The 72089-nt window shown below is 45.8% G+C and overlaps 1 protein-coding gene across 1 annotated transcript; it reads right to left on the bottom strand.

The window, feature by feature from the left end:
- Positions 1-26353: 26353 nt before the first annotated feature.
- Positions 26354-59268, bottom strand: LOC136462677 (uncharacterized). The gene is made up of 6 exons (XM_066461745.1): positions 58931-59268; positions 56461-56976; positions 42947-43055; positions 37361-37477; positions 26448-26979; positions 26354-26358 (listed from the first exon to the last, which is right to left on the bottom strand). The coding sequence occupies exons 1-6, from the start codon at positions 59266-59268 to the stop codon at positions 26354-26356; spliced, it is 1617 nt and encodes a 538-aa protein (XP_066317842.1).
- Positions 59269-72089: the final 12821 nt, after the last annotated feature.

The raw sequence follows: 72089 nt of genomic DNA, 5'->3' as shown, positions 1-72089 counted from the left end.
GGCATGTGTTCAATCTTGTCAGAAGGGCCAACAACGGTATGGTCCTTAATTGACATAGACGGGGATAGATCCACACCCAAGACCTCCATGTCTTGTTGCTTCTCTATCGACATCCCGCCTAGTCTTGATTTTCTTTTACCCCATGGTTCTGTTCCACGATAGCAAATATAGCCAACCGTGCTCCGGTATCCACCTATATCTCGCAGGTGACAGGATATCACCCGACTTCTACCGGTCTAAGCATGGCTAAGCATATATTTGATCCTGGACCTATACCGATTAAAGGTGTAATATCTGGACAAGGAATTTATATGCATCAAGTGGTTCCATTCAACTCTTATAACCTAATGCATCAATCATAAGTACTTAAGTAATCATTTGTAAAATACTGGGAGACTTAGAATGCTCCGAGGCGTGCCTCGTAGAAAGGAAGTGGGGCGGTGGTCAGGAAACTCCGGAAGCTCTTCAGGATTCTGCTCCACGCCTTCGGGAGCTATGACTTGAGGATTCTCCTGCTGGTCCCCTTCCTCTATCTCGTCGAATTCCAACAACGTTATTTCTTCCTCCGATCCTAGATGCATGAATATGGCATAAGATATTGTGAATGCATATATGTTAACAAGGGTAGTGTGATGATACGTGAAGAATGCATTCTTGCAATTATTCTTATCAGCATTTGGTTTAGTAACAACAAGTGCATCGCGTTTACTGAGTAGGTGCATATCTCTTCTTGATTATGTAATTAATTACTTCGACAATGCATCTACTACTTCACAAATAGCAGCTACTTGTTTTACTCATAACTGAAGTTCTAATTATCCAAATGTAGTGATCCTGGACTTTCTGGAAAGCTTATAAAATTACCTACAACTTTGTTATTAACCATTTTTACAGTAAACATTTTTATCATACAACTTATCAAACTCCAGAATCTGTCCGGAACCCTTCCACTTTGCATTACAAAGTAACAATACTCCTACTTCATGTAATCATTCAAAGTTTGACAACACAAAGTCTACCAACAGTTTAAGCATACCAAATACATCCAAGAAAATATAATGGTGAAGCCCAAACTATTTCTTTATATGCCTTTATTATTTTATTTAGATACATAGGTTAAATAATAAATATATATCAAATGTGCATCATAAATTCTTAAAAATGTATAGTGCCTTACTAATGCTACCAAAAGACTACAGTAAAAGTTTCATGCCATTTTATTTAGTAAAACACTCTATACAAAAAAGACAAAGCATAAAGGCTTAAAATAGCATAAATAGAAAACCCTAGTGAAAAGTGTCAAGCAATAGATTTCCTATTTTTCTTATCATCCTTTTGGTACTAGGATAACCTCCAACAAATTTCATGAATATTGGATTCCTAAATAATTTATGAAAATTCATACAAGGATTACCTATTTATAAAAGAAAAAGCTATAACTACAAATCTATGCATGCACTGATCCTCCAATTTTTACCAGAGCTTATACATGTTAAGAATAGCTTACCACAAAAATTTCATAATTTTTTTGAGCACAGGAACTCTAGATATAAAATAAATAAGTTTGCATGCATTCAAAAACACATTTCAAATTTCTATTTAAATCTTCCAAAATTTCTACTGTAAGTATCAAGACTATAATTTTCCTAAATACTACACTTCCTAAGGAACACTACCAAATTTATTTCACAATTTTTGAGGCTACCAAATTGGAGATCTAAAAATTACAAAACACACTCAAATCTGGAATATTTGAACTAGCTTTATAACATAGAGTCGCTGACAGCAGGGACCCATTGGTCAGTAGGGCCCGCCTGTCATCGACACAAAACAGGGGACGGTGCTTGCGACAGCGCGGGAGCGGCGCTAGCTCACCGGTGACCACTCCCCGGCGAAACCGAGGGCACCATCGTGCACCTCACGACGAGCCGCACCTAATGAACTACCTAGCTCGGCCTATTGCTGGCTCTAAACACGATGGCGGCGTGCATGGCGGACGGTGGAGGAAGTCCGACGATGCTCCGGTGAGGTCTAGCCATGCAGGGCACGGCTAAGCTCGGTAGAAGCTTCTAGTGCACGTGGGGAAACTAGTGGAGGGTAGAACGGGGAGTGGGAGGGCTCCGGTGGTGGTCGACCATGACGAGCGCCAACTCCGACGAGGTCTGGACGGTGGCGGAAACAAAACGCGGCCACTACCTTGGTTCGTCGGCTCAACGGCGAGGTGGAAGAGCTAAAGGAGGCTATGGGGAAGCTTCTGGCTAGCTAGAGGCGATACTGACGTGGTGGCGAGCGAGCTAGGTGATGGCGAGGTGCTCGGCTGCAATGGTGGAGAGCTGCGCTGCTGCTTTGGCGCTGCGGGCGAGCGAGTGGGAGGCAGGAGAAGCAAAACGAAATGTGGCGCAGGTGGGGCTCTCGGTTGCGTGCAGGGGCTTCAAATGCCGTGCTCAGGCGCGTCGTGGCCTGCGTGGTCAGGGCAACGGCGACGCGCGGCCGTGGCTGGCCACCACGCGGTGGCTCTGCCCTGCGCTGGTCGGCCACCGAAACGGTTCGGTCAGTCGATTCAGAAACCGAATTGGATGTCTGACAGAGGGTTTTCATGTTGATGTAACTGCTAATCCATGGCTCCAAAGCATAAACGATCTTAACAACAATCATAGCCCTATGTACCAGCTCCAACTCTTGTTAAGGAATCATGTTCTAATTCACAACTGAATTCGAGTTAGATCATTCCCAAGATCAGCCTATCAGGCTGTCAGTTACAATGACTTAGCAAAATTTTTATAAGTGTTGAAATGTTGGTTTTGCTGATTCTTGTGATCCCAATTCAAGCATGTTAGAAGCTAAATCAATCAAGGACCCAAAAATAAAAGTTGTTCCTTATATCAAATACTACAACTTTTCTTTAGTGACCTCCTCCATGCAAGGTCTCTAACACCTAGTTCAAACTTGGTCAAACATGTCACATTTAAAGAATGGTATGCTTCAAACTATGGCTTGATGACCTAATTACCCCTAAGCATGAATATCAAAGTTGTTCATAATGATACTCTAAACATGTTTAAGCAAATTGCAAGGTCATACAATCATTTCAAGTATGAGTCACTCATAGAGCTATTTAGTGTAATCACATGAAACATGACTTAAGGGCTTGATCATGGGAAGTGACATTCATGAACCATGTTCCATTTGCTAACCTAAGTATTGCCAATATATATTTTTGTGACTCATATCAACCATCTACATGTATACACTCATGATCATATGCATATACACATGGAGACATGAAATAATGAGAAAAGTTGCATATGTTCAAGGAACATGCGATAACAAGCAAATGTTGCAGATGTTTCAATCCAATGTTTCAATTGTAAATGCTTGTTTATGAATGCTTGATGCTCATGCTCATGTTATGCAAGTCAAGTTATGCAAGGCTAACACCCGAGGTGTTACAAGGGCCCACCGGTAGAGCCCACCGTAGGGCTCGAGGCCCCCTCCATCGCCAAGAACCCTTCAGCCGAGCCCAAGGTTATGGAAGTAGACGCAGATTCTCCCAAGGCCAACCAGGGCATGGATTGGCGGCTCCCGTTCCTCGATTGCCTCATCCGAGGAGAGCTCCCTGTAGACAAGACCAAAGCCAGATGGCTTGTGCGACGAGCCAAGGCTTACGTCCTTAGCAACGGCGAGTTATACCGGCGAAGCCCATCTAGCGTCCTCCAGCGATGCATCACCACCGAGGCAGGCCAAGCCCTACTTTGGGACTTCCACGCAGGGGCCTGCGGGCACCATGCGGCGCCTCGGACGCTCGTCGGAAATGCCTTCCGCCAAGGGTTCTACTGGCCGACGCCACCAAGCTAGTACGCTCTTGTGAGGGATTCTAGTACTATGCGTGACAAACGCACCTCCTGGCCCAAGCCCTCCAAACCATCCCCGTTACATGGCCCTTCGCCATGTGGGGGCTAGACATGGTTGGGCCTCTACAGAAAGCCCCCGATGGCTACACCCATCTATTGGTAGCAATCGATAAATTCTCCAAGTGGATCGAGGCTCGTTCGACCAATCAAATCAAATCCGAACAAGCGGTGCAGTTCTTCACTGATATCATCCATAGGTGAAAGCTCTAGTTTGGTTTTGGTGAATTGATGAAACCCTAAGTGCTAACCTAGTTCATCAAGTGATCATGAGATAGGTAGCACACTTCAAGTAGAGAAGCAAATGAAGATCATAACATGACAATGGTGATAGCATGGAGATGATCAAGGGCTTTCGGCGCTTTCGGGAAAATGAAATGTCTATTTTCTATTGCGCCGGATGCAAAATTCTTGGTGATTGGCACACTTGAGCAAGGGTGAAGAAGTAAGAGTTGAAATGGAGTTGGTCGAAATGATGCTGGCGTCGGTCTACTGACCGGACGCTGGGTCACTCAGCGACCGGACGCTGAAAGGCTGCGTCCGGTCGAGCTGTCAGACGGCACAGTGGCTAGGGTTGAGCACCAGACGCTGGCTGCATCCGGTCAAGGTGGACCGGACGCGTCCGGTCGAAAAAACATGCCTCGGGGAGCTTACTGGAAACGACCGGACGCTGGGGCTTCAGCGTCCGGTCAGTTTTATCGGACGCGTCCGGTCATGCTCGGGAGCTTACTGTAAACGACCGGACGCAGGGGCTTCAGCGTCCGGTCAGTTCGAAGGAGCAGCGTCTGGTCGAGGCCGATGACCGTTGAGTCTGGACACGTGGCTGACATCGAGCGACTGGATGCTGAGAGCCAGCGTCCGGTCAGTCTGACCGGAGCGTCCGGTCAGAACGCGTTTTGCCCAGTGAAGGGGTATAACGGCTCTATTTGATTGGGGCTCTATTTATAGCCCCATGGCCGGCTCAAGCTGGCACTCTTGGCCATTTCTATTGACATAGCATACTTGTGAGCTTAGCCAAAGCCCTCCCACTCATCTACATCATTGATTCATCATCATAGTGAGATTGGGAGTGAATCCAAGTGCATTGCTTGAGTGATTGCATCTAGAGGCACTTGGTGATTGTGTTTCGCTGCGGATTTCTCTTGTTACTCTTGGTGGTTGCCGCCACCTAGACGGCTTGGAGCAGCAAGGATCATTGAGTGGAGGAGGTGATTGTCTCCGACTCCGATCGTGGTGATTGTGAGGGGTTCTTGACCTTTCTCCGGCGGAGCGCCAAAAGGTACTCTAGTAAATTGCTTGTGGCTTGTGTGATCCTCATCTTGTGTTGGTTGTGCGGCACCCTATTGAGGGTTTGGCGAGTGATGCCAATCAGCGCGTGAACCTCCAAGTGAGTGAATCGCCACAACGAGGACTAGCTTGCCGGCAAGCAAGTGAACCTCGGTAAAAATCATTGTGTTCATCATTTGATTCCGAGGTGATTGGTCATCATTGTTATTCATCTTCGTGATTGATTGGTTCATTCATCTACACAGCGGTATAACCCTCTTGATCACTCTATTTACTTTACCGCAAACTAGTTGACAAGCTCTTTAGTGTAGCTAGTTGTGAGAGCTTGCATGCTTGGTTGGTGTGGCTCTTTAGTTAGCCTTTGAGAGCACACTAACATAGGGTAGTGTCATTGCTCTTGTGTGAATTGACACTATCTAAACTAGAATTGTGGTAGGTGGCTTGCATTTTTGAGTAGGCTAGCGCAACACTCGCTTCGCCTCATAATTGTCTAACCATTTGGTTAAGTGTTGTTGTAGAAATTTTATTAGGCTATTCACCCCCCCTCTAGCCATTAGGACCTTTCAATAGGTTCGGGGTTCCAAACACCATCATCACTGACAACGGGACGCAATTCACCGGCCGCAAGTTCCTGACGTTCTGCGATGACCACCACATCCATGTGGCCTGGTCGGCCGTGGGACACCCTAGGACAAATGGCCAAGTAGAACGTGCCAATGGCATGATCCTATAGGGCCTCAAGCCGAGAATATACAACCGGTTGAAGAAGTTTGGCAAGAAATGGCTTGCCGAACTCCCGTTAGTCATCTGGAGTCTAAGGAATACCCCAAGCCGAGCCACGGGGTTCACACCGTTCTTCCTAGTCTATGGGGCCGAAGCCATCCTCCCCACTGACTTGGAGTATGGTTCCCCGAGGCTTTGGGCCTACAATGAGCAGAGCAACCGCACTACCCGTGAGGACGCCCTCGACCAACTGGGGAAAGCCCGAGATGTTGCGTTGCTACATTTGGCCAAATACCAGCAAGCTCTATGGCACTATCAAGCCCAACATGTTTGAAGCCGAGACCTGAAGGTGGGTGACCTGGTGTTGAGGCTGAGGCAGAGCAACAAGGGCCGCCACAAGCTGACCCCGCCATGGGAAGGACTGTACATCATCGCCCAAGTGCTGAAGCCTGGGACCTACAAGCTAGCCAACGAGAAGGGTGAAATCCTCACCAACGCTTGGAACATAGAACAGCTACGTCGCTTTTACCCTTAAATTTCCAAGCATTGTATACATTGTTTCTCAGAATACAATTAAGAAGTGTTCTTTAGTTGTTCTAATTTTTCGAGAAACCCCCCGAGCCCATCACGGGTCTCGGCAGTACAATAACACCATAAGGGAGACTCGGTTCTGCCTCTGCAGAACTGAGCCTCCCTCGGGGGCTAGAAGGGGGGACTCCCCCCTAAGTCCCACGCACCATTTTTTAGTCGTTTTTCAAAAAAATTCCTACGCCAAACTCTCTAGCATGCTCTAACAAATCGATGGTGAAAAACCTAAGAACCGAAAGACTGTCTCCAGGCCAGAAGGCCGGTTGAGTCACGAGACGGCCTACGCCTCCAGGCTATGGCACTCCCTCACCACCTTTTGCCCGAGGGGTAGCTTAGGCTCCGAGGAAGTTTTTTGCAAGAGATTTGTTCAGAGATGAGACAGAGGGCAGAGGCTCGAAAATACAATGAAAAACGATTAAGGAAGCGTAGATGCACGATTACTTTAAAAAGGCCTCGATGGCCGCCAGCATTATGATTGGGTAACATAATCCCTAATCTATTTACATGGCCTCTCGGGCCCAGGTCAAGACTCAGGGTCTCTAGCATCGGCGGATGACGTAGGAGGGACCACCTCCTCTTCGAACAGTTTGGCCAGCGCCATGTCGGGGCCCTCTGCTGCCTCCATTAGCTTCGTTACCTCCTCGTCGGCCTCCCCATCATCATTAGGCAGGACGTAGCCATCGTTGATGGCCTTGAGGTCGATGCCGATGTAGTGCAAGGCGATGACGGCTAGGGCACGTTTAATGCCCGTGTGCAGCGCCCCTCGGAGTCGCTCACGCACTTGGCCGCTCAACACAATCAGGCGGCTCCTGAGGGAGCTGCCTGACTGGACCCCCTCAACTTCCAGGGCCTCACAGGCGGTACAGGCGCGCATCGTGCTCCCCGATCTCGGTCTCAAGCACCGCCTGCACTGCGATGGAGGCCTCGGCTACCCAGGTGACCTCCTTCTCTAGCTCTGCACCAAAAGAAACGAAATGGGGTTGAGCATAAAGGAAAACAAGCCAAATAGGGGCAAAAGCCTATGGAACTCACTCTCGGCCTTCTCCTCCTAGCGTCGGGCCTCGACCCGAGAGGCCTCGGCTTTCTCCTTCCAGCGCTGGGCCTCGACCCGAGAAGCCTCGGCCTTCTCCTTCAGGCGCTGGACCTCGACCTAGGAAGCCTCGACCGCCCTAGAAGCCTCTCCCTCTAGCTCTGTATCACACCAAGGAGTTAGGGGCCAAACACAAGAAAAACAAATAAAATAAGGAGAATAAGACTCACCCTCGGCATTTCCCCTCCAGACCACAACCTCGTTCCGGGAAGCCTTAGCCGCCTTGAGGGCCTCATCCAAGGCACCTTTCATCAGCTGGTGCACACCCTGCTCCATCCCTAGCTGCCCAACGAGGGCCTTGACAGAGGTCGTGGCTTCTCCAGCCCAGGACCTGAAGGTGTCCCGGTCACCGGCCACGCGGGTCAGCTCCTCCTCCAACTCCTTGACCCGCACCGCCAAGGGGATGACCTGCTCCTGAGCCGCCACCACCACTGCCTTCATGTCGGCACCGCATAGGCAGAGGTCCTCCACCTCCGCGCTTCGCACCGATAGAAGCTCGTTGGCACGGGTGAGTAGGTCCTTCTACCGCTGGAGCTGGTCCTAGACGTCCCTCTCTCGCCGGAGAAAGACCGACTTCTCGAGGGACCGGGTCTCGAGCTCCTAGATAGGCAAAACAGGGGTCATTCACTACAAGAAAAACTTGGAAAAAGACGACACCACATGAGAAAAGAAGGCGCGAACCTGGGTGACCCCAGGCAAATCATCGGCCACTATGGACAGCGCCGTCCGTAGTGACTGCTTTGCCAGTTGACGGTATTGCTCGAAGGTGTCCCAACGCCCGCCCTCAGCCGCGTCCTCGAGGGCGAACAGAGGCTCCCCCTCAGGGTCATCCCGGCTCTGCCACAGGACACGCAGGTGGTCCCACCCACAGGGCTCGGGTCATACCCGTAAGAGGGCCGAGCTTCCCTCACCCGAGGTTGGAGCCGGTTGCTCCACGGTGCCGGTCACCTCGGCGTCGACCACCTCCTGCGCCCGAGAAGTATCGTCGGAGGAGATCGGATGGACCTCCGCCTCCTGGGCGCTCTCTCGCAGCAGCAGCAGGCCTTGGACCGAGGGCGCCACCGAGGCCTCTGCCGCCCTCATCTCCACTTCTTGGGCTGCGGCTTCACCACGCTCATGTCGGCCTCTGCCACTGTGGCCTCGGTGGTCCTAGGCACCCCGGCCTCCGTCGCCTTGGCCTCGGAAGCCCAGGGGGCCTGGACCTCGGTGGCCTCAGCAACTGAGGGCACCTCGGCCCCATTCAACTCACGAGCCTCGGCCTCGCGGGGTGGAGGCACTCCCTCCCCCGTCTGTGTTGGGGTTGCCTCGGCAGCCTCTCCTTGGGCGACCGATTCCTTCGGGTTGGCCCTCGCCGACACCGCGCCATGTTGCATGGCGGCTTGTGCCTCCACCACCCAGTGGGCGATGGAGCTGGGGCTCACCTTGAGCGCCTTAAGTGGCGCCAAGGCGGGCATGTCTATAGGACGCTTCCGACTGAAGACAAGGTACTTACGGGGTCAGCATGTGATCGAAGAATGAACAGAAAATGTTGCAACTCTACAAAAAATATGCTTACCTCGAGCGGGGCTGCAACCGCTTCAGCACGGTGACCCTCCTCTACGGAGGCGGTGGTGGTGATAGAGGCACGACCTCTGTATCTGCCGGTGCCGGCCGGTCCTCGATGGACCCTGGCACCCCCTTGGTCCTCTATGGGGGCAGTTGCGTCGCCCCTGCCACCACTTGCTCCACCTCTGCCGTCGAGCCCACTGGGCTGACGGCACGCTTTCCCAACACCCATGCCTCGGGCATGTCAGCCTCGGCCCTAGGGCGGGCGATCGTCGGCCCCGAGGCATCTCCTCCTCCTCTTGGGAGTGCCGGGCTGCTCGCTGACGCCCTGAGCGCTGTCTCCCCGACATCAGGAAGATGGTCCAGGGGACCCCGCCCCCCTTCGCTCTCATCATCTTCATCCGAAGCCTCCGCCGACAGTGACAGCGACGGAGACAACTCCACCGGGAGACCGTCCTGCCTCTGCTATCGGCGGTGCTTCTCCAGTCCCTCGCGTGCAAGAATCTTCCTCATGCGCTTTGCCTCCTTGGCGTCCTTCCGCTTCTTCTGCGCCTTGGCATGCACCCGGTTCGCCGCTCGCCGCACTGTGTCCTCGGGAACGGGCAGCGGGAAGGCTCGCACGTCCCTCATCCCCTACCAGGACGGCAAACACGGGTAAGGGACACAGACAATGGTGAGGAACGGGGAGGCCTCGGGGGCTGCAGCGGCGCGTGACTTACCAGGGAGAGGAACCCCCATGATGGGCGCATCGCGATGGGGGTCAGGCCACCGCTCCTCAGCTTTGCCTCCACCGTCTCCCTCACCTGGCGAAGAATCTCCTTGTCGGAGAGGGTAGAGGCAGACATCCGGATGCCCTTGATCGGCTCATCCGGCCATCAGCGATAGCACCCTTTGGCGGTGGAAGGCAGCCATGACCACGGCCGCCATAAGGCAGCGGCTCCGCAGCCTCTCTAGCCCCTCCAGGAGCGGCTACAGCTTGGGCTAATCTTCCCTCGGGACGCCATACTTCCACTTCTCTGGATAGCTCTCCATGATCCGCCCGGTGTAGGGGGGAAGTCCGCCGTCATCGTTGCGGAGGTAGAACCAGCTGGAGTACCAACAGTGATTGGTTGACGCCAGCTGGGCCAGGATGTAAAGATGCTGACGGTCCTGGCGCACTTGGAGAGTGCAGCTGCCAGCCCTCACCACCTTCCTCGTGCCCGACGTACCCATCAGCTTGGTGGTGTGCCCTGCCCAAAAAAGGTGGAGCCACAACTCCTAGTGGGGAGCAATCCCCAGGGACCCCTCGTAGACGGCGACGAAGATGGCCGCCTGCGCAATGGAGTTGGGGTTGAAGTTGTCGAGCTCCACGCCATAGTAGTGCGGGAGCGCCCATATGAATCGGTCCGCTAGCAAGCCAAGGCCGCGCTCGTGAAAGGACATGAAGCTCACGACGTAGCGTCGTGTGGCCTCGGCTCCGGCTCGGCCGACGGAGCGATCCACTCTGGCCTGTTGGGGTTAGTAACCGGACGGAGAAGGCCACCATCGACGAGCGACTGGAGCGTCTCCACGGTTATGTCGGACTGACCCCAAGGGTCCACCTCAGTGACAACAGTGCTGGCCATGGGTGCGACGGAGAATACGACTACGACAGTGAGCCTCTCTCGCTCTCTCTACCTCGCCTCTCTCTCTTCTTCTCCCCAGCGCTCTCTATTCTAGCAATGGCTCAAGGGCGGCAAGGGCAAATGCAGGCAAGGTAAGGAGGGGAGGGGGGAGGCTCATTGTGTATTTATGCAGGAAGGAGGTGAAATGGGCGGGTGACGAAATCGGGAAAGTTTCCCCCAGATCCGGCACTATTAATCTAGATCCGATTTTATCGCCCACGTACCCACCTTTTCCTCATTAATCGTGTGAACAGTTATGTTCCATCCGCTAACACGGCGTTGCGTTCGACCGCTGCAGTGGCAGGCGCCGTTCCGCCTCCCCGAGAAAATCACCTCAAAAGGCGCGCCTGCTGTTGTCAAACCAATGAGGGGAAGGAATATCCCCCACCCGATTCCTTTCAGACGAAGGAACTGGGCACCGAGCCCGTTACGGTCCAGGGGTTCGGAGGCTGGGCCCCCGAGGGTTTCGACAGCCACCCTAGGGCAATAGAGTCAGGGACGACTATGGGTGAGCCCATATGGGGCCAAGACCCAAGCAAGCGAAATGCTTGGGACACCCTAAGTCATGTCCGAGACCGACAGGGAGGTCTCCGAATGGGATCCCACCGTAGGGAGGCACCGAGCCACTAGGGCCCATCGAATGGCCCCGGCACCCACTAGAGAAACCCTCTGGTACTCTTGGAGTGTGTCTCTGGACTGCTAGCCGACCCCGGGGCACAGGCCTCCACTCGGACTTACCCAATAACAGCTCACCGGGGGTGTCACTGCTCACGTCCACCGAGGGTAGCATGGCACCCTCCACCCCTCCTTCTAAACAAAAAGGATGCGCGAGGGTCGTACAAAAAGCCAGGAGAACCCCTGACGGCCCTCTCGCTCCGTGTAGAGGCTAGGGGGCTCTTCCTGCAACCTTGCCAAGACCCAGCGACCCAGGCTCGCACTCGAGGGGGCTCGGCAAACAACCCCTTCTTCCGAATAAAAAGGATGCGCGAGGGTCGTACAAAAAGCCAGGGGAACTTCTGACTGCCCTCTTGCTCCGTGCAGAGACTAGGGAGCTCTTCCTACAAATATGCCGAGACCCCGCGACCCAGGCTTGCACCTGAGGGGGGCTCGGCAAACAAACCCTCATGCGTGAGGGGCGCACAAAAAAGACAGGGGAACTCCTGATCGCCCTCTCGCTCCGTGCAGAGGCTCGGGGGCTCTTTCTGCAACCTTGCCGAGACCCAGCGACCTAGGCTCACACTCGAGGGGGCTCGGCAAACAACCCCTCCGTCTAAACGAAAAGGATGCGCGAGGTGGCACGAAAAGCCAGGGGAACCCCTGACCGCCCTTTTGCTCCGTGCGGAGGCTCGGGGGCTCTTCCTGCACCCAGGACGAAGACAAGCGACCCAAACTCGCACTCGAAGACTCAAAAAAATGTGATAAAGGGCATCGAGCCCGTTACGGTCTAGGGGTTCGAAGGCTGGGCCCCCGAGGGTTTCGACAGCCACCCCAGGGCAGCAGAGTCAGGGATGACTATGGGTGAGCCCGCACATGGCCGAGGCCCGAGCAAACGATCGCTCGGGACGCCCTAAGTCGTGTCCGAGACCGGCAGGGAGGTCTCTGAATGGGATCCCACCGTAGAGAGGCACCGTGCCACCGGGGCCCATCGAACGGTCCCGACACCCACTAGAGAAACCCTCTGGTACTCTTGGAGTGCGTCTCTAGACCGCTAACCGACCCCTAGCAAATAGGGCACGGGCCTCCACTCGGACTTACCCGATAACAGCTCACCGGAGGTGTCACTGCTTGCGCCCACCGAGGGTAGCATGGCACCCTCCACCCCTCCTTCCGAACGAAAAGGATGCGTGAGGGCCGCACAAAAAGCCAGGGGAACCTCCGAAGGCCCTCTCGCTCCGCGCAGAGGCTAGGGGCTCTTCCTGCAACCTTGCCGAGGCTCAGCGACCCGAACTCGCACTTATGGGCTCGGTAAACGCAATAAAACCCCTCTCACAACGCAAGAAAAGCCCCTGGAGGAGTAAATCCACTCCTCTAGGGCCTCGGGGGCTACACCTGGCGGGTGCGCTCACGCGCACCCACCGAGGCCTCGAGTACGAAACACCATCCCGCCAGAAGCTGTTGCGAACCGAGTCTCGACAAAGCCTCAAAGAGAGCGCTCACACTCTCCGTGAGGCTCGGGGGCAACTGTCGGGTACCACAAGAAGGGGTCCCCTAAGCAACAATCGAAAAAAATCGCTTAGATCCCATCAAAGTCAAAACCAACGGACATCTATTGGCCAAACCCCGGCCATGTCCGGAGCCACCTACTCTCTGCCTCGCTAGAGGCCTCGCACGGAAGGGCTCGGACGCCCTACCGAATCTCCACCTCGCTAGAGGCCTCGCACGGAAGGCCTCGGACGGCTTACTGAATCTCCACCTCGCTAGAGGCCTCGCACGAGAGGCCTCGGACGGTCTACCAATTTTCTGTCTTGCCCGAGGCCTCGCGCGAAAGGCCTCGGCTAGGGAACCGATTCTCCATCTCGCCTGAGGCCCCGCGCGTACAGCCTCGGATGAGACGCCGATTCTCCGCCTCGCTCAAGGTCGGCTCAGCAAAACAACCCCGTCGCCCCTGCCTCGACCAACTTCTCGGACAAGACGTCACGTCCGACCGGCGCGTTCGACCGCTCCCGCGATATTAGCCGAATGACGGCTCGACACAGCGGCGTGGCCGACTGGACGCCAGTCACACCGAAGCCATGCCGTCTAGGATAGGATAGGACAGGGGTTACCAACCACTGTGCTCGGTACTGTGCCCACGACCGGTGCTCGTGCTGCACTGTGCTGCCTAACCCCTGCTCCAAAAAAAACGCGGCGTGCGGAGTCAAGTCCAGGTTACTATAGCCTCAGAATTAGTGTACAGAACCAACTGCTCCCTCCACGCCTCGGCAATCTACTTCAAGGTCTCGGCAACCTCGGGATTCGCGCCTGCCAAGCCCCCTACGATGGCTCGGCCTCGGCGCCAACTGAGCCTCGGCTCTTCACGGAGTCAATGCACAGCAACCAGCACGTCGCTCGCCAGGCCCTGCGTCCAGCCATCACTGGAGCTCCCACGTCGCACAAGATCGGATGTGACCAGCGTGTTGCTCTAGCACTTCAAGGGCAGGACCACTCCATCAACCATACCGCCATTGTAATAGACTACATGGCTCGGACATGCCGCCTCTGTTCGCACGACGCAGCGTAGCTAACACATGTATCACCCCTGTCCCCCCTTCAACTATAAAAGGGAGAGACTCACGGGTTCACGAGGGAGAGGAACACACACTTGACATTCTGTAACACGCACGCTTCTCCGCCGCCCGAAATCAACTTCTCAAGCGATCCACGCCACTCCGCGCAGAGATCTGGGACTAGCTCCCTCTCTCGCCCTGCTTGTAACCCCCTACTATGAGCATTTCGGTGCAAGGAATACAAGATCGATCTCTCAGACTGGACGTATGGCACCCATTGCCCGAACTAGTATAAACCTTGTGTCTCTTTGCATCATCATCCGGGATTAGGGGCACACAGTACGTTTTTTACTAGTCGGTTGAGGGCCCGCCGGTCCAAAACACCAACAATTCTCGGATAATAACTTAAAATTGTACCTTTTTTGGATTAATGTACCAAGAAAAGCCGTATTTCATTCCACAAACATGCCAAGGGAGAATTTGTATCTCAATATGCCATGTCTAACTAACATGCCTGCAATGAGTCCATTATATTGGTGGTTAGGAGGAATGACTAGAAAAATAAACAATTTTTTCTTGGCGGATGCAACAATTTACTTGAGGGTTTGCACCCAAGGAAACTAGCACTTTTTAGGCGGTTTTCAATTACGCTCAAGGAAATATAAATTATCTTAGCAATTTCAAATACTACTCAAGGAAATACGAATTACCTTGGCGGTTTCTAACAGCACCCAAGAAAATGAACAATTACCTTGGCAGTTTGTACTCCCTCCGTCCTAGTACATATGGCATAACCACATTTAGTTCAAAGACCGAGGAACACATTTAATTCTCTCTCTCAGCAATAGTACTACTACATGGATATACGTTCGTCTAGAGAGAGCACGTCTTGTATTATAGCTAGGACTTGAACAAAAAGTGGTTACATCTTATATATTAGGACGGAGGAAGTAATAACACTCGAGGAAACATGAAATTATTTTGGTGGTTTGGTTTAGCACTCAAGAATATGTATTTTCTTGAGGTTTCCTACAGCCCCCATGGTAATGATATATTCCTTGAGGGCTTAATTTTGCCCCTTCAGAAAATTGTTGGCGGCCAAAGATTATTTCTTTTCTAGTTGTGACTATAACTAACAATTGTAGGACTCCGAATAATGATAACAAGGGGTGATTTAGAGCCTTTAAAATTTTTCCTCAGGAACTTCACCTATATGCTACTCCTTTCGTCCATAAAGGAATATAATTCTAGCACGGTAACATATTAAAGTATCTTAAATTTGAGTAATTATAAATTAAAAAAATATTAGTATTTATAATATTAAATAAGTATCATTAGATTTGTCATGAGATAAACTTTTATACTACACTTATTTGGTTTCATAAACATTAATATATTTATTTATATATTTGGTCAACCTTTAGATACTTTAACAAGAATGCACCTAGAATTGCATTCTTTCTTGGACAGAGGTAGTAAATATTGCCTAGTGCATCTCCCTTTTAGGAAAGCTGAGTTCATGTACTCACAACAGAGCTACTAAAACTAACAATGATGCCTAAAATCCCTTATACACAAGACAATAGAACACTGAAACACAGGTATAACTGTCAAAACCAACACCTCTAGTATCCTTTGGTGTCATCGGTGATCGGAGAATGTCTTGGTCTGATTGGTCTATTGTCAGCTCCTCTTGCTCGTTGTCTCGAATATTTGAGAACAACTATATTGAGTCGCCTACGAGAGACGTGGCAGGGGTGCTCTTTCACTTTTCAAGGTTATGCGCACCCTCACCATTAATTAGTTGTACAACCAAAGCATGTATTACATGCATGCATGTGTAACGACACGCACCGTATGCAATACCGTGAACACACAAGCTCAAACATGCTTTGAGCACGCACACGTACAAGCACAAGTTGTCAAATTGCTCATGACAAGAATATACCATCTACATACGTTAATATCACAATCGCAAGCAGGTTACTAACCGCTATTTTAAAATGTTCTAGAAGCATACAAGCTAAGTCCTAATATATATATCATCGGAGCAAGCATGCCTGGTCTCTGGTGACGTGTAGAAAAGGAACTGCCCCAGCAAAGCTTAGCCGCAATTCGCCGAAGCTGCAATTAAAGCTTTTCACATTAGGGAGTCATCATGATCTGATGAATCGAAAAGGGCACGTTTCAGGCATTGCTGATTTGATTTCAGCTAGACACCGTACCACACCGACCACATAAACAAACTTCAAACTTGGACGGATCTTTGCTCTTTTTTCTGTTAACAAAACAGCAGAAAAAGAAAAGGGGCTGACATGCATGTTAGGCCACTGCGCAAACACAAGTAGCGTACGTCTTATGTACTGATATGATAATGTAATAATTAATAAAGAAGTAGAAAAAAGGAAGAAAGGATGACATGTTTCTGTTGCAGTTCCGGTGAACAGAACATCCAATAATAACTGCATGCAGCATGATGACCCGATCCGGTTCATTGGGTGGGTCTATGAAAAATGTGCGGCTTCTGACGTATGGTAGCACTATGTAGATCATTACGCGACCGAAAGGGATGCAGGAACGCACAACGCATATGGCAATCGGAGTAGTTGGGTGGCCCTGTCCTGTTCATTGTGCGAGGAAATGCATTGTCGTATCGTAGTGCTGGTACAACTGACTGAGAATTGAGATGATGACCGGACTGCATCGCAACGTCAGCATATTTTTTTTTTTTTTTTTTGCATTTATAAATGGGTCTTCTCTCGGCCCGATTCAGCAGCTGCCGGCGTTTGGATTAGTGCCTGGCCCGGCCCGGCCCGGCCGGCGTAGATCGAGGCCCATGCAATGGCCATCCCTGGGCCAGATTCATGGACGCAAATAAAGCAGCCTGCTACGAGGAGACCGGGATGCTCATGCTTGCAACTTTGCAAGAACAATCAGGACATAGGGAAAAAAAAAATCAATGTTGCTCACGCCGCGTACTTGCACCAACCATGTCTTCCTTTTGCCCCCTTCACTACACGGACATGCCACCACTACGGATCGACACGGAGGCATTCGGACATGGACTGTATGCGACTGTGTCCTGCTCTTTATTCGATCCGGCCCGGCCGCCGGCCGCGTCCGTTCTCCGAGCTTTTGATCGCTCCGCGGTTTGCAGAAATTTCAATATTTGGCCCTCGATTCGTGCCTCTCTCGAAATTTGACACCCGTATGCCTTTCAAAATATAACTCTGGGCACACGAACTCTTTTGATCTGAGGTATTTCTCTCCTTTTTTTTTCTCCTTCCTTATTTTCAATATACACTTTTCACTATTGATGGCATGGGAAAAGACCGTACTGCCCTTCCCTGGGAAAGAAGGAAACGCTTCGCTTCCTTCGCTCGGACGCGAACACCGGTCGCGCGAACGCGGGGGTCGCGACTCGCAATGAACTCCGGGCCTCCGGCACTGGTCCACCGGCCACCTGTGGTCCTCATCGCTCGGCCAGCTCGCCGCCGGCCCCCACTCGCCGAGCACCCAGTCCGCGCACGCCCAGGCGCCATGGGGGAGTTCATCGCGTCGGGCCCAATCATGATGATCGCCGCCACGTTCGGAGAGTGCGGTGGCGCGGCGTGGCGGGGTCGACGGCCTCGATCTCGCGCCAGCGCTGGTAGAGCAACGAGTCCCGGGGCCCGACAGCAGGAGCTCGGAGAGCGCGGTGGCGGCTGCGGCGGCATGGAGGAGGCGTCGGACGGCTCCCGGAAGGTGGCGACGCGCGGGGTGGACGCGAGCTTGGAGAGATCAGCGACCCTGGCACCGCGGCACTAGTCGGCAGGGGACGGCGCAGTGCTGGCTGTGACGGTGGCGGCGCCGCCTGGGCGTGGACTCGTTGGCGGAGGACGCCGAGTCCACGGCGGCGGCGGCATTGGAGGAGGTGTTGGAGCAGGTCACCTTCGCTGTGGGCACCTCGGCCTGAGCTCGGGCGTCGCCGCGGACGCCGGGGCTGGCGCGTTGGCCGCATTGCGGGCGAGCACCGGGAGTGCTGCCGTGGGGAGGAGAGGGGCCTGGCGAGAGGGAGCTGGAGAGGTATTTGGTCTTTTTTAGTGGCCGGGTATAGAGAAGAGAATATTGAAAATAGAAAAAGAAGAGAAAATGTGAGAAATCTCTCGAATAAAAAAAAATTCATGCGAATTGAACATGAGAGGCACATGTATTCGGTGTCAAATATTAAAATTTCTCGCTCCCCACTTCCCCAGTCCCATGCCTCTACTGTGGCCTACTCGCTCACTACTACAAAAAGTATTTTTAGTGGCGGCTGGTAACCTTTTGTAGGGGCGGTTTGGCCAGCCGCCCCTACCGAACCGTCTCTACAAATCATGCATTTGTAGGGGCGGTTCCCAGGCCACTCCTACAAATCGATTTATAGGGGCGGTTGGTGATTGAGCCGCCCCTACAAATAGATTTGTAGGGGCGGCTGGTATTACGAACCGCCCCTACAAATCTATTTGTAGGGGCGGCTCAAGAACCAACCGCCCCTACAAATCTATTTGTAGGGGCGGCTGTAGTACCAGCCGGCTCTATAATACCTATTTGTAGGGGCGGTTCAATCTAGAACCGCCCCTACAGTACGTTTTCCCGCAAAAAAAATTCAAATTTACAATTCAAATTCGACCAGAACTGTTTGTTTCTGCGTATTCCGTCCAGCATCCGCGTTGCCGAACGCCCCGCGACCAACGTTTCGAACCGCGTTCGCGTTGCCGAACGCCACGCGACCAACGTTCCGAACGCGACTACAAGCACAATAGTATTATATAAAGTACAATTACAAGTCCAATTCGTAATGATATATATATACAATCCATCATTAAATATACAAATTTCATACACATTGTTATCAACGTCCTAGAGCTAGCCTTTCAGTCTTACGAAGGTGTTGGTACTGAGGATTTGTACCTAAGTCAGACTCTCGATCATGGTAGGCGCCTCTGACGTGTACAATCTGGTCCAATATGAAGTTGCAAAGGTCGTCGACGAGCTCTAAGAGTTGGTCATCCTTGTATGGGTCTCTTTTCATTCCTTTCTCTTCTCTCCACTACAAGAAAACAAGTTTCAGTTTAGTATTTCATACCATTTATGAAGTTTTTATACTACGGGTGAAGAGGTTCAAACTTACCCTTAAGGGGTATCTCTTGTAGGCACCGGTGTTACTCATCATAAAACATATATAGTATCCACAATGTACACTCCCGGGCCTCTGCTTGGGGCACTGTGTGTTTTGCATATGAAAATATTAGGTAATGCTTTTGACAGCCATGTAACGGAGTACTGAAGAAGTAAGTTACACTTACCGCACATAATGTTTTTATAGCCAGCTTTTCCTTCCTCGCTGGATCATGCCTTCCGTGATGATGAGAGACATAGAACCTAAATGCCCTGTTCGAATTATTTTAGCAAATACAACTTGTTAGTATGCATAAGTGAACGTTACAAGTATGTATACAGACATATAAGCTAATGAGGATTGTCGATATGTATACGTCTTGAGAATCGATATGAAGTCTTTGTATGTCGCCGGGTCCTTATCTATTGAATCAAAGACACATGCCATGCTCTTCCCGACATCGACGGCTATACAAATCCAGTGATTGCTGCATGGATTTAATCATAGAACTAGATAAGCTCTTTTACATCGAATAAAATATATCGAACATAGCTTTAAGTTATAGTTGAACTTACTCGAAGTTGTATGGTAGCCATATAGTAGAGTGTTGTTGGAGATTTTTGAAAGCCAGAGCAATGTATGCCGCAACCTTAAGGGACTCTTCCCTTAGCTTCGCACTACGGATGCGCTCTTTCTTCCGAAGAGTCTTTGCAGCTGCTAGCTCTTTGGCATCCAGTGTCCACCGTTTAGGGTAATTAAAATTTGTTTGGGCTATAGCTTGAGGGTCTACATACCCGGTTTTCACACTTGGCATTTGTTTGACAATGTGCACTTGCATTCTACAAATCACGGCGTGGGTTAGTTACAACAAAATTCAAAGATTACATTCATATCATATCGGGAGGACAAGGACTTACAGGCACCACGTGCGAATTAGATTCATCTCCATTTCTCCCAGGTGAAAGCATGTGTGCATGTCATTGAAGTCAAAGACAATTTTCCCGGCTGGGCTTCCAAATGTGCCGGTGGGAAAGCATGCTTGTATGATATCTATGCTCGTTGGGAGAACACGCAAGTACCAATCATGGAACCTTCTTATTCCAAGTGGTAGGCGCTGGATGTCCCGGTTTGGTAGGAAGGGCTTGCCTCTTTCATATTTTTTCGGGCAATCCTTTGACCATTCGATGGCATCAACATTTGGATACTGCTTTGCAATTTGGTGAAGTTTGCTACTGACGGCCTCCTCAGAACCCCATGATGGGACTTTTTTAACTTGGTTTTCAGGCTTGAACTGATCATGGGAATACCACTTGGACACCGACGAGACGTCTTTGATCGGAACATAAACTGGCCTTATGTGGATTGGAATCTTCTTTCGGAGTTCCCATTCAAGCACGTCCTCATCTTCTTGTGCATCACCTTCTTCAGGAGGCACTCGTTGTTCATGTATCGGTTGTGCTTGTTGAGAAGACTGTGGCATCTCATGATGCACTTGCCCGATACGAGCTGGAGAAGGTTGTGGCATCTCATCAGGCACATGCTCGATAGGAGGCGGGGAAGAATGTGGCATCTCAGGAATGTGGGGGTCACGAGACGGTGAAAATATCTCCCCGGCCTCAACAACTCGCTCCAAATTTGGGAGAGGGGGAGGCGGCGAAGAAGCAGTCAATATAATGTCCCGTTTGTGCCAGAGGATGAACTGCCCCATAACGTCTTCGAGTAACACCAGCCCCTCGGGAGTTGCGTAGTCTATCCTCCACTGCATGAACTCGGGCTTCACTATATGCACCTCGACCCTAGTGTAGTCCGACGGTATATTATTATTGTGGTGTAAGCCACCGGGAGGATGTGCAACACCCGTTGCCACCTCCATCACAGTGTTCTGCCGGCCGCTGAGAAACACCAAGGTGCAACTAGTAGGTTCCCGTATGAGATCGACTGAGGTTGTGGCTGCAGTGGAACCTTGGCTGCTAGGAACTTTCGGAGGGCTGCCAACTAATGCCAGTTCTTCCGGTGGCGTCACTAATATACGTGGCTCCATAGACATTCATTGCTCCTCCAGTGCCTTCGCAACTAGAGCCTTCACTTGGAGCTCAAGACTAGTCTCCCGGTCTCAGCCATGTTTCTTGTACATGTGCCTGTCCTCTTCGAATCCTTGCTTCCAAGTCATCCTTTTCCCTAGCCCCCTGGTGCGGCCTGTGTGCTCCTTGTTTCCCAAGCCAAGGCTAAGCTCGTCCCTCTCTCTGGAAGGATTGAATAAGCCCTTCTCTTTGTCTTCAGCATATTTCAGTATCCTTGATACCGCCTCTTAGGTCTCCGGCTTATTAAACTTAAGATTACTGCCGGATGGTTCTGTACTCCTCGCATATATCCAGTTCCTTGAGCGTACCTTCAACTTCGTCACATCGATATTCCCAGCAGCTGCGGCCTCTTCATCCATCTTTCTAAACTGCTCTTCCTTGGCATAGTAGCCACCGGGGCCTAGATGATGGTGGTGTTTGTTCCTCTTCGCTAGCTCGGTGTTACGAGCACTGAGCTCCAATGCCTCCGCTGAAGTCTTCTGAGCCACGAGCTCCTCCCATTGACTAGGAGTTATTTTGCCGAACTCGTTGAAGGGAGTTAACCCCTTTTGGATATACTTCGTGTTAAGCTCCGACCTCCAACGTCGCAATGACTCTCCCATCATCCTGATAGCATTTTTTTTACCAATTCGTGCTTACCCTCCGGAAATCAAAAATTGACCTTCAGCTGCATATCCCATAGTGCATTCTTTATGTTCTCTGGTACCTCTTTCTAGTTAGGGATTGCTGGGTTCAATTTATCTCTTACTAGGGCCCTGATCGCATTACGGAATCATCCTCTTAATTCCTTCAGCTCAAGGATCTCTCCTGCTGGCCCAACCTCCGTTATCACATAGCAAGCCTTATCTGGATATAGATTTCCTTTTCTATCCCCTCGTTTCCTCTTAGGCTTGGTAGTCGTGGTTGTGTCTTGAGTTTGTGGAGCAGAGGCATCGTGATCCGTCTCTGTGGTTGTTGCCTCTGCTCTCCTTTCCTCTACTCCGCCTTGTCCAGCGAGATGTCGCGGACGTCGACGTCGTCTTTTCTGAGTTTCAGGAGGGACCTGTATATAGGACAGGTCAAAGTGTTAGCAGAGGTAACACAGCCAAAGCTTTAGCAAAATTTACAAGCTAAGGCTTCTTCCCTACCTCCTCGTTCGGGTCAAAATCCTTGTCCAAATCTTCCTCCATTGGCCTCCTTCTTGCTTCAGGTGGGAAAGGATCCTTGGGACTTTCATATCCCTCTTCTGACTCATCATCCTCTTCTTCTTCGCCTTCAGTAGCATCTCCTTCAGGGCCTTCCTCCTCGTCATACTCCTCCTGAGTAAGCATCACTTCTAGATCTTTTTCTTCCTCATTATCGAATTGTTCCTGAGTAAGCTGGTCCTCTAGTGCTTGCTCCTCAAGGGTTGGCTGCTCATCATGCTCGGGGCATCAAGCTGCATGGTCTGTTGTCCGCGACATTATTTCGCGTTTTGTTCTAAAAGATGCAAGAAAGTGTGCTTTAGGTACGCGAGAAGGTATAAGAAATCAAAAAGGTCTATAAACCAAAGTAGTCCTATAAAACAATAATATAAAAAAACAAGAAGTAGCAGTGGTAGAGGCCTCAGAAACATGTCAATCATCATCTGATCTTGAACTTGGAGCATCAAGGCATCATAACAGAGAAGAGAGGAGAAGGTAATGTAGGGGCGGCTGCTAATGATGCCAAGTTCCTCACAAGTTCTTGACCATCAGCTCATATTCCATATAATGTATGGACTTGGACAATTTCATCATCGGCAAAACAAAGGAGAGGAGAGGAGAGGGGAGATTTGGCAAAAAAAAGCAACAACTGCTTAGCAAACATAAAGTAGTAGATGATGGCAAAACTAGCCAAAAATAGTAGTGGCCCACTGGTCCTATGCCCCCAAGCTACAGCAATGCTAAGATTATCAAAAAAAGAGAAGACTATTAGAATTGTACAACAATTAGTACAACAATTAGTAGCCAGACTCCATCAGAAGAAAGAAGTAAAAGTTTACTCACTACATAAGTAGAAAATACTCTGAACAGATAAAGGTACTGATAACAACTACTTGAATTTAGTATGCAGGGAAGGCACAAAATGAACAGGCCAAAGTACCAGGTGAAAAGGGAAGGCACAATCAATAAGTACCACAGCAATTGACAGTCAAATTCAAATATTCTAAAAGCAGGGGGAAAAGACAAGTAGGATGCATCTGGCAATGAAATTGCCCTGAAAGTGCTCGAATGATCAGCACAAGATATACAACAATAGTAATGAGGGCCACAGCAATTGTTAGAGAAGTTTGACCTAGAACATAACTAAAATGACCTACATTTTGGAAGAATGAGGGCCAGAGAGGGGTTGTTAAACTCTAAATTACTCAAATATTTTAACCTCAAACAATGCTACCTGTAATTGTCCTCATGCAAAGATACACTTACATAGACAGAAACTCCAATAGTCATTTGGAGCACTAGGCACTAGCATGAAGGTCAGATTCCATAAATAGATTCTACAAAGCCTTAGTAAAAAAGAAAGAAACATGTCGTGCACAACTATCAAGTGAGAGCTTTCCAAGCTGTTGTTGGGAATTTTTACTGAAATATGTTAGCTCCATCTCATATGGAAGAATACTAGAAAGTAGAAAGTGACTTGCATACACAATTACTGAAACCAGAAGTTTTCAATCAAGATGCATTCAGAATCCTAGTTCTGGAAAAGTTGCAGCTTTAAAATGAAATGGGTGATGTGCTTACTCTAAGGATAGATGATGGATTATGAAGTATTAGTCTCCTAAAGTATATCATAGTTGTTTCTTTTTTATGGCCAGAGAACACTACATCCCAAATACACCCAAATGAGTGAGACAGACTTAACCTACAGACTTATGTTTCAGTGAGCCCTCTTGCACACTTGTCACATTTTCTGACCTAAATCAATACATTCACAAAGCTAAAAATCAAAGAGAGTGATACCCCTCAATGTGCACTAACACCATTCTCTGCATATTTGGTTCAGCAAACATGTCAAAAACTACATATAACAAACATGACTAACAAAATTACTAGAGGAAACTAGAATCAAGAACAATAAAAATTAAGCATTCCAAAAAATACTTATTCCTAAAAATTATCTTTACTGATTTTCAACTCAAGTTTATCTAGTAAAATTGTAAGAGCAGAAAAGAACTATTTTAGCTTATAGGAACGGTCCTTTTGCAGGTTGATGATGTACTAGAGTCGAAGTTAGCAGCTGCAAGGTTAACACATTTCTGTTAAGTTCAAATAGGAGCCATGTGTCGAGTGGCAGTGCAAAGAAACATATGCAATAATTGAATCACTCAATTTAGCAAGCATATGAGAAGAAAAGGGCTGCTGGAACTGTATACCAGGGCCAAAAATATATAATAGCTAAAAGATCATTGTTTTAAATGGTTGCACATTGTTGTCGGCATCAGCACATTGCTTTAGATGGTTTCAAATGCCTTACCAAGCAGAGCAAGCAGGTTGAATTAACATGACATTGTTTTCTCTAGTTGGACACTGAGTTCACCATCAAACTCGCCAAATCAGCTTATTTCTGAATTTTATTTGAATGAACTCTAATCTGAATTTTCTTTAAGCAAGGCAACAATTACGAATTTATTTATGTTGGTGATTAATTTCTGCAGATTTGTATGGTCAATACATGAAGAATATGACTTCTAATATCAATGCACGCTGCCAAAAGAAGATTGCACACCGGATAGAATAGAACTCCCTTCATCTTTCATCGTTTGGTCAGTTACCATGTTCAATGGATGCCCACAATCACAAGTATTTATGGAAAGTCTAAAATAGGCAATAATGATATTGGGAGTTTGAGATGTATAGGACAAATGGCAACTAGCATTATGTTTTGTTTTCCTATATCAAGTTACCACATGTAAAACTAGTTTGTAGTAATTCTGACTGACTGATTACTATTTTTGGTTTTCTGAACTTTCGGTTTCCTTATCAAACAGTAATGTGTGCTTACTGATTTTTCAACTCAACTTTACTGATTTTCAACTCAAGTTTATCTAGTAAAATTGTAAGAGCAGAAAAGAACTATTTCAGCTTATAGGAATGGTCCTTTCATATAGAATCATTAAACATATAGAAGATCAGAGATTCATAGATCAACCAAGTCCAAAAATGTAACCCGTAACGGATCCCTGGAACCCTGACCCCAAAATAAATCCTTATTCTAGGAAAGTAACCAAGTGTATAAGAATGGAGCAAAATAACTTGATTGACACGATGAACTTTCCTAAATCTGGCTGTGTGGACGTTTAGGTCTGCAACAGATCAGAGTGCCACAGAAACAACGCCTCAAAAGGCAATATGCAGTAAAATTTACATTATTCTGTAGTGATAGTTAGCAAGCAGTAGTCATCAGTAGTAACATAAAGCATACCACCACTAGATTACTACTGCTAGGACTACTCCCATACTTTAAATATGTGCGTTTGTGTTTATATATATGTTGGGTGGTCAGGTCATGTCCTTGTCAGCGTCAAGCTATGGATCGGATGGGATGAGGCTGCCGACAATCATCACAAGTATAGTGATCATCAATGAACTGCCCCCGAAAACAACGCGTAACCAGCTGAATATATACCCGATGCCAACGTTCAAACAGCATATATAGTGATCATCACAAATAGTAGTTGAGTAGTTTGGGGGGCACTGGGGCAGGGCAGTACCCACCAACAACCAAGCATGGTGCCGCTTTGCCTGGCCTCATCAACGGAACAAACAGACATGCTGAATCATAAAGAAAAACACAAGGCATCCATCCGATCCGTCGTCTAGTTTAGTTGTGCTAATTCTTGAATGAATTTAATATAAGTCAACAAACATATCGGACCTCTCAGGTGCATATATCTATCTGGTAGTTGAACGTTGCAAACATAAAGAAGATGGGGGCCCATCAATAAATTTGGAGGGGGGGACTAATGATGCATGAACCAATTTAGCCATGGATTACTGTATGTTATTAAGAAAAATGAAGAAACTAGGGGTGGCCATTGCTAAACTAAATACTAAACTCCAAAAGTATGTATCACCGTCCTACACTTCATCTCTAAGTTATCATCCACACTAGATATATGAAAATGTCTTATCAAATATTTCAGTCTGTTTGATGGAAATAGCAGCAAGGATGAAGAAATACTTTTTCTTTAATTCATGAACACATGATAAACAAACTTGAAAACGATGAATACCTGAAAACGAGGGCGTCGGGGGCCGGTCGCGGGACGCCGGGGTCGGCGCGCGGGGGCGGGCGCCGGGGACCAGGTGCGGGTGTCGGCGTGCGGGGGCGGGCGCCGGGGGCCGGGCGCGGGACGCCGGGGGTCGGCCGGCGCGCGGGGGAGGGCGCGGGGGGCCGAGCGTGGGACGACGGGGGTCGGCGCGCGGGGGCGGGCGCCGGGGGCCGGGTGCGGGACGCCGAGCACCGGGCGCCGGGGGCGGGCACGGGCACGGGCGCGGGATCGGGGGCTGGTGTGGGCGGGCGTAGGGGGCCGGGTGCGGGACGCCGAGCGCCGGGGGACGGGTGTGGGACGCCGAGCGCCGGGCGCCGGGGGCGGGCGAGGGCGCGGGGGCGGGCACGGGACTGGCGGCGGAAACCCTAGGCGCGGGGGCGGGCAGCCTGACGGCGTCGGTGGAAGAAGACAGCGCCCAGACTGACTCCCGTGCGTCGGTTCTCCTATTTATACTCCCTCCTATTTGTAGGGGCGGTTCCTGATCTAGCCGCCCCTACAAATGCATTTGGTCAAATAAAAAAACAACACTTTGACTCTAGTATTATGAACTCTAAATGACTTCAAATTGAAAAGTTTTGAATACCAAGTTTGTTAAAAGAATCAATATCTACAATTGTTGTTTTGGTCAACTTTCCATTTGAGAAAGTTTGGACGGTTCAAATGTGTGATTTTTAAATTACAACGCCTACAAACTAGTTTTCGGAACCCTAGGTTATTTCAAATTGAAAAGTTTTGAATACCAAGTTTGTTCAGGTCATCAAGATCTACAATACTTATATAGTCCATTTTTCATTTGAGAAAGTTTGAATAAAATGTAGTTCAAATTTCACAAGCGTGTGACATAGTTTCAGAAAGTCTATATGAGATTCAAGAATTTGTGACTAGTGTTTGATAAAACTTTCTCAAATAGGGAAATGAGATATGTAACAATTGTAGATCTTGCTGAGATGATCAAATTTGATATTTAGAGTTTTTTCATCTGAGGTCATGTAATGTCTCATTTGAGCAAGTTTGACCAAGTCAAATTTGGTCAAATGAAAAAACAACACTTTGACTCTAGTATTATGAACTGTAAATGACTTCAAATTGAAAAGTTTTGAATACCAAGTTTGTTAAACGATTCAAGATCTACAATTGTTGTTTTGGTCAACTTTCCATTTGAGAAAGTTTGGACGGTTCAAATTTGTGATTTTTAAATTTCAACGCCTACAAACTAGTTTTCGGAACCCTAGGTTATCTCAAATTGAAAAGTTTTGAATACCAAGTTTGTTCAGCTCATCAAGATCTACAATACTTATATAGTCCATTTTTTCATTTGAGAAAGTTTGAACAAAATATAGTTCAAATTTCACAAGCGTGTGACATAGTTTCAGAAAGTCTATATGAGATTTAAGAATTTGTGACTAGTGTTTGATAAAACTTTCTCAAATGGGAAAATGAGATATGTAACAATTGTAGATCTTGCTGAGATGATCAAACTTGGTATTCAGAGTTTTTTCATCTGAGGTCATGTAAGGTCTCATTTGACCAAGTTTGACCAAGTCAAATTTGGTCAAATGAAAAACAACACTTTGACTCTAGTATTATGAACTGTAAATGACTTCAAATTGAAAAGTTTTGAATACCAAGTTTGTTAAACGATTCAAGATCTACAATTGTTGTTTTGGTCAACTTTCCATTTGAGAAAGTTTGGATGGTTTAAATTTGTGATTTTTAAATTTCAACGTCTACAAACTAGTTTTCGGAACCCTAGGTTATTTCAAATTGAAAAGTTTTGAATACCAAGTTTGTTCAGATCATCAAGATCTACAATACTTATATAGTCCATTTTTTCATTTGAGAAAGTTTCAACAAAATGTAGTTCAAATTTCACAAGCGTGTGACATAGTTTCAGAAAGTCTATATGAGATTCAAGAATTTGTGACTAGTGTTTGATAAAACTTTCTCAAATGGGGAAATGAGATATATAACAATTGTAGATCTTGCTGAGATGATCAAATTTGATATTTAGAGTTTTTTCATCTGAGGTCATGTAATGTCTCATTTGAGCAAGTTTGACCATGTCAAATTTGGTCAAATAAAAAAACAACACTTTGACTCTAGTATTATGAACTGTAAATGACTTCAAATTGAAAAGTTTTGAATACCATGTTTGTTAAACGAATCAAGATCTACAATTGTTGTTTTGGTCAACTTTCCATTTGAGAAAGTTTGGATGGTTCAAATTTGTGATTTTTAAATTTCAACGCCTACAAACTAGTTTTCAGAACCCTAGGTTATTTCAAATTGAAAAGTTTTGAATACCAAGTTTGTTCAGATCATCAAGATCTACAATACTTATATAGTCCATTTTTTCATTTGAGAAAGTTTGAACAAAATATAGTTCAAATTTCACAAGTGTGTGACATAGTTTCAGAAAGTCTATGAGATTCAAGAATTTGTGACTAGTATTTGATAAAACTTTCTCAAATGGGAAAATGAGATATGTAATAATTGTAGATCTTGCTGAGATGATCAAACTTGGTATTTAGAGTTTTTTCATCTGAGGTCATGTAATGTCTCATTTGAGCAAGTTTGACCAAGTCAAATTTGGTCAAATAAAAAAACAACACTTTGACTCTAGTATTATGAACTGTAAATGACTTCAAATTGAAAAGTTTTGAATACCAAGTTTGATAAACGAATCAAGATCTACAATTGTTGTTTTGGTCAACTTTCCATTTGAAAAAGTTTGGATGGTTCAAATTTGTGATTTTTAAATTTCAACGCCTACAAACTAGTTTTCAGAACCCTAGGTTATTTCAAATTGAAAAGTTTTGAATACCAAGTTTGTTCAGCTCATCAAGATCTACAATACTTATATAGTCCATTTTTTCATTTGAGAAAGTTTGAACAAAATGTAGTTCAAATTTCACAAGTGTGTGACATAGTTTCAGAAAGTCTATGAGATTCAAGAATTTATGACTAGTGTTTGATAAAACTTTATCAAATGGGAAAATGAGCTATGTAACAATTGTAGATCTTGCTGAGATGATCAAACTTGGTATTCAGAGTTTTTTCATCTGAGGTCATTAGTGTCTCATTTGAGCAAGTTTGACCAAGTAGAGTGGATGTTCAAATAGAGTCATCTAGATGTTGCAAAGGGTAGTCTCACACACATGCATAAAATGTAGTCTCACACACATACAAAAATATGTAGTCTTACACACGTACACAAATATATAGTCTCACATGCATGCATAAATGAAGCCTTACAAACACACACAACTAGCTAGCCCGCTGTAACGACTTTCCCCTTGACACATTTTCGTTCCCATGGCATTATATCTTTGGGGATATTCTTTTCCACACCACTGATCTTCTTAGGAAAGTCTGTGAATAGCGGCATCTCATCATAGTTATTGTAAGCTTCAACATTGTCCTCGCCATCAACTCCAATAATGTGTTGTTTCCCGGAGGCAACCACGTGCTTTGTCTTCTTCTTCGGGGGGAGGTTACTTTGTGGGTCAGACATATAGAAAACTTGTGCGACATGTGAAGCGAGCACCCAAGGGTCATCTTGGTAGCCTAGATTCTCGAGGTCCAGGACTCTCAATCCGATCTCGTTCAGTTGGTGTTGTTTGATCCAGTGGCATCGAAACAGGGCCACCGTTATATCCCTTCCATAGTCAAGTTTCCATATCTCTTCAATGATGCCAAAGTATTGGATCTTTCGCCTGAATCCATCGAGAGCCTCTATTCGAACGCCGCTGTTTTGGTTCACATATTTACTATCCTTTGCGTGGGTATAGTACGTGTACCCATTGATGTCATAAGCATTCCAAGATGTCACTTGTCTCGATGGCCCCTCCGCCAACCTACTGATGGTAATAGAGTCTATGGTTTCTCTAGGCGGTATGTTTTGGTCCTTCAACCATATAGTTAGTTGTTGCTTGTGCTGTTTCATGACCTAATCATCCGAGCGGCCATTTCTCTCCGCCATAATGATAGCCAAGTGTTCATCAATATACGGTTGCATCAGTTGTGTACTCTGCAAGACACTGTAATGCGCCCGACTCACCTCTTTGTAATCATGGTCGATGAACACTTTTCTACCACTGGTGCCCTTCCCAGCCAGCCTACCCTTGTGACGAGAATCGGGTTTACCAATCCCTTTCTGTACTTTTAGGTACTCTTGACAGCACTCGACGACTTCTTCAGTACTGTAACCCTCTATCATGGAGCCCTCTGGGTATGCTCGATTATGCACGTATCGACTTAAAACCGACATGAACCGCTCATAGGACCACATTTCATGCAAGTAGCAAGGGCCAAGCGCCTGTATCTGATGAACCATGTGAATCATGAGATGTGGCATTATATCAAAAAAAGCAGGAGGTAAACACATCTCCAGTTGGTTTTGTGTCTCCACCACAAATTTATGTAGGTCACTCAGCTCTTCCTTACCAATCGTCTTCTGTGAGATCTTCGAAAAGAAGTAGCACATGCGGGTGATGGCCATTTTCAAGAACTCTGGCTTTATAGCCCTGATTGCAATAGGTAGAAACACTGTCAGCATCACATGGCAATCGTGAGCCTTGCAGTGTGTTATTGACAAGTCCTTCATCGACACTAGATTCTTCACATTTGCTGAAAACCTAGTCGGGACTTTGATCCCCCTCAGGAAAGTGCATATAGCTCTCTTCTCGTCTGGTGTTAGGTTGAAGCACGTCATGGGCAGAGTGTATTTTCCATTAGCCTCAGGTACCGGGTGAAGCTGTGGCATCATGTTTAGCTACACCATGTCTTTCCGTGCTTTCAGACCATCCTTTGACTTGCCTGTGTCTATCAAGGTAGCAATGAGACTCTCAAAGACATTCTTCTGTACGTGCATAGCATCAATGGCATGGGGGACCTCCAAGTCTGGCCAATAAGGCAGATACTGAAAGAAGATCGATTGTTTCTTGAAAGGTACGCCTTCGATAGGAGGTGTGCTTCTATCTCTGTTCATCCCATCTGGATTCTTCTTTCCATAGACGACGCGTATATTTTTCACCATTCTGTACACATGTTCTCCGTTATGACGTCTCTCCGGAGGGGGTTCAATCTCCAGGGCGTTGTCATAAAATCTAAAGAACAATTTGCTGCGGTACTTGTGACTTGTCTTTAAGAAGCGTCGGTTCCTTAGGTAAACTATCTTCTTGGATGCATCCAGGTACACCCATGTAGTACCATCCAAGCAAACCAAGCATCCCGTCTTCCCTTTGATTTGTCCAGACAAAGCAAACAACACGGGGTAATCATTGGTAGTAACAAATATTATTGCTCTACATATGAAGTCCTCCTTTCGGAACGCATCATACATCTGCTCCCCATGCCTCCATAGTCTCTCCATTTCTTGCATCAAGGGCTCGAGGAACACGTCTATATCAATGCCTGGTTGTTTAGGGCCAGAAATAAGAATAGTGAGGAGAAGGTACTTTCTCTTCTGACACAACCATGTTGGGATGTTGTACATGGTCAAGATCACTGGCCATGTGCTGTGGTTGCTCATCCTCTCATTGAAGGGATTCATTCCATCGGTGCTCAGGCCAAACCGTACATTCCTTGGGTCATCGCTGAATTCTTTGTGCTTCTCATCAAACCTTTGCCACTGACTACAATCAGCCGGGTGTGCAATCTTATCATCATCCACCTTGCGCTCATCATCCCACCATGTCATGAGTGCGGCTTCTTTAGGGTTTAGGAACATACGTCTCAAGCGGTCGGTCACTGGCAGGTACCACATTACCAGGGCAGGAATTCTTCTCTGCTTTGCATCGTTGCCTAATGGAGTGTCCTCTGGGGGCTGAGATTCTTGTACCACCTTTTTTGTACCCTTCTTATTCCTCTTTTTCCCCGTGGATGGTTCGTCCCCACCGTAAAGGTCATTGTTCTTGTACCGGCTGGCCCCACACCGGGGACATTTATCCAATGACTTGAACGTTTCACCATGAAAAAGTATACAGTGGTTGGGGCATGCATGTATTTTTTCAACCCCCATTGTCAATGGACTTATGATCTTCTTCGCTTGGTATGTGTTGGCGGGAACTGAGTTTGGTTGTGGCAGCACCCATGACAGGAGATGCAATAGATCATTGAAACTACAGTCTGACCAGCCGTACTTAGCCTTCAGGATGAGCAGCTCAAGCACGAAACGTAGCAATGTCCAATGTGTCGGACAACCCTTTTCAACACCATACACAGTCTCCTTCGATGCTTTTGTCACTCTTTCCAAATTTTCTAGACCTTTCGGGCTATTTAGTAAAATCTCTGGTCCAAGGGTTCGAATCATGTCATCTAAATCATCTTCAACTCCGACACGTGCTCCACCATCATTATTGGCACCACCTTCGTCGTTACCATCCCAACCACCAGCATCACCACCTTGTTCATTGCCAAACTCGAAATCCATTTGTGCATCAAGCTCGGCTGAATATTGGGACAGGGATTCTATGGTTTCATCGTCGTATTCCTCCTCATCCTCGTCGTTAACAATAACCGTTTCACCATGATGAATCCACACTGTGTAGTCCTCAACAAATCCTCGTATAATCAAATGTGATCTGATGATAGTCACATCTGTCCATGCCATACAGTTCTTGCAATCTTTACAGGGGCAAATAATTGTATCCTTATTCTCTTTCAATGTCGTTGCATGCTTCGTTGCGGCTTCAATAAATTTATCCACCTCTTCACGGAAACCTGCCTTGAACCTTAATGAACCATACATCCAAGAGTTCCTGTACTCCATCTTTTACAACAACAACAAAATAAACATTAAAGGACTACTTATTCAGATATATATAAAAATTAATCAAAGTAATAATTATTTGAGAATAATTGTATATACCTCAGATATATATGAATATAAATCTAATATAATTACATGAAGCTTACAAACACACCATGGTAGAGGAAAATTAATTAATGGCCCATTTATCCATAAATAATTAAAATACATATTTATTGATTACAATAAACAATTTCAAAGACAACAATTAGCAATAATTATACTTTACACAATATCTTTCGTATAAACCCTAGTCCAATTTTATCAAACATAAATTTACAAAAATGAAATTAATAAAAAAACCAAACCCTAGATCTAGATCACATGCACATGAAACATCCATAAAACTAACTAATGGTTCACTAAAATCAAGAAACATGGACCAAATAAGGGTATGATCTTGTTCCCCTCCCTAATTTACCCTAGTACATTTAAAAGTTGGATCTAATTTGCTCATAAATAGCTCAAGCACCATAGAAGAGAGAGAAAAACAAAACTTTAATTATTCACTAATCAACCATTAAAACTTCAAAAAAAAGTGTGGAATAGCATTTTCTTACCTTTTACAACCTCTCCACCAAAGGATTTGAGACCAAAACCTTCCCCCCTTAGTAAAGTAATTTTTGGGAGGTGCCCAAGCCCTCCTCAACTTTCTTTCACGGGTTGAATGACCCGAGGAGGAAGAAGGTGCTGCTTCAGTTTTATATGGGGGTCATTTGTAGGGGCGGCTGGTGATTGAGCCGCCCCTACAAATAGAAGCTATAAATACGGGCCATTTTTAGGGGCGGCTCAATCACCAGCCGCCTCTACAAATACCATTTCTAGAGGTGGCTGGTGATTGAGCCGCCCCTAAAAATCATACTATATTTGTAGGGGCGGCTCGTATCACCAGCCGCCCCTGCTGTTCCATTTGTAGGGGCGGCTGGTGTCTGGGCACCCGAGCACGCCACTGTAGGGGCGGCTCCATCACCAGCCGCCCCTACAAAAAAATTGAACCGTTGCTACAAATCGTTTTCTACGTAGTGGCTCTATATTGGCCAGCTTTGCTAACATGCATGCACTGACCATAGAGAGCGCGCCCGCCACGCCGCTACCAAATCCAACGTAAGGACTGAGGCCCCGTTAGGGCACGTTCAACAGTTTAGACAGCTGCCGTCTGCAAGCACGGGTCATGTCACATAGAGACAGCAATACAGACAAATTATACAATGGGTTGTCTTTTAGGCTATCTGTAAGATAATTAATTCTTGTACAGACTCATAAATTAAGGTGATAAAAAATAGCTTGGGAGCACGAGCCCCCGTCGTACAACGGTGCTGGAGCGGGCGATATAGCTTGGGAGCACGAGCCCTCGCCGTCTCTTCGCGAAGAGACGGCACACCTGTCTATTGACTGAGTCGAGGGATTTTTTTACAAAAATGACATCTCCCAGACGGCAAAAAGACGACCATTGTACGTGCCCTTACGGATCGTTCCCAGCATACGTGGAACCATTCCGACGTTATATAAATTATGAGTTTTGCTACGATACCCTAAATAACTATAGACCGTCGAGGCGTCGATCTAGATCTAGGTGGCTATAATTAGATATTACCTCCTAAGAAGTAATAGTAAAAATATTTTTTTATTATTTTTTGAAAAATAGGAAAGTAATCAAATTTGAGGTAACATATCTATCAATTAGAGATTTAACATGCATGCAACACATGTGACCATGGATTTGTATTGGATGATTCCCAACGTGACCTGTAACATTTTTTTCATTAATTAATCTATGTAGAGTTGTAACTTATCTCAACGTTAGTTGTACATAAACGTTAAAAGTAGATAAATGTTAGTTGTATTTTTTCTACAATGTGACAAACGTAGAGGTGCATTTTAGTTATTTATTTAAATTGGAACATGAATATGTTGGTATTTAAATTAATTATTTATTTTAATAATTCAACATTAGTATTCAGTAATCAAAATGCAGCTTTTGATGTTGATTAGGCTCAAACCATCAATATATTCACATGACATGTTCATGTATATGATGTACATGTACCTCTACATCTCTACTTTGTCAGGTCCGGCATGGTGCTAGGCACCCTTTGGCTTGCGCGCTCTACCTGCATGTCGTTGTTGCATGTTGGTGCACTCCATCGGTTTCTATGGCAACAAACAAACTATTCTTGATAGTAGATATCTTATACACATTTGTTTAGTTTGTTGCCTTTTCTTGTTTTTCCTTTTCCAAATATTTTAATTAATTAATAATTATTTAATTGTTATATGCAACTCAAAAATCAAGGGCTAAAATTTGTTTGAGATCTTACCTCGTATGAGGTAAATGATGTACCTTAGCAAGGCTCATAAATTATCGAAGGAAGCATCCGGCTAAAAATCGTTCCTGACCAACTGAACGAGGCCTAAGTTGTAGCATATATATATCATCAGCTACAATCATCACCCATCAGCTTCAGTAAACCTTAGGTTGCAGCGCACAGTTCAGCCATCGTTCACACACACACAGGTACTTTGCATGCCAGACCGCTCGTGCAAAGACGAGGTCATCGCTCAGACGATCACCATGCACATCACGCAGATTTCTACGCGACCTCCAACAGAAAGAGAAACCCATGTCCATGTGGTGGGCATGTGGTTTTGGTTTTCTGAAAAGGAAACAGATCACTGATCGTGTAATGAGATCACAGCTCTTGCACAATAGAACAGACCAAATCCATCGATGCACCACTACCGGAGACGGCCTCTTTGCCGAGGCCTTCGGCAAAGGCCCATTAACCTTTGGCAAAGGCTTTGTCAAGGGCGGCCCTCGGCAAAGAGCTCTCGGGGAATTTTGAGTCGGCGAAGAGGGTCTTTGCCGAGGCCCCTTTATCGGGCCCTCGGCAAAGCCTTTGCCGAGGGCTGGAGCGGCACTCGGCAAAGAAAAGCAGCCGTCACGGCGCCGGCGCCTGAGACGGAGTCTTTGCTGAGGGCCGTCTCCGGGGGCCCTCGGCAAATAATTATTCTTTTTTTTTTGAAAAATCTTTGCCGAGGGCCTCCAACCATGGCCCTCGGCAAAGAAATGTGCAGAATTTTTCCAAAAAATCTTTGCCGAGGGCAATGGGACGGCCCTCGGCAAAGAATTATTCTTTAAAAAAAAAATTTGCCGAGGGCTTCCACGCAGGCCCTCGGCAAAGAAATTTTATTTTTTTTAAAAAAGTCTTTGTCGAGGGCCTCTAACCATAGCCCTCGGCAAAGAAATATTGCAGAAATTTTATTTTTTTTAAAAAAATCTTTGCCGAGGGCAATGGGACGGCCCTCGGCAAAGGACCCTTCTTTGCCGAGGGCCTTGGTCATTGCCCTCGACAAAGAGGCAGAATTTTTTTTTTGTTTTTTGCATTCCATCGACACAAGGATTTCATATATATACATATATATATCAACCATCATATATATATATCACACAGAACCAATTTTCTCACAATATATCACAACCATAATTGTGAACCACAAATCACAATATATTACAACGACAAGTCACATGTTCATCATCATTCACATGTTTATTACGACAAGTTCATGAAATCCAAGCACAAGTCAGAACCATAAACCACAAATATTACAATAAAGTCCAACCACATCACCTAGCACTAGTCCTCATCAAGGTAGCCTATGAGACGGTGGTGAAGGAAAGGCAGGATCACCCGGTGACGCACTACCAAATTGATTGGAACCCACGGACGGAGGCTGCACAAAGGAGCAGAGATTGCATGTGTGAGTAATCCGGGAAAATAGTTTTGGAACTTAGAGATTGCATCTAGTAATCTAGGAATACAAAAAGATTAGACTCAATTGAAAATTTCGGCAGCACCTCCCCTGCACGGGGAGGTTTCCAAAACCTGCAAGAAACAACGGCACGAACGCCGACATCCACAACGGCACGAAGGCCGACATACATGCAAAGCACAAGCGAAAAGTGAACTTTCATACTTATAGGAGTAGCTGCAGGAGTAGGAGGTGGAGGAGCTGAAAACTGCATTGGTACACCCGATGTTTGCCCAAGACTTTGCATGATCACCATCATCTCCGCCATCTGCTTATGCGCGGCCTCGAACGCGACCTGCTGGGCCTGCAGCTGTGCGGTCAGTTCTGCGTTCTGCTCTTGACTTTGCCTTTTTGTTTCTTGCAGCTCGGCCTACAATATTTTACTCCAATATATCAGTAATGCAAATCTAATTTAGGTGTGTAAATATCAACGTACGACGAGTAAAACAGGAATTACCTGGAGTGCCTGGACCTGCTGCAGTGCTGGAGAAGGCCATGAGCGTATGGGCTGGCTGGAGCTCGTGCTCCGTGCTCAGATAGCATCGAGGGAGGGAACAGTGGTGGAGTCGATGGCGCCGTCTGTAATCCACAGCCGCCCGTGCTTCTTGCCTCCTCCGAGCCTCATGATCATCTCTGCATCAATGGGCTCAGTGCGCACATTGTAATCTTCCCCATAGATCTCCCTTACCGAGGACGTGTACTCTTGGACTTTAGTGTATACGTTCGGGTCGGAGTACACCTGGGGCGGGGCAGCCGGGTTGAAGGAGACAGAGGACGACGCCCTGCCCATATGGGACATAGCCCACGCAGAGAACTCCGAGACCTCCTCGCCTGGGTGCGTAGCCTCCTGCGAGAAAGACAGGAAGATGGTGAGAAATCAAGTAGAATTGAGCATCAAAATAAATAAAAGAAATCACTCACGTATGCTTATTTGTATCCGGAGAGGCTGTGGCTGCCTTGATGGTGAGTTGGACCTTGCCTCATCAGACGCTGTTCCCGCAGCCTCTCGTGCGTGCCAACAAAGTCCTATGATAACCACTTGTCCACGATCATGGCCCAGCACTCAGGATACGATCGACACCACCAAGGAATCACCTACAAGTCATCAAGTATTTGACATATAAGAAGATGAAATTGAACCTACTTAATATCAAAATAAATCATTATGAATGTTATTCGCCTACCTCAAGGTACTGGTCCCTGGTCAGCGTAATCAGTCTTGCTTGAGGCTTGGGGAGGGACTGCTTAAGTACCGACCTATAGTAGTCTATGTGGGCTTGGACGCGCCCATGGTGGTGCATCTCGGTGACGTACTTCCTACAAGCTACGGCAGCCGCCCAATCCGCCTGGGCCTCAAGTCCTTCTTCGGCCTTGAAAAATTTATGCATACAAAACCGATGTATCCATTCATTATTTCAATAAAACATTTAACCAATGAATGAGATGTATTAAGCAATGTTGTGCAAGAGAAACTTACCCAAAACTCCACCAATACCCGCTCCTGCTTGTTGCGGTAAGTGTCATCCGTGACCAGCGCGTACCTGTCCCAGTTGGAGGCTGGCTCCCGCACCACCGGCTCTTCGGACAGTTGCACAATGCCGGGGTACCATTTCCTGCACAAAACACCAAGGATGCTCGCGGGGGTGCGTGCTGGAGTACCTGACAAAACCAACCAGGCCCTGCACAAGTGATTAAGAAAATTTATTAGTTTCTCTTATGATTTCCAACATATCTTATGAAGTAGTTGTGATAACATCTATAGTTACTTACCTCTTTGCCATAGGCCAAATCACTGAGTGGTTGTGAGGAAGCAGAACCGGAGGGAGGCTCGTGGGACCTCGCTCATAGGGAGTCCGGGTAGTGGTACCCCCTCCGTCGCCCTCGAGCCCCTCACCTCCCTCACCCTCGAGCGCCTCGCCTCCCTCGCCCTCGAGCGCCTCGCCTCCCTCGCCCATCTGCTGACCCCTCTCATCCTCCGACGAGGATGTGGCCGTGGCCATCACGTGCTCCTCCTCTAGCACCTCGTCATGTGGTGAGGGAGGAGACCGCTGCCTCCTGTGGCTGCTGCCCCTGGTCCTCCTCTCGTCACCTCCTACGGACGCTGCCCCGGACGACGACCCCTCACCTCGAAGGAGAGGGCGGTCTCTCCCGTAAACCGAGGGTGTGTCATGGCGTGGATGTCTGCTCGCCATCTTTGTTCAATCACCTGCAATCACAAAGAATGAACAAGACTAATTAGTACATATATTAGAAAAAGATTCAAAATATATAAACAAAACACAAATTAAAAAACATAGTATTACATGTATTAGGAATAATCTTCATGATTGGGATCATAGGTCTCATCATCACTATCAAAATTGTCCAAATGGGCAACACTATCCGAAGGTTCTATGTTGTCATTGTAGTCATTGCCTAGAAGTAATCGCTCAAGCATTGCTATGTCCTTGGCATTTACCACCACATCTCCATCGACCTCGCCATCAACCATTTCGTTGTCTACTTCCATTTCGATTGCTTTGGGTAAGACTATCTCAAATATGCCTGGTAGCCCATCTTCTTGATAGAACTGTCCATCATATGTGTTTGCATTGAAGTTGTAATCATCATCGTTTGGGGCAGGTAGTTTACCATGTGGAGATACCTAGTGCACAATAGCCCAACCCTTAAGATCCTCTTTGTCTTGGTTGGCGTATCGAGTATAATACACCTGCACGCCCTGTTGAGCCACAATGTAGACATCTTTTCCATGATAGATGGAATCTTCCCGAATCTCGACTAGCCCAAGATGAGGGGTTCGTCTCGTTGATCGAGGATTAAACCAGTGGCATTTGAACATGATAGGTTTAAGAGGTTTGTCTCCATGAAATGAGAGTTCATAGATTTCCTCAACTCTACCATGATAGTCGAGGCCATCAGTGCCGGGCGTACAAACTCCACTATTTGTGGTTTTTTGTTTGGGCCGAATCTGCTTGTAACTTGTTGTGTGGAAGCAATATCCGTTCACGTCATAGCTGATAAATGACTTCACCCTAATGTCACAGCCGTTTGCAACCTATTTCAACTCGTCACTCATGGACGAACCGGTCTGGGCCTGCAAGGTAAAGCATGATAGATCGTTATATTAATCAAACGTACGATCACCTTGGATGATCGAACGTACGAGCTAAATTGGACATTACCTTTTGTTTGAACCAAGAAATAAAATTAGGCCTCCCCGCTCCTGCACCCCGTGAAACAAGGGTGTCTTATTCATGCGAGGTAGGATCCCTTGATTGATGCCAGAATTCACGAACAAATTCCCTGTCCGAACAAGAATCAATGGGGTTGGATGCAGAATAGTGACAGCGTATTGAAACAAGTTCGTTGAGAACTTACTTGATGAACGGTGTGGCAGAACCTCCTAAGTTATAGGGTCCACATGCACCTGTCACTGTCCGACGACCTTTGACATTTATGAATATGTTCCTGGTAACTTAAGAAGACTGTCGGGTGTCCTCGAGGAACCCCGAATCATCCACGATTTCCGAGCAGGATCACATTACAAAGTCATTGCAGTATTACAACATTTATTCAAATATCAGCACCAGAGTAAAAACAGCGGAAGTCTTACGATAACATAGTTTACAAACCAGTTGTTTCAAACCTTACAAACTAAGTTCGATAATTATTACAAACCATAGTAGTAATGGAGTGGCATAATTAACATATATATTACACACAAAATAAACATCCTGCTCAGGGATCACATATTTAATTCTCATCGTCGGAACGAACAATAGTCATGCAGCATGATCCAAAACAGATCTGCCCATGAGGCTCACCTGCAACAAGGGGTCAACGAACCCTGAGTACAAAAGTACTCAACAAGACTTAACCGAAATAAAACTGATAGAACTCAGGAATGCCGGCTCATGGGATTCAAGGTATGGCTTTAACAATAATTAAAGTTCTTTTGCGTAAAAGCTCTTTAACAAAATTCTTTAATTCTAAGGTAAAACTTTATAAGTACCACATATGAATCTGCCATGATCCGTAATGAGAACATGAACTTCATATCAATCTTTTTCGCAAACCTTTCTCAAGTTCCAGTTATTAATACTACGATGATGAACAGTGAGTTGAGTCTCCATAATCGAGGAGCAACGACGATTCGAACCGATTAAAAACCCAGCTGGGGATTCTAGACCACACGACATATGCAGGTCCCCGACCTACATATATCGACCTACTCTCGGATCCTCTAAAGCAAGAATGGGTCCGCGCCACCCGAGAATACAGTACTCCACCATTCCAGCCCATGGCCACGTGGGTACATGCTATTCCCGCCATCTCTCCACTCCTAGTGCGCGAGTAGCCATTCTCATAATAGAATAGCCGAGTAAAGGCTTACCGGAGTATGTGGTTAGTACTACAAATTCTCACCTCATGCAATTCAACAACGGACGTGCCTTAATCGACACAGACGGAAAGAACCCGCTCACAAGACCTCCATGTCTTGTGGCTCACACACACCGAGTCTGCCCGGTCTAGATTTATTACTCCACATTCCCATATCACATGCTAACATAATTAACCAATGTTCCATTTAAAACTTGCAGGTGACAGGTAGTCACCCGACTTTCATCGTTCTATGCATAGCTAAGCAAAACTAGGCATATACGTGTTTAAAACTGGTAATATGGTAAATATGGAATAACAAGGGTGGTAATGCACCAATTAGGCTCTTACTTAACTCCTATTCACTTAATGCAGTAATGGAAATCAAAAGCGAAATTAATTTATAAAACACAAGGTAGGGTTGTATGCATCCGGGGCTTGCCTTCGTTGACGGAAACGTCCGGCTCCTGCGACGTTTCATAAGTATTCGATCCGACCTCAACAGACGGATTAACCTCCTTGACAACTTGATTAACTACCATGTTTTCACCTTCGTTCACTACACATAATAACAATGCCATGTTTAACATGATGCGGAATACGAAACATGATGCTCGATGATGGATACAAAATTAATAATTTGAATACAACTTTCCTTCGCGGTACAGTTGCAAGTCAAACAGACTAAATCTTTTTCGTAACACATACATCAATTGCCAAGGATCATTATCAACTAATGACCCAAGGTCATCACTCAATCCAAAATTTCAAACAAAACCTAAATCATTAAAGGTTACTATTTGCTTTTATGAATTAATTATTTAATTCAAAATTATGAAATAAATCAACTTATTCTAATTGAACTCAAAATTTTAGTACATGTTGATTACATGATAACTAAGTGGCAAAACAAATTTCATAATTTTTGGACAATTAAATAAGCCTAGAAAAATCATAGAAATCCATTTATTAATAAATTGAGCAATTTTTATCACATTCAAAAAGTACAGAAAAACATTATTTCATATTTTTCTTAAATACTATACATCACAGAGAAGTCACACAAAAATTTTCATAATTTTTGGAGCTCTAAATAAACCTACACAAAAATAACAAAAACAGATACTATTCATTCAAATCTGAAAATAGAAAAATCCATTTGAACGCTGAGTCACTGACAACCCGACCCCACCTGTCATCCCTAACCTCCGACGTTGACCACGGCAGCAACGGCTCTGACCAGTGATTCCTCGCTGACGGTGAGATCACCGGCGATGGAGATAGCACCAACATGTTCTACACTACTAGGCGCACCTATAGACGTACTTAGATGTACCGATTACGACTCAATTCTAGCTCAACGTCGACCATGGCAGACACGGCGCCTCGGCGGTACTACGCCGACAACTATAGGCCGGTAGCGGTTAAACTAAAGGTCGTGGAAGCACCAGCAGCTTACCCTGAACACAACTGAGCAGATAACAAGGTCGGAGAAGCAACGGTGACACGGGTCGATGTCCACGGTGATCACGGCGGCGCAAGGGTCGTCGGTGATGGTGTGCTGGCGACTGAAGTGGACAAAACGGCCAAGCAACAATGAAATTAGCACTACGGCATCGAGACAAAGCCAAAGGTACACCAATCAAGGGCAACGGCTCACCGACGGGCTCTGGCCACGGAGAGGTCGGTGGTGGCGGTGCTTCGGCCGGCTCTGAGGAAGAAAATGGCGTGCGGTGACACTGGACTGCTAGAGGTGAAGCAAACAGGCCAGGAATGAGCGAGAGTGCGGGGCGGAGAGAATGGTAGACGCAATTGGCATGAGGGGCGACGCCGAGGACGAATTCCGTGAGCGTAGCAAGGTCACCGGCGATGGCGGAAATAGAGCAAGGGAGAAGAGCAACGACGACGACGGTTCAGGCTAAAAAGGGTGGCCAGGAAGCTCAAGGAAGCCACGACGAAGCCTTTACCGCGCCAACGTGACGCCAAGGACGGCCACGACGCGCCTGGAACGCCGAAGAAGGTCGCCGGCCATGTAGCTACGGCGGTGAACACTGTTCACAATATTTACAAGTTTGCCATTCGCCAAAATTCACAAATTACTCTCAAATTTTCATAACAAGTCAAAAATCTCCAAAAACAAAAGTCGTTCAAAATCAAAAGTTCTACAACTTTGCTTTTTATAACCAACTCCTAATTCGGTCTAGATTTTGAAATGAACTTTTGAATTCAAATAGGGAAATTTAACGAATTACGCCTTTTTGAATTACTCAAAATTTTTCTAAACAACTTGAAAAACTCCAAAAACAAACTTTGTATAACTTGTCAAGCTCTACACTTTTGCTTTTGGGCTCAACCCCAAAATATGCGTAGATTTTGAAATGGATTTTCAGGGTAGAATTTAAATGCTGAAAAGCGGGGTTTTCTCGAAAAATTCAAAATCCAAACAAACTTTGAACTTGAGTCAAACAATACAATGCAACACATACCACATAAATATAAACTTGTATTAGTGTATGCATCTCAAAGTTTTCACCAAATGCCAAATGCTTTGCAATGCATATGATGACATGTCAGATTTTAATATTTAAACACCCGAGGTGTTACAATCCTTCCCCGAAAAGAAATCTCGCCCCGAGATTCAAAGCCATAGAGTAAGTAATGGAAAAGGAAATGTGTCAGTCCAAAAACATCCAGAACTTGTCCATAAAACAACTGAGGTTCCTTTACAAAACACAATTTGCAGCAACCGAGCTCAACTAACATTACTCTATTCTATATTGACGCTAGAAACTCTGGAAACTTTTCTAACAAGTAATCTGCTGATTCCCAGGTAGCTTCCTCTTTTGAATGTTGATTCCATTGTATTTTATAGAACTTGATTGTCCGTCTTCGAGTAACACGATCTTTCTGATCTAACACTCAGATAGGATATTCGGAGTAAGTTAAATCCGGTTCTAGTTCCACTCCTTCAACTTCAACATTTTGTTCAGGCACTCGAAGACACTTCTTCAATTGAGAAACATGAAACACATCATGCACAGCTGTGAGATGTTCAGGTAATTTCAAGCGATATGCCACTTTTCCATACCTCTCCAAAATTTGATATGGTCCAATGTATCGGGGTGCCAACTTTCCTTTAACACCAAAACGGTTAACTCCCTTCATTGGTGATACTTTCAGATATACAAAATCTCCTTTGTTGAATACCAATGGTCTCCGCCGTCTATTCGCATAACTCTTTTGGCGGGACTGAGCTATCTTCAGATTACTCTGTATTTGCCTAACCTTGTCTTCTGTTTCTTTCACAAGGTCAATTCCAAAGAATCTTCTTTCTCCAGGCTCAGACCAACTCAATGATGTTCTGCTTCTACGACCATAGAGTGCTTCAAATGGAGCCATTCTAATGCTTTCCTGATAACTATTGTTGTATGAGAACTCGGCCAAAGGTAAGCACTCATCCCACTTATTGGAATAGTTAAGGACACAACACCTTAACATATCTTCAAGTACTTGATTGACTCTTTCAGTCTGTCCATCAGTCTGTAGATGATAAGCTATACTATACAGAAGTTTGGTACCCAATGAAGAATGCAATTGTTTCTAAAAGTTGGAGACAAACTGTGTACCCCTATCTGACACTATGGTTTTTGGTACCCCATGCAAACTCATGATTCTTGCTAAGTACATCTTGGCATATTGGATCATGGGATATATTGTCTTGACTGGAAGAAAATGTGCTGACTTAGTGAGTCGATCTACAATAACCCACACTGAGTCAAATCCCTTTGATGTCTTGGGTAGACCAACAATAAAATCCATACTTATGTCCTCCCACTTCCAAGATGGAATAGGCAATGGTTGTAATTCACCAGCAGACCTCAAATGTATAGCTTTCACCTTTTGACAAGTATCACACTTCGCTATATATCTAGCAATCTCTATTTTCATTTTAGTCCACCAGAATCTTTGCTTCAAATCATGGTACATCTTGTTGCTTCCCGGATGGATAGATAACCTAGTAGCATGTGCCTCATCTAGAATTGACTGCCGCAACTCAGGAACTTTTGGTACCACCAGGCGATCCTTGAACCATAACACATTTTCATCATCTATGCTAAAGCATTCCTCTTTTCCATTCTTGACTTTTTCCTTGATATGGGCTATACCCTTGTTTTCCTTCTGAGCAGCAATAACTTGATCTCGAATAGTAGCTTCAATAATTATGTTGGTCAAACTTCCTTGTTGAATTACTTCTACATTCAACTTCTCCATTTCTTGGCATAAATTCAAACCCATTGTTCTCACTGTCAGACAATTGCAATAACTTTTGCGACTAAGGGCATCTGCAACCACATTTGCTTTACCCGGGTGATAATGTACTTCCAAATCATAATCCTTAATCAGTTCTAACCATCTTCTTTGTCGTATGTTCAATTCTGACTGAGTAAAGATATACTTTAAGCTCTTATGGTCTATATACATATGGCACGTATTACCAAGCAGGTAATGCTGCCAAATCTTCATAGCATGAACCACAGCTGCTAATTCCAGATCATGAGTCGGATAGTGTTCTTCATGCTGCTTAAGTTGCCTGGACGCATAGGCAATGACTCGGCCTTCTTGCATTAACACACATCCAATACCAATACCTGAAGCATCACAATACACGTCAAACGGCTTCTCGATATCAGGTTGGGCTAATACTGGTGCAGTAGTCAACAGTCTCTTCAAGGTCTGGAAAGCCTTTTCACACTCAGATGACCAGACAAACCTAACTTGGTTCTTCAACAATTCAGTTATGGACTTTGATACTTTAGAGAATTCTGGAATAAACCGACGGTAATACCCCGCCAATCCCAGAAAACTCCAAACTTGATGAACTGTGGTTGGCGGTTTCCAATCAAGCACATCCTTTACTTTGCTGGGATCAACTGCAACTCCTTCGGCTGACAAGACATGTCCAAGAAATTGCACTTCCTTAAGCCAAAAATCACACTTGCTGAACTTGGCATATAATTGATGTTCTCTCAAACGAGTCAGAACAATCCTAAGATGTTCCGCATGTTCTTTCTTATTCTTGGAATATACTAAAATGTCATCAATAAACACTACTACAAACTTGTCTAGCTCATGCATGAATACTGAATTCATTAGATACATGAAATGAGCGGGAGCATTTGTCAAACCAAAAGACATTACCAAGTATTCATATAATCTATATCTTGTGGTAAATGCCGTTTTGGGAATATCTTCAGGCTTTATCTTGATTTGGTGATATCTTGATCTCAAATCTATCTTGGAGAAAACTTTGGCTCTGGCCAATTGATCAAAAAGCAAATCTATCCGAGGTAATGGATATTTATTCTTGATGGTCACTTCATTCAACGGACGATAGTCGACACATAACCTCAGAGTCTCATCTTTCTTTTTCACAAAAATTGCCGGACATCCCCAAGGTGATGAACTAGGTTGGATAAACTCCTTCTCAATCAATTCTTGTAACTGAGTCTTCAACTCGGCCAATTCCTTAGGTGGCATCCTATAAGCTCTTCGAGAAATCGGAGCTGTTCCAGGTTGTAACTCTATGTTAAACTGTACATCCCTATCAGGTGGTAGACCGGGTAAATCTTTAGGAAACACATCCAGAAATTCACACACTACCGGAATATCTCTAATCTCTTTGACAGCAGTTGCACAAATCTTGCCCACTGATCTTCTTAGGGTTGGAAGTTGGATGAGAAGTTGAGAATTACTATCAGGCAAACTTACTCTTAAAGTCCTATTCAAAGCATCTATAACAGCCTTATGCTGATACATCCAATTCATTCCCAAGATTACATCTATATCCTGATCCTTAAGGATAATCATGGTAGTGGGAAAAATATGCCCACCCAGGTTTACGGGTACCTGGTATACCATTTCCTTAGTACACAAACGTCCCCCGGGCGACTGTATAAAGAAACTTTCCTTTGTTGCCCTAATTGAAATTTGATGCTTCACGACAAATGTTCTATTGATGAATGAATGCAATGCGCCAGAATCAAAAAGTATAACTGTAGGGTGATTGGCAACAGGAAACATACCCATCATCACTGTCTCCCCCTCTGGAATTTCTCCAGCTTGAATATAGAACACCCGTCCTATCTTCCTCTCATCTTTGCCCTTCTGAGCATTCTGATTGTGGTTCTTGTTTGGTGCCTGACCCTGTTATTGATTGGCAGGGGTCTTCTGATAATTTTGATTAGCCTGCCTAGGATATGGATATTCCCTAGAGAAATGACCAGTCCTTCCACAATTGTAACACGGATAGTTGTGACCCTAGGACGTTGGAGCATTGCCATCAGAAGCATTGGTTGACTGTGAATTCGGATAGGTTATAGCAGGACGGACATTTGACTATTGCCCGGCTTGAGACTGTGGCGAATGGTAAGGAGGACGATTATGATGTACTGGATGATAAATCACCCTTTGCCTCCAATGGTTCATCTGCCTTGGTGAACACTGGTGGTCTTGTGTCTGTAAAATCAACATATGTAGCCTCCTGTCTGTTATGGTGGCGACCACGGTTTCTTTGCATCTAATTCTGATTACTTAGGGCAATCTCATGAAGCAAACGGGAATTTTCAGCCATCACATTGACAAGTGTGGTTATAGCATCAGCTAGATTTGTTGGAACTGGTGGCAGATCTGGAATACCATCCTCATCTTGTGAAGTTCCAGGAACATATGAACCCCGCGTACGACGCGTCTGCTCATAACAAGCCAAACTTTATTCACAAGCCTTTATTGAATTGCACAAAAGCTTACTCCAGACACATTACATAGGGTTTACTAATATAAACACCAACCTGTAAGTACTAAAACAAAGATACATAGCTTAACTATAACTAACTATTATACAACTCTACTCTTTTCTGTAATTATTTCAAACTTTAGGCTCGGTATCCATTCCGGAATTATTACCGCCTTCATCATCACTTTCATTGATCATTACTAATTCTTCAGGATCTTCTTCTTCTTCCTCTTCCGATTCATTATCATCGGCAAGAATGACACCGGGGTCCATGGCATCAGCTTGAGGCTCATGATTCGGGTTTAGTAGATTGCTAAGCCTATGAACTTCCTCATGTAGATAGGTATTATGTTCTTCTAAATCTTCTACATAGAATTCTAGCTCATGAGTTCTAGCTCTAGCTACATTTTCCCTATGCCAAGCTTCATTTCGTCCCTCCACTGTATGAACTAACATACTTTCGCAGTTCCTATGCGCGGTGGTGAGACGCCTCAATTGACCCTGCAATTCTCCTACCTGTATAGCATCCAAAGCCCTATCTCTAGTAGCTTGTGCTAATTCTGCAGAAATCCTCTATATCTCTGCTTGGGGATCAGGCCTAGAACTGCTACTGCTAGCACCATCGTTTCTAGGGGCAAGTTGGTGACGAGGAACTCCTTTGGGTCTAGTGGACTTACGGAGCATCATCTTGGCACGAGCCATACTGTAGGAAACCAATTTAATCCAAGTAAGACCATTTGATCAAAGTCTAAAGAGCAGCTATGATGGATTACATTACTCCAACCAGTCTCACTACTCAACTCCAGACTAAGAGGTGAAGGAAGTAACGAGTGAATTAATAATGATGCATGAATCGTTCTTACGAACCAAAAACATCAAAGTTTATAATGCACATAAACAACATTTATTTTTATATAGGGCATAGTAATATTACTACTCCACCACACAAAACCTTTTTAATCACATACGGAATAGGGAGAAAGAAATAAGATAAGTCAGAAGCAATTTGGACCAAATTAACAAGTTAAATTTAGTCATCCCAAATCAATTTGAAGTTTTTTTAAAACAATACAACAAAAACCTTGCAACGATCGCTCCGATACCATTCTGTGGCAGAACCTCCTAAGTTATAGGGCCCACATGCACCTGTCACTGTCCGACGACCTTTGACATTTATGCATATGTTCCTGGTAACTTAAGAAGACTGTCGGGTGTCCTCGGGGAACCCTGAATCATCCACGATTTCCGAGCAGGATCACATTACAAAGTCATTGCAGTATTACAACATTTATTCAAATATCAGCACCAGAGTAAAAACAGCGGAAGTCTTACGATAACATAGTTTACAAACCAGTTGTTTCAAACCTTACAAACTAAGTTCGATAATTATTACAAACCATAGTAGTAGTGGAGTGGCATAATTAACATATATATTACACACAAAATAAACATCCTGCCCAGGGATCACACATTTAATTCTCATCATCGGAACGAACAATAGTCATGCAGCATGATCCAAAATAGATCTGCCCATGAGGCTCACCTGCAACAAGGGGTCAACGAACCCTGAGTACAAAAGTACTCAACAAGACTTAACCGAAATAAAACTGATAGAACTCAGGAATGCCGGCTCATGGGATTCAAGGTATGGCTTTAACAATAATCAAAGTTCTTTTGCGTAAAAGCTCTTTAACAAAATTCTTTAATTCCAAGGTAAAACTTTATAAGTACCACATATGAATCTGCCATGATCCATAATGAGAACATGAACTTCATATCAATCTTTTTCGCAAACCTTTCTCAAGTTCTAGTTATTAATACTACGATGATGAACAGTGAGTTGAGTCTCCATAATCGAGGAGCAACGACGATTCGAACCGATTAAAAACCCAGCTGGGGATTCCAGACCACACGACATATGCAGGTCCCCGACCTACATATATCGACCTACTCTCGGATCCTCTAAAGCAAGAAAGGGTCCACGCCACCCGAGAATACAGTACTCCACCATTCCAGCCCATGGCCACATGGGTACACGCTATTCCCGCCGTCTCTCCACTCCCAGTGCGCGAGTAGCCATTCTCATAATAGAATAGCCGAGTAAAGGCTTACCGGAGTATGTGGTTAGTACTACAAATTCTCACCTCATGCAATTCAACAACGGACGTGCCTTAATCGACATAGATGGAAAGAACCCGCTCACAAGACCTCCATATCTTGTGGCTCACACACACCGAGTCCGCCCGGTCTAGATTTATTACTCCATATTCCCATATCACATGCTAACATAATTAACCAATGTTCCATTTAAAACTTGCAGGTGACAGGTAGTCACCCGACTTTCATTGTTCTATGCATAGCTAAGCAAAACTAGGCATATACGAGCTTAAAACTGGTAATATGGTAAATATGGAATAACAAGGGTGGTAATGCACCAATTAGGCTCTTACTTAACTCCTATTCACTTAATGCAGTAACGGAAAGCAAAAGCGAAATTAATTTATAAAACATAAGGTAGGGTTGTATGCATCCGGGGCTTGCCTTCGTTGACGGAAACGTCCGGCTCCTGCGACGTTTCACAAGTATTCGATCCGACCTCAATAGACGGATTAACCTCCTTGACAACTTGATTAACTACTATGTTTTCACCTTCGTTCACTACACATAATAACAATGCCATGTTTAACATGATGCGGAATACGAAACATGATGCTCGATGATGGATGCAAAATCAATAATTTGAATACAACTTTCCTTCGTGGTACAGTTGCAAGTCAAACAGACTAAATCTTTTTCGTAACACATACATTAATTGCCAAGGATCATTATCAACTAATGACCCAAGGTCATCACTCAATCCAAAATTTCAAACAAAACCTAAATCATTAAAGGTTACTATTTGCTTTTATGAATTAATTATTTAATTCAAAATTATGAAATAAATCAACTTATTCTAATTGAACTCAAAATTTTAGTACATGTTGATTACATGATAACTAAGTGGCAAAACAAATTTCATAATTTTTGGACAATTAAATAAGCCTAGAAAAATCATAGAAATCCATTTATTAATAAATTGAGCAATTTTTATCACATTCAAAAAGTACTGAAAAACATTATTTCATATTTTTCTTAAATACTATATATCACAGAGAAGTCACACAAAAATTTTCATAATTTTTGGAGCTCTAAATAAACCTACATAAAAATAACAAAAATAGACACTATTCATTCAAATCTGAAGATAGAAAAATCCATTTGAACGCTGAGTCACTGACAACCCAACCCCACCTGTCATCCCTAACCTTCGACGTTGACCACGGCAGCAACGGCTCTGACCAGCGATTCCTCGCCGACGGTGAGATCACCGGCGATGGCGATAGCACCAAGATGTTCTACACTACTAGGCGCACCTATAGACGTACTTAGATGTACCGATTACGACTCAATTCTAGCTCAACGTCGACCATGGCGGATACGGCGCCTCGGCGGTACTATGCCAGCGACTATAGGCCAGTAGCGGTTAAACTAAAGGTCGAGGAAGCACCAGCAGGTTACCCTGAACACAACTGAGCAGATAACAAGGTCGGAGAAGCAACGGTGACACGGGTCGATGTCCACAGTGATCACGGCGGCGCAAGGGTCGTCGGTGATGGTGTGTCGGCTACTGAAGTGGACAAAACGGCCAAGCAACAATGAAATTAGCACTACGGCATCGAGACGAAGCCAAAGGTACACCAATCAAGGGCAACGGCTCACCGACGGGCTCTGGCCACGGAGAGGTCGGTGGTGGCGGTGTTTCGGCCGGCTCTGAGGAAGAAAACGGCGTGCGGTGACACTGGACTGCTAGAGGCGAAGCAAACAGGCCAGGAATGAGCGAGAGTGCGGGGCGGAGAGAATGGCAGACGCAATTGGCATGAGGCGCGATGGTGAGGACGAATTCTGTGAGCGCAGCAAGGTCACCGGCGATGGCAGAAACAGAGCAAGGGAGAAGAGCAACGACGACGACGGTTCAGGCTAAAAAGGGTGGCCAGGAAGCTCAAGGAAGCCACGACGAAGCCTTTACCGCGCCAACGCGATGCCAAGGACGACCACGACGCACCTGGAACGCCGAAGAAGGTCGCCGGCCATGTAGCTACGGCGGTGAACACTGTTCACAATATTTACAAGTTTGTCATTCGCCAAAATTCACAAATTACTCTCAAATTTTCATAACAAGTAAAAAATCTCCAAAAACAAAAGTCGTTCAAAATCAAAAGTTCTACAACTTTGCTTTTGTAACCAACTCCTAATTCGGTCTAGATTTTGAAATGAACTTTTGAATTCAAATAGGGAAATTTAACGAATTACGCCTTTTTGAATTACTCAAAATTTTTCTAAACAACTTGAAAAACTCCAAAAACAAACTTTGTATAACTTGTCAAGCTCTACACTTTTGCTTTTGGGCTCAACCCCAAAATATGCTTAGATTTTGAAATGGATTTTTAGGGTAGAATTTAAATGCTGAAAAGCAGGGTTTTCTCGAAAAATTCAAAATCCAAACAAACTTTGAACTTGAGTCAAACAATACAATGCAACACATACCACATAAATATAAACTTGTATTAGTGTATGCATCTCAAAGTTTTCACCAAATGCCAAATGCTTTGCAATGCATATGATGACATGTTAGATTTTAATATTTAAACACCCGAGGTGTTACAAACGGTTGCACCTCGGTAAGGTTATTCAACACATATAGCATGATACCGTGCCACTCTTCATTTCCCAATAGCTTCGGGGTTGATCCACTTGCGCTGCAGTGTTGGCCTTGGAAAAGGCTGAGGGTCGATTCATTTTCGCCAGCATTGTAATGAGGGAGTGGATTATGATTGCTAGGAAGGTTCGGCTTGTAGTATTGCGTTGTGAAGTTTGCCACCTCCTCCCGAAGGCATGCCTCTACAATGGAAGCCTCAATTCTGGCTTTATTTGTACATTTTTTGTGAAGAGTCTTTAGACATCTCTCGATTGGATAGCACCAACGGGCCTGCACGGGCCCCCCCAAACGTGCCTCGGACGGGAGGTGCACAATCAGATGCTGCATTGGCAAGAAGAAGCCGGGTGGAAAGATCTTCTCTAGCTTACAGAGCAACACAGGTGCCACTTTTTCCAAGTCCTGAGCGACAGTCTGAGATATCTCCTTGGCACAAAGCTGGTGAAAGAAAAAGCTCAACAATGCCAGCACTAGCCAAACATGCTCAGGGACATAGCCTCAGACCATCACCGGAAGAAGCCGCTCAATCCATATGTGGTAGTCATGACTCTTCATCCCGTTGACTCGTAGAGTGCCTAAGTTCACTCCCCTGCTAAGATTCGCTGCATATCCATCTAGGAACATTAACGTCTAGATCCATTTTAGTACTTCCCTTCTTTGATCGATTTGCAAGACGAAATTGACCTTAGGCCTTTTCTAGTTCTTGTTTCGGCCACTAGGAGGCTGCATCGCTTGATTCGGTCTATCGCACAATGTCGCTAGGTCCACTCTAGCCTTAACGTTGTCCTTAGACTTGTTAGTGTCCATGAGAGTTCCTCAAAGTGCCTCGGCGATATTCTTTTTAGTGTGCATTACATCAATATTATGTGGCAGAAGAAGGTCATCGAAATAGGGGAGCCTCGTCAAGCCAGACTTATGAGTCCACATATGTTCCTCACCATATCCCACAAAACCACCTTCTTCATTGGGCACGAGAGCATCTATCTGAGCATGAACCTCGGCACCAGTCCTCAAGTGCGGTTTAGGGTCTATCACTTTGACACCTTTCATAAAGCTCTTGATGTCTTCTCTGAATTCATGGTCTAGAGGGAGGAACTGACGATGCTGGTCGAACGACGAATACTTGCCACCCTTCTTCAACCAAATGAACCTCACAGCTTCCTTGCATATTGGGCATGGGAACTTCCTGTGAACACACCAAGCGGCAAATAACCCATACGCCAGGAAGTCATGCAGGGAGTAGTGGTACCAAACGTGCATTTTGAAGCTTGTCTTTGTAGCTCGGTCGTATGTCCATACCCCCTTCTCCCAAGCGTGGATCAATTCATCAATCACAGGCTCCATGAACACACCTATATTACTCCCCGGGTGTCCAGGAATTATCAACGACAAGAATATGTTATGCTGTTGAAAGGAGATGCCGGGAGGGAGATTGAGGGGGATAACAAAAATGGGCCAGCATGTGTATGGGGTAGCCATCATTCCATAAGGATTGAACCCATCTGTTGCCAGCGCGACACGTACATTACGGGCCTCAGCTGCTTTTGTCATGATGTTTGTCATTGAAGTACGTCCATGCTTCAGCATCAGACGGATGTACCATCTTCCTAGGATTGTACCATTTGCCATCTTTGTGCCATGTCATCTGTTTCGCGGATTCCTCGATCATGAATAGCTGTTGGATCCTCGGCAGGAAAGGAAGGTGCCGTAGCACTCTCGCGGGGATCGGAAGCTGCTTTTTCTGACCATCACCAGAGTCTACCTCCGGGTACCTAGAGGATTTACACTTTAGATAGTAATTTGCGTCCTTGTGTTCTTTCCTAAATAGGATGCACCCCTTCGGACAAACATGTATCTTATCATACGGCATCTTAAGCATACGAAGGAGTTTCTCTGCCTCGTACAAGTTCGTTAGCAAAGTGTGCTTCTTCGGTAGCATGGTGCCAAACACGGCCAACATCTTATCGAAGCCTTCTCGACTCAGGTTTAACTCGGCCTTCAACCCCATTACGCGTCCAACCACATCTAGCTGAGAAATCGTTGTACGCTCGTGAAGGGGTTTCTGTGCTGAGTGCAACATTTTGTAGAAGTCCTTTGCGAATTCCTCCATCTCCTCCTTCTCACGTCGTTCAGCAAAGTGAGCTTAGTGTGCGTCATCTAGCATGTCTGCTACCTCGGCATCATCATCAAAATCCTCAAGACATGCTCTCACCACCTCCGCTCTTATACGATCTGCTTCACCATGGTAGATCCACTGCTGGTAGCTAGGCATATAACCATTGAACACAAGATGTCTACCCATGGTCTTCTCGTCTACCTTTCTCCTATTGTCACATTTGCTGCAGGGACACCAAACTAGAGAATGTCCTCCTGCTCCTGGGCCAAATGCATGTTTCAAGAAACAATCTATCCCCTTCACCCATTCATAGTCGTAGTCACTGCTGCTTCTCTAGCATGTGTACATCCACTGACAGTCCTCCATCCTTTAACATTTACATCACAGAGTATTGTGACCATCAATTGCATCTACGCGGTGTTCCTAATGTCTAATAGGTGAGGATAGGTCCTAATCCCACCTGCGGATGCGTAGATGAGGTCAGTTTCCAGGCTCCGCTCCTCTCTGGGACAGAATTTCGGCAGCACCTCCCCGCTGTTCTCCCAATACACGTCCTGCCAGGGAGAGTGTGTATCCGGAGAACAACAGGGAAGAGCTACCGAAACTCGGTCTCAGACCGGAGCAGACCATGGAAACTAACCCATCTATACATCCGCGGGCTGTCCAAAAAACGTGGACAATCTGAAACAGATACGGTCGTAGATATGCAAGGATCAGGGTCGTCGAGTCCCCTCTGAAGTGCTCTTCTCTGCAAAAGAAGAAACACAATACTATAAGTTGAAAATTTCGGCAGAACCTCCCCTGTACGGGGAGGTTTCCAAAACCTACAAGAAAAAACCGGCACGATGGCCGACAACCACATATCAAGGGAACAAATACGGCACGATGGCCGATAGCCAGATATATATTAATCCACCACCAACACACCGCCACCTCCACCACCACGGCCACACCACAACCACCACACTACCACCACCACCACCATGACCACACCACCACCACCACAACCTCCACCACCACGACCACACCACCACCACCACACCACCACCACCACAACCACCACACTACCACGACCACACCACGACATCCACCACAACGACCATGACCACACCACCACATCCACCACAACGACCACACCACCACATCCACCACAACGACCACACCACCACCACCTCAACGAACACACTACCCTCCTTCTCCACCTCCACCTCCACCTACACCTCCACCATTGCATGCCACCACCACCTCGACCTCCACCTAGACCTCCTCCTTCACCAGCATTGTACACCATGAAGCGAGGGAAGGGCATACCTGGACGTTGGAGGGACGTCGAAGGCCATAGACGGGGCGAGGGTCACGGACAGGGTGGCATCAAGGGGCCAGGGCGGGGCACCTCCTCCTCCTCTCTTCTTGGCCTCCTCTCTTCTCCTGTTCCCCTTCTCCTCTTCCTCCCTTTCTCCCTCCTTCTGCTCGGAACAGGGGCGGGCACGGCGGACAGCGTGGACGGGGTTGGCGGGTGGCGCGGGGTCCTCCTCCTTCTCCGGTGGCCGGCGGATGGCACGGATGTTCTCCTCCTCCTCGAGGCGGGTCGACCGGTGGGCGTGGGCGGGCAGCGCGGCTGGGGCGGGGCACCTCCAGCGGGTTGAGGCGAGCGGCCGGGCGTGGGGCGGCGGGGCGCGCAGCGGCAGTGGGCTGCGCGAGGCGGGGCAGTGGTGGGGCGACAGGGCTCGTGGGGCGGCGGGCCGTGTGGGGCGCGAAGCAGCGGCGGGCCGCGCGGGGCAGCGGGGCACGGGGCAGCAGTGGGGCGCGCAGCGGGCAGCCGGTGTTCTGTGGGCGGGGAATTGTGGCCGCTGGCCGATTTATGGTTGGGCCCTTTGCCGAGGGCCCAGATCCAGGGCCCTCAGCAAAGATGTTTTATTTTTTTTAAATATTCTTTGCCGAGGGCCATTGGCCAGGCCCTCGGCAAAGACCCCAAAGATTTTTTTGGTCTGTGGGTGGGGAATTTGGGCGGCTGGCCGATTTAGGGTTGGCCCTTTGTCGAGGGCCCGGATACAGGGCCATCGGCAAAGATTTTTTATTTTTTTTTAAATATTCTTTGCCGAGGGCCATTGGCCAGGCCCTCGGCAAAGACCCCCTTTGCCGAGGGCCAGGCTAGACCCTCGGCAAAGAGTTTTTTTTTGTTTTTTGAACCCAGTTTTTTGTGTTGCTATAATACATTATTTAAATCTCAATTTTAAAATTTGGGCCAAATTTGACTTTTTTGATATATTTCCCTAATTTATTTCTTTTCATTGATTTTTTTTGAATATTTCAAATTTGAACTGCAGGTGGATGGAATAATGCAATTTAGTGATTCGAAAAATGTTATTCATGGTATTTGGTGTATGTTGAGTCCCTATCCACGAACTCGCATCAAATTTCGGGCATCTTCTTCACGTAACATGACGAGGAACTTGTCGGAAAAGTGTTTTTAAATTATATAAAATCCATACAAAGTCTGAAAATCATGAAACTTGTTGAGGTGTCATGTTATCGCATGTGTAGCTGCAGTTCATGGCGCCGGTGGTGGCGGTGGAGGCGCTCCTCCTCCTCCTTCGATCCTCCTCTTCCTCCTGCGGCAGCGGCAGCGACAACGGGTTGGTGGTGCTCATATAGAAGTCCCACAATAAACACCCAAGGAGGAAGCTAAGGAGGAGGAGGAGCAGGACTGCGCGAGGCCGAGGCCGAGCAAGACGGCGTTGAGGACAACGTCGTCCATGCATGGGGTCGGCCATCGCAATTTGCAACACGAGGAGATGGTGTAAAGAGAAGCAACAATGCAAGGGGCTCTGAACGACAAGCCATCTTATTAAGAAGCATGTTGGCCCACAGGATCACTAGCTCAGGTGAGTTGACCACTCACCAGTCTTGTCGAGCACCCGCTAGTGTTGCCGAGCACCCACTAGTGTTGCTGAGCACCCACTAGCTATGCCGACCACGAACAACAAGCGTTGTCCGACCACACACACTATGGCTAGAGGTAGAAGAAGAGGGAGAATAGAGCATACACACACAGTAAAAGCACCAGCATTGGTCGGAGCCTTGTATAAGAGATGGCAAATCTGAACTCTCTTTCTTGAGTTGCAGTGGCAAACTATATATACAACTCTATCCATCTAGTCCTAGTACAACTCCTATATTGCAACAGTGACTAGATAATATAGCAGGACTGACTTCTACGCCTATCCGTACATGTGGCTACAGTACGACAGGTGAGCCATTCGGCGCCTGCCTCTACAACGGCTACAGTACCACAATAGGGAGCCTTTTCGGTGCCGCCTTCCCTTACTATGTGTTCACACAAGGAAGCAGTAGATTATCTAACAATTCTTTCCCTAATCCTACTACTATCCCTTGTACCCCCTCCATGTCAATCATCTCCTTCAGCTCCGTGAGTCGAAGACGTCCGAGCGGCTTGGTGAGGACGTCCGCGAGTTGCCGACCAGTTTCAACGAACTCGATGATGATCTGCCCTCCATCGATACAGTCCCTGAGGAAGTGGAACTTCACGTCAATGTGTTTGCTCCAGTCATGCAGAACTAGATTCTTCGCGAGGGCGATGGTGGGCTGGTTGTCCACCATTAGTGCTAGTGGGTAAGCTTCTACGCCGGTCAGCTCGCCCAGCAGCCGACGCAACCACACAACTTGGCACGCCACTGTGGCTGCCGCTATGTACTCTGCCTCGCACGTAGACAATGCCACCACCTTCTATTTCAGCGACAGCCTTGAAATTGGAACCGACCTGAGGAAGATGAGCACTCTAGAGGTGCTCCCCCATCCATCGATGTCCCCCGCCATGTCTACATTGCTGAACACAGTAAGCTGCAGCCTACTCCCGCCTGTCTTGGGAAAGATGATCCCTTGATCCACCATCCCCTTGACATAGCGCAGTAGATGCTTCACCACAGCCCAATGATCCTCTCTGGGATCCTCCATGAAGCGACTGACGTAGCCCATGGCGAACGCAATGTTCAACCTCATGTGGACTAGGTAGCGCAGACCGCCGATGATGCTCCGGTAGAGTGTTGCTTCCACCTTCACCGTAGTGCTGACCTTTGTTAGCTTTAGTCGCTCCTCCATCGGAGTCACGCATGGTTTGCACTCAGCCATGCATCTCACCTCGATACCGAGGTAGTAGGAGAGTGCGCCAAGATCGCTCATTAGAAAACGAGCCGCCATATCGCTCTTGAAGCTGTTGATGTCCTCCATACATGCGCCGGTGACGATCAAGTCATCCACATACACGCCAACGACGAGCTCCTCCTTCCCCCATCGCTGCGTGTAGAGCATGTGCTCAGTTGCGCACCGCTGGAACCCAAGCTCACCTAGTGTGGCGTGAAGCTTGGCGTTCCATGCTCGTGGGGCCTGCTGCAGCCCGTAGAGCGCCTTGCGCAGTCAGAGCACCCTGTGCTCCTCTTCCTAGACGGCAAAACCTAGAGGTTGCCTGATGAAGACCGTCTCCGCCAGCTCATCATTGAGAAAGGCCGATTTAACGTCGAAGTGATGGACGGGCCAGTCCTTTGCTACTGCCAAGGCTAGTAGCAAACGGACAGACTCCATACATGCTACTGGTGCAAAGACTTCCTCGAAGTTGATGCCCTCATGCTGAACAAAGCCTCAGGCGACGAGGCGCACCTTGTGCTTGATAATGGCGCCGAGCTCGTCCCGCTTGTAGGGTTGAGATGGCAGACTAGAGGGTGGGTGAATAGTCCTTTCTAAAATTAATCGCGTCGGCTAACCGAAACAAGTGCAGAATTAGAACTATCGGTCTAGCAAAAACTACACCCCTCTATCTATGTTCTCTAGCACCTTCCAAAGATACTAATTAAGCAACAAAGGTGCCGGACTAGCTAGAGCTCACCTAACCAATTCTAGGAGCAAGGTCACACAAACCTATGCCACTAGTACTTTAAGCAACAAGGGAGCTCCTACACATGCTAGTAAGCAAAAGCACAAAGCCAACTAAGCTCACTAGCAATGCTCAATAACAAGGCAACCAATGCCAAATTAGAGAGCGCAAATACTTAGCTACACAAACTAAGCAAAGTGACTAACAAGGTTACACAAACCTAAATAGCCACGCAAGGGAGCTACTTCTATGCTACACAAGCAAGAAGGTAACTAGTAAGCTACATAAGCTAACTAATTACAAGAGCAACTACACAAGCACAATGTATATGAAAGTAATTACAAGCTTGTGTAATGAGGATGCAAACCAACAGGAAGAACAAGGTTGACACGATGATTTTTCTCCCGAGGTTCACTTGCTTGCCAACACGCTACGTCCCTATTGTGTCGACTGCTCACTTGGAGGTTCGGCGGCTAATTGGCATCACCCGCCAAGCCCGCACGTCGGGCACCGCAAGAACCTACACCAAAAGTGAGGGTAGCTCAATGACACGCTCAACTAGAGTTGCTCTTCGTGGCTCCCACGGGGCGAGCACAATGCCCCTCACAAAGCTCTTCTCCGGAGTACCGCACAAGCTTCTTGCGGGCTTCAATGGAGACCACCACCAAGCCGTCTAGGAGGTGGCAACCTCCAAGAGTAACAAGCACCACCAACTTGCAACTCGATCACCTAGTGCCACTCGATGCAACCTCACGATGCAATCGCACTAGAATTGCTCTCTCACACAATTGAATGATCACTATCAAGTATATGTGAGATGGAGGCTCCCAAGCACTACTACACAAGCCACCAAGGCTCTAGTGTGCTCAGCTTATGGCCCAAGGCTGATCATGGCTTCTATTTATAACCCCACGAATAAATAGAGCCGTTACCCCTTCACTGGGCAAAAGTCAGGATGACCGGACGCTCCGGTCCGATCGACCGTGTAACAGAACCGACCAATTATACGAGATTAAGTAAGGAAATCTTCCACCGAAGCAGATAATTTAGCAAACTTAAGCCCGTATAACCCGGTAGTCCATGAAACCATGAAGGATTTCAAACCAATCGACATACAAACCAAGATCATACAAGTTTAGCAAGTACCGTTACATGTTACATAAAGTTCGCAATGACAGTTGGATACATCAGAGTTTAGAACATAAAGTTATTACAACCCAAGTTCAAACTGAAATAGCAGAAGCAAATAGTTTTAAAGCCACACACACACTTTTGGTTTAGATATAGTGCCAGTAGGTAGTCATCTCCAGCAAAAGCATCAGATGAGAGATACGGAGTGACCATTGCCCTTGGTCCTAGTTGTCACCCATCGCCGGATACATGCAGTTAATGCAATAACCATAGTACATTTGACCATCTGCAACAACAATGGGAACAACGCCTTGAGTACGAGGAAGTACTCAGCTAGACTTACCCGTCTTAAATCAAAATAAAGCGACACCAAGGATTATGCAAGGCTTTCTTTAGTGGGCTAGCTGACTTGTTTGCAAAAAGCATAAGCTATCATGAAGAAACCATTTTAAGTACTTTGCATTATCTTTATTATGACCTATCCATCTAGGTAAGCACCTGTACTATAGCAATCACTTGATTAACCAATAACATCTAGTTACCAACTTAGATTTAGCATATCCCATACCATCCAGATAACCATCAGTGTTACATCATAATTACTATGATGTTGTAGCTCGAGTCAAGTGCTCACTATCTAGGAGCGATGGCGATTCGAATCGATTCCTAACCAGCTGGTGATTTATTCCTCACATAAACCACACTCACCGATCAAGTGAGCTACAGATCAACAATGACACTTTCCAAGTAGCCGCGGGATAACAGTCAGGGACCGCACTACCCAGGGACCACCCGATAGCTAGGACACACCTTGGGCTCACTCTTCGCATCCCCGTCATACCCCCTTCAGCACCAGTCTACCAATCCGAGTTTATCCCGGCTCGAATAGTGTCACTAGCTTCACGGTCGAAAGGTACTTTATTCGGCCAGCTAAATGTGAGGCATGCATTCAACATGACAAGAGGGACGAGCAACGACCGGTCCTTAATCGACATAGATGAAAAACTAATAGCACCCTAGAACCCTGTGTGGTTGCCTCCAACTTTTTCCATCCGATCTCCAATTATCCATCTCATATGGTTAATTCTAGGATATCATTCTTTCCGTAGCTAAACTCTTCTAGTAACCACCTATAATGTCGGTGACCGGAAATCACCAATCGCTACCGGTCTAAGCAAGGCTAAGCAGTTATTCGATACCGACCTAACAGGGTAATAAGGTAATAAGGTAGGCAAGGATAGTAACAAATGCATCAACGGTTTCACTCAACTCCTACAACTTAATGCAATAATATATAAACTCATATATATAGAAAGAATTGCTTTTATAAAGTAGGAGGCTTAGAATGCTCCGGGGCTTGCCTCGCTCGAACAAACTAGGTTGATGATCCACACACTCGGGCAAGTCCTCTCCTTGCTCCTCTTCCTCTAGCACCTCCTATGCCTGGACTTCTTGTGGATCTGTCCCGGTCTGTTCTTCCTGAACTGCTACTAGCAACTCCTCTTGCGATCCTATATGATGTAGATATATAAGTGCTAATGCATAGGTGCATCAGACAGGTGACATGTAATGATCATGATGCATGAAATGTAGATGAACATGTTTAACTTTATTGGACATAGTAGAAGTAAAGCTCTTCTACAAGGTAGCCAACATCATCCAAGAACATGTACTACTATACTACTACTACAACCATTGTACTAACATGCCAACTCACCACAACAAGTTAAGATGCTTCAAAGATACACCAAAGCAAACATCATTAACTAAACATGCATTAAAGAAGATTAGTTTATTTCATTTTAAACTAGAGCTACAACAGCAACATATATTTTTGTTGCTCATAAAAATCTGAGCAAATTATAGTAGCATAGTACTACTCTAAGTAGACTACCATAAAATTTTTATGGCATTTGGATAAGTAAAATAGCCTACACAAAAATGACAAGCTATGGCCTAAATATGAGCATGAAAATACTTTGTACTATGAAAAGTGTCAAACAATAGCTTTGGTATTTTTCCTATGTTCTACACAGTAAACAATCACAGCACAAAAATTATCATACACATGTTTTATACAATTTTTGCTCTCTATTAAAATAACAAAAATCATCAATTAAAGGCACTTGAACTACACATCAATATTTCTTTACAAAACATGCGTGACATATATTTTTCCTATAAAGTACATCTCAAGAATAGATCAACCAACTTGGAATCATATTTTTCTGATGTATATTCTATTTATTAGACATTTTCTAAGAAATGAACATTTATTCAATTTAAATAAAGCTACACAGAAAAGTATCACAAATTTGACATGCAATATTTTTAACAGATAGATCTAGTAACAAGAAACCTAGCAAAACTTATTTCAACAAATTTGGAGCTATTTTGAGCAAGTTATGAATTTCAAAAGCATTTAAACAAAAATCTGTAAACCATTTCTTTTATTTCTGAAAAACCAGCGGGCCTTAAAACGCTGGGTGCACCCAGTGCAGTGCACCCAGGTTCACACCGAGGAGCTGACGCGTGGGCCCCTGTGGGTCAGCCGGCCCCACCTGCCAGCCACTGCGGCAGAGGAGGCGGCGCTGACCGGCACGGACTCGCCGTCGACGAGGTGGCCGACGACGAGGTCACCACCACCGTGACCACCGTGCCAAGGCAGACACGGTAGTGCAAGCGGCAGGGCCGAAGGAGCTCGAAATCGAGCTCACTGGCGGCCATGGTGGTGCGGTGGTGCGGCTCATCAGTGGTACGCCGACTCCGACCATGACGAGGCCTAGAGAGGCGCGCGTGAGCACAGCAAGGTGACGACGGACCCGAAGTGCGAGAAAGGGAGGAGAGAGAAGAAGCGGAGCGGGGCTATCCGCGTGGAGCCAAGCTCCGGTGAGCGGATGCGCATGAGAGAGAGAAGGGAAGAAGTGAAAGGGGGGCCTACGGCCACTACCTTCTCCTCGCTGGTGACGAAGGTGAGCGCGGAGCTGTAGCGGTGCGGGCAGGAGCTGTGCTGGCATGCAACGGTGAAGCTCGGCGGCCGCGGGAATGGCACGGTGGCTGCTGCGGCTTGCTGCTGCTGCTACGAGGCGAGAGAGGGTGGCGAAGCGAAATGGCAGAGTGGGGAGGAGCATGGCTCGGCTGTGGCTAAGGCAGGCGGGGCCCGTTGGGACGGGGAAGGCCGACGGTGCTGCGCGGTGAGTTCACCGGCGCGTGGCCGCCACGCGGCGGTCGTGGCCTAACGCCGGTCGGGGTGCGGGCGAGCGGGCGAGGTGCGGGGCAAGCCGGGCCGGCTCTGCGAGCTAGGCCGAAAGGGAGGCGGCGGCCTGTTAAAGAAAATAAAATGATTTTCTTTTTATTTCTTAAATAAACAGAACTAAAATTCCATTTTGAGCCATTTAAGAGCATTTTCACAAGTTGGTGTAAAAATGAAAGTTGTTCCATTTTTCAAGATCTACAACTTTGCTTTTATGACCAAAGTCAAATTCCAAATAGATTTTGAATTACAAAATTAAAATCAATATTAATTCAAAACCCTAATTTTGAAGAATTATTTTCAAAAGCATAATTTGGCAAAACTTTGAATATAAACTTTGCTCCAAATTGCATCCTAATTACTTCTGAGTGGTCTAAGTGATCAACCAAGATACACACATGGCAAAACAAACATAGCATCCAATCTATTAAAACAAAACTATGCAACATACATGTTTCATTAGTATGTTTCAATTCTATATTTCATGTCATGCTTATGAATGCATAATAATGATTATGCTCATGACTTGCAAAATGTTAATGGATGCTTAACACCGAGGTGTTACAGCCCTCCCCCTTATAAGAATCTCGTCCCAAGATTTTGAGTTACGAACCAATTGTTATAAAAATCCTTATAAGCGTTTTGCAGATATTCTCCTGTTTCCCACGTCGCATCACCATCATCGTGATGACTCCACTGTATCTTATATGTTCTCACCACTTTATTCTAAGTGACTCGGTCCTTAGTGTCTAAAACTCGAACCGGTTGCTCACGGTATTCCAAGTCTGATTTGATCCGAATGCTCTGAGGTTCTATTCTCTCTTTCGAAACATGCAAGCACTTCTTCAACTATGATACATGGAAGACTGGAAAGATCGAACCCATCGCTTCTGGTAACTATAACTTATAAGCCACGGGACCCTTCTTCTCTATGATCTTGTACGGTCCTACAAATCTAGGAGCGAGCTTTCTCTTTACTCCAAACCGTTGTACTTTCTTCATTGGAGTAACCTTCAGATAAACATAGTCACCAACTTGAAATTCTAGTGGTCTCCTTCTCTTATCTGCATAACTCTTCTGGCGTGACTGTGCTGCTTTCATGTTTTGTTGGATAATCCGGACCTTTTTCTCAGCCTCATCAACAAAATCAATTCCATAAAACCTTCTCTCTCCAGGCTCAACCCAATTCAACGGTGTCCTACATTTCCTGCCATACAATGCTTCAAATGGAGCCATCTTGATACTCTCTTGGTAACTGTTGTTGTAAGTGAACTCTGCCAAAGGTAACCATGATTCCCATGAACCCCTAGACGATAACACACAAGCTCGAAGCATATCTTCAAGAATAGCATTAACTCACTCTGTCTGCCCATCTGTCTGTGGGTGGTAAGCTATACTACGAATCAAGCTAGTACCCAAACCTTTATGAAGATGCTCCCAAAAATGAGCGGTAAACTGTGACCCACGGTCAGACACGATAGTCTTTGGTATACCATGTAATTGGACAATCTCTGCAATGTACTTCTTAGCATACTGAGGTGGTCGAAAAGTGTTCTTGACTGGTCAAAAGTGAGCTAATTTGGTAAGGCGATCTACAATCACCCAAATCGAATCATTCCCCTTTGGTATGGTGGGAAGACCGGTGATAAAATCCATACTTATATCATCCCATTTCCAATCTGGTACTGACAAAGGTTGCAATATTCCTGCGGGTCTCATGTGAAGAGCTTTCACTCTACAACACATGTCGCAACGAGCAACATAAGCTGCAATCTCCTTCTTCATCTTCATCCACCAATAACGAGGTCTCAATTCTTGGTACATTTTGTTACTTCTAGGATGGATAGACAACTTAGAGTGATGAGCTTCATCCATCAATTTGTTCTTGAGCTCTCAATCCTTAGGTACAACCAGACAGTCCTTAAACCATAACACTCCTTGTTCATCCACTCTAAAGTGCTTGGTCAGTTCTTTCTTCATTTTCTCCTTGATATGGAATATTCCCTTATCTATTTTCTGACCCTCAATGATCTTACTCTCCAAGGTACAACTAATCTGGATATTATGCAACACAGCAAGATGCAATAAATTGAACCCATCTTCAAACAACGGTTGCACAGCAAGAGAATGTGACTTCCTACTTAAGGCATCTGCCACTACATTTGCCTTTCCTAGATGATAGTGCACATTCAGATTATAATCCTTTATTAGCTCTAACCATCTTCTTTGTCGCATATTCAACTCAGACTGAGTAAATATGTACTTGAGACTCTTATGATCTGTAAAGATATTGCACACATTCCCAAGCAAGTAGTGTCTCCAAATCTTTAGAGCATGCACAACAGCCGCAAGCTCTAAATCGTGCGTAGGATAGTTAACCTCATGCTTTCTCAACTGACATGAGGCATAAGCAATGACCCTTCCTATAACAGAACCACCCAATTTATACAAGATCAAGTACGGCTGTCCCCGCTAACATGTTGACACACACATACTTTCACACATATAAACCCAGTAGTCCGCCGAGTGTCCCGAAAGACCTCGGTAAATCAACATCACAACCAAGATCGTGTGATTAAGCAAATACACATCACATACGCAGGGTTGCAGCGGAAAATAATATTACAAGTGGATTCACAAATAATAGTACAAGTTTGGGTTTCAAAACCGATTAGTGAAAACAACATAGCTTTCAAAAGATTACATTAATATATGTTCCAAATACATTGCTAGCATAAGTGACATCATCCGACAAAAGCATATAGATGAGAAGTAACTATAGAATCACTGAGCCCATCGGCGGTTAGCCACCATCTTCAATAGGTCGAGAACTCCACCTACAACATGGTGGGATAAACCCTGAGTACGAGAATGTACTCAGCTAGACTTACCTGTCAAACCAGAAATAAAGGACACCAAGGGTCATGCAAGGCTTATGAGGTGGGCTAGCTTGACACAGTTGCATAAAAGAGCTTATGAATGTAGTGCCCAATTTAAACTTAGCATCAAGCTTATCATCATTTACCTATCCACTAGATTAGCACATGTACTAGAGCACTCACTTATTAGGAGCAAACAATATTAACCATAGCAGGTATAATAAGGCTGTCATCATCATATCATCATTTCCGAACCATTAGGTTATTAGTGTCTCTACTTTGGAGATAAGCCCTTCAAGTTCTCACTAACCGGGAGAGATGGCGACTCGAATCGAATTACAACTCAGCTGAGGGGGTATTCCTAACTCTCACCCTGGCATACTTTGCAAGGGTAACCGTGGGTCACCTTTGGGACAACTCATGAACCAAATTCATGGGTTCGATCAGCGCCAGCACTCTCAGGGATTACCCTTCTGCCAGGACGATCAGGACTTTTAAATCACCTGCCCTTAGACTCACACCTATGGCTCCCTTCCGAGGTGCACTTTATACTTATCGACTCCCAGCCTGAGGTGAGCTACTCGGCTTCGTGGTCGGTCTCCAGACCCAGCCAACTAAGAGAGAGGCATGCGTTCAACATGAACAGGAAATGCTCCAAGATTTAGTCCTTAAGCGACACAGACGGAGTCACTGCAAACCGGCAAGCCTCCATCCGGTCTTCATTTCAAATTAAGACTAGTTCTTTTCCACGATAACAAATATAGCCAACCGTGCCATATGTATCTTCCTATATCTCGTAGGTGACAGGAAATCACCTGACTTCTACCGTGTTTAAGCAGGGATAAGCACTCACGAGCCTGAGCTACATAGGATTCAGGGTATCAATATCTAGACAAGGATTGGATAACCAATGCAGCAAGTGTTTGCATCCAACACCTAACTTAATGCAACAATATATATGTAACAATAATACTTTAACTGCGTTTCAGAAATTAGGAGGCTTAATATGCTCCGGGGCTTGCCTGGGATCCCACACTGAGTCAGTGTTAGTTAGCTTGCACCGTCCTGGTGACATCTCAGGTCCTAGCACTTGCTTAGTCCTTCCATGTTCGGGATAGATCCATCAAACGCTGTCTTCGGGTTCGGCCCCAACATCACGTCCTTCACGTGGTTCATCTAGCGCACCTAGATGAGATGCAATATGCAAGTGTATGAATACATGGAAGTGCAATAGACAATGCATCGCATGCAGTAAGTAAGACAAGCACAAGGTTATATTAACATGCACAAGCACTTCGCATTGCCTACTTTAAATATCGCACAATTTATCATCCCACGATAGCAAAGAAGACGACAACACCAAGCATGACACAAGTTTCCCAAGATCTCAGGTACTCTAACTCAACCATCATCAAAGGTATGAGCCACACTTAGCAATATACAAGCAAACAACTATAATTGGAATCTGTCAATTTCTGGACATGCAAACAGCAGCTACAAGATTTGGCTATAACTGGAGTTACACAAATCCAAATGACTTACAAGAAGACATTCTAGAAGTCTTATGAAATTATATACAACTTTGTTATTATCACCAAAAGCTCATTCAAATCCTAACTGGATCAAACACTAGCATCTTTCAGATCTGCTCAGAATACAATCAAAACCTGACAGGAGACTTAAAAGTCATGTAACTCCTACACTATCAGGCCTATGGCCTTACAATTTGAACACAAGCAAGACCATGGAATTTTCTACAACTTTTGTATTCACTACAACCATAGCAAACATCATTTACACCATGAAAATAATTGCACAAGCAAAACTGCAAATGCAACCCAACAGCAGTGGTACAGAAAACTGATAGGAACTTCAGAGAAGCCTAACTGGAGTTCTAGACCTCCAACAAACATGAACCATAACTTTTTAAAAAGATTAGGAAGTTACCTACAACTTTCTTATTCTCATATTAAGATGATTCTACAGTTAGAAGGGTCAATTAATTCAATAATTGCATCTCTGTCCAAAACATAGACAGAAACTGACATGCCACTTTAAACAGCTATAACTAGAGTTATACATGTCCAATAAATGTGGTTCTAGACTTTTTAGAAATCTTATCAAATTCTAAACAACTTTGTTGTAAACACCTAAAGCTAATTCTACTATTAAGAAGCCCCCACAATACCAACAAGGTAACCCTGTCAGAGTTTGGGCAGAAACAGCCACTTATATTTAAGCAAGTATAACTCAAGATCTACTTAACCAAAAATCATGATATTTAGCTTTTTGAAAATCTTAATAAAAGTACTACAACTCATGTATTATCATAAAGTCATGATTCATAACTTAACTAAGCCAATTAATTTAATCTTGCAGACCTATTCAGAATAGGGGTAAGGCAATACAGGTAATTTGTTATTTTTATAGATCTGAAACTATCAAGCCTAAAATACTGAAATTTTTACCTGACATCACTAATCACATCAGTAAGCCTCCATAAAAATTTCACATTTAATTGAGTAAAATAACTGCAGTTATAAAAAAGACAAGACATGACTAGCATTAAGAACCTAACTGCCTAAATCTATTTTTACAGCTAAACCTTTAAACTAAAAAATGTAATATTATAGATCTAGTGCACAGAGAATTTCATAAGGATTCCAAAAAGTCCTCATTTACTATTTTACGAGTTTTCTACAAATTACTACGAATTTTCAAAGTGTAGCATTCAAATCTGTAAAAACCAGAGAAAAAGGAAATTGAAATCTTGCATCGGGGTCCCTGCGGAAAACACAAATTAAACATGAACAAAAGGATCCTTTTCGGCACTATTCACTCAAGTCTATATCCTTGCAGTTACAACCCTCCCTTTCATCAAATTCTGGCGCGAGGTCCTTCTCCCCTTTCCTATTTACCGAGTCGGAGCAGAGGCTTGGCCGGCCCACGGCTCCGGCCGGCTGAGGCGGCGCCGACGGCCGTGGAGTGGCGGGGAAGGACCCAGGGCACTCGCGCACCCGTGGGTAGCCTCGGCTCGCGCCGCGGTGGCTCGACGAGGCCTGGCCGCGCGTGCTGGCGGCTATGGCCGAGCGAGCGCCGGCGACAACAACACACGGCGGTGCAAGCAGACGGGAAAGCGACACAATGCGCACGGGGAGACTCGAGGAACACGAAGGCGAAGCTGGTAGGGACTAAGGAGCATCGGAGGAGCGGAACCACGCGGAGGCAGAGAGCTCAGCCAGCGGCAATAATGGCGGCCGCGGTTGGAGTGCGCGTTCGACGCCAGAGAGCGAGGAAGGAAGAGTGGAGAGGTGAGTGAGTGATAGAGCAGCTCGGGCGCTCAGTTTGAGGGGCAGGGGTGCTCGGTAGCGCGTGGCACAGTGCTTGAATGCACGTCGGCCATGGGGGATGCTCTGCGGTGCATGGCTGCCACGACGGCGTTTCGTCGAACACGTGGTGCGCGCGATGGAGCCCGACTGGGAGTATGTTTTTGGCATATTCCGCGCACATTCGGACCTTGGCGCCAATAGCAAAGTTGCTCTACTCTGGATGCTCTACAAACTTGATTAAGGCTGCCTGGTCATTGGAGCAGTAGATTAGTGGCTAATTAACTCCTAAAATGCCACTATCAACAACATAATAAGGATTAAGCCTTGCTCGGTTAGGACTCCAATTTGTTGGTCAAACATGATCAAACTTGACCCAACTTTTTACATGCTCTTCTCTAATGAAATATCTCCAACTACTAGTTTTGGGCCAACTCAAGTTGCTTAACAAATTTTGGAGAACGCAGAATGTCAACGTTGTTGCTTAGCGAAACAGACTTAGAATAATTCTAAGTGTTGAAAACCACAGCAAATTCGATCTTGTGACCTCGATTTGACTTACTTCCAAGCTGATCTAGCTCTTAGTCCAAAAACCAAGTTTGTTCTACATGATATGGACTATAACTTTCATTTAAGGTCCAACCTCAAAACTAGTATATAACCTACTATTCTACTTTGACCAAAATAGGATCACGATGAAGCTTAAATTATCCTTTTTGATCCATTAGAGCATTTTCTGGCCACCTGCTCAACATGAACCCTTCATAACATTTGTTCATGAGTGCAAGTATAGTTGTTTGAGCAAGGTACCAAGGTTTGGTTGACTTCATAGGTTTCCATCCACTTGATAAAGCAATTCATGCAAAGATATGACTTATCATTTCATGTGACTTTTTTATTCCAAACTTTATGAAACTTTTCCATGGGTCTAGATGGATGCATGTGGATGTAATGTACATGGAATAAGCATGTTTAGCATTACTCTTGCATAATCTTAACAAGGGTCCATATGTAAGTAATTTTGCGTGGCCCAAGTTTAAGTTGGAGCTCCATCATGTAGATTTGATCTTGACACCTTGATTACCACTTGACATGTCATGTTTGAGCTCAAACCTATTGCTTAACTGGTGATAAACACCGGGGGTGTTACAGCCCTCCCCCCTTAAAGGAATCGCGTCCCGAGATTCGATGCGAAAGACTTTTAAGGGAAGAGAAACTTGTCATCCAGTTTCCAACATCAGTGATAGCATTAGGCTACTTAACTTTGAAGCATCAGAGAGGCTAATTTGGTCATGACACTTTTTGATACTTGCCCTTTGTAGTAAGTTTTGTCTGAAGAATTTCCTTCGTTGGCCTTCATGAAGTATTGTTACTTTGGGAGGAATCCAAGATAGCAATGTCCTACGTACTTCGTCCTTGATGTACGAAGAGCGATACAAACGTAGACTAAATACTTGCAACAT

The sequence above is a fragment of the Miscanthus floridulus genome, chromosome 1 (assembly GCF_019320115.1).
Source record: "Miscanthus floridulus cultivar M001 chromosome 1, ASM1932011v1, whole genome shotgun sequence".
Classification (NCBI taxonomy): domain Eukaryota; kingdom Viridiplantae; phylum Streptophyta; class Magnoliopsida; order Poales; family Poaceae; genus Miscanthus; species Miscanthus floridulus.
The sequence above is the reverse complement of the archived record's forward strand: the minus strand, read 5'-3'. Positions and strand labels throughout refer to the sequence as shown.

What these genes read in the sequence shown, in the direction of transcription:
- LOC136462677 (XM_066461745.1), bottom strand. Translation starts at nt 59,268, where the DNA reads ATGGAGGAGCGACTAAAGCTAACAAAGGTCAGCACTACGGTGAAGGTG. An exon ending in GACGTCCCTCCAACGTCCAG is followed by an intron (nt 43,056 to 56,460) that starts GTATGCCCTTCC and finishes TGTCCACTTCAG; the next exon opens with TCGCCAGCACACCATCACCG. An exon ending in TCTGCTCAGTTGTGTTCAGG is followed by an intron (nt 37,478 to 42,946) that starts GTAAGCTGCTGG and finishes AAAATATTGTAG; the next exon opens with GCCGAGCTGCAAGAAACAAA.